Below are 72089 nucleotides of genomic sequence, written 5' to 3' on the forward strand. Positions count from 1 at the left end.
TTAAAGTACTTTTGCTTTTCTTGTTTTTTGGGATGAAAAATTGTATTGGTCAAAATGTTTAGGTGACTTTTCAGTTGTTTGAGTTTTCAGGGTTTTTTTTTCTCCACATAGGCAAATCTCATACTTTAATTAAAAAAAATAGGCAAATCTCATACTTTCATTAAAAAAATAGGCAAATCTCATACTTTCATTAAAAAAATATACAAATTTGAAAAATTAGCGAAATAGACGTGTCTTGTGTAGTCTCCACACGATTTCAAATAAAAATGTCACATGTCCCCGCATGACTTTCGATAACCATCTTTAGAACAACTTTCATATGTGATGTAATCAATTATCATTATCCAATCAATTAAAAAGTGAAAGTCATCAGTCTTAAAAAGTATCATTATCCAATCAATTATCATACGTACTCGATTACATTTATTGTAAAAATTCAAACTCGCGTCACATTTCATATTAACACAGACAACTCGATGAAGGTCTAATACAGCTTGGACAAGATGTGATATGACCACGGTCTGACACAGCTCGACCAAAGTTTGTTACAGCTCGGCCAAGGTCTGATACATCTTGACAAAGGTCTGATACAACTTGGCAGAGCTGTTCATATATTAACCGAGCTTTATCAAACCTTGGTCGAGTTATATCAGATTTTGAATGAACTATATCAAATCATGACTGAACTGTGCCTGACCTTAGCAGTACTGTATGAGACATAGACTGAACTGTATTAAACTTTGGTTGAACTCTCTCAAACCTTGGTGAGGCTATCTGCATTAATATGAAGTGTGGTGTGAGTTTGAATTTTTATAATGAATATAATGGATTAAGTATGTATTATAATAAATTATATCACATGAAATTCATTCTGAGGACTAATAAGTTTAACTTTTCAATGCTATGTGGAAGTCGTGTGTCTCCCACGACTTCTTTAAATTTGACTATTTTCCTAATTTATGTCCAAAATATGGCTATATCGGTTAAAAAAACAGAGTTTTGAGGATTTATCCGTTGTTGTTTTCTGCCTGTGTATTAGACGTATTTGTAGTAGATTTTTCTAAACTAGTTCCTTACCATCATGAGTAATTTTTAGTTTCAATATATTAATACCATTTAAGGGACTTTTGATTTTAGTGTTTTGAATGAAATCTGTGTTTTAATGCTGTCATTTTCTTCTGTTCTGTACAGCATTGCCACTATCATCCGTCTTTCCATTCGTTTATTTCATGGTGAGTTTAAAGGGTTTACTGTAACATTTTCACTCGATGTAAAGGATGGTTTTGCGACACTGTTGGAAGTTGTCTGAATACATAGTTATCCAGTCATTGTTTCAGCAGTTTTATATATAATATAAATAATTGGTTACATAATTTTTCTTTTAAATCTTTGTCACAATAACTATTCTCTTAGTTGTGTTTGTCGATTGTTGAAAAGGGTGCATTTAAGCTATGTTGAATAGGAGGTTATTAATTTAGACAGAAATAGAATGAGTTTAACTCTCACGAACTACATAATGTTCAATCTACATAATTTAGAAGTAATTCTGACTCCTTAATTAGAACTGTTAAAGACTGATAAATGCAACTGTTAAATACATTTGTTATGAGTTACTCAAGAAATAAAACTGATTAATGATTAACTTTATGTTGGTGCACACGTCCTCAATGATTTAAAATTTATTTTCAGGTAAGGGATTTTAATATTGCAAAAACAGAAGCTGATATTAGTTCTTATGCTGGTTATTTGGGTAAGATTTCTTCTAGTATTTTCATTTTTTGAAGTCTTCAATTCTTGTAAGCGATTTACTTGTGATGTCTGCATGATACAAAATGTTGCAGGTTCTGTATACATGCTTGGCAGATGTTTGACAGCTTTATTTTGGGGTACTATAACTGATCGCATTGGACGAAAACCTGTTATAATTATATCAATTATTTCAGTGTAAGTATATAAGTCAATGAATTGGATGCTTTCTTTATGTTTTGCTTTGAAGCTTCCAATAATCATCTATGATTACTTGATTTCAGCGTCATTTTCAACACACTATTTGCCCTTAGCACAAGTTTTTGGATGGCTCTTATCGTGAGGTTTCTTCTGGGAAGTTTAAATTGTTTGATTGGACCAGTGAAGGTATCATATTTTCCACTCCAAACAGTTACCAATTTCATGTTTCATCCACAAGTACTTGGATACCAATTTTGAATTTGTGCACATTTAGCTTGTTCAATCTCATTCAAATTTCCATTAGTACATCTATTTTCCTAACTTATTTATTCAACAGGCCTATACTACTGAACTTCTTCGAGAAGAACACCAAGCTTTTGGACTCTCAACAGTAAGCTTCACCAGCTATTCTACCCAGTTCTTAGAACTGATTTTCCACATTAGTAATTGAATTTGTGATTTGGGTTTAGGTAAGTTCTGCTTGGGGCGTAGGTTTAATTATTGGTCCAGCACTGGGAGGCTATTTGTCTCAGGTACTATTTATATTCTTACATTTGTTTTGACACCTCAAATTCTGTATTTAGTTGAGGAATAGAGACCCTTGAAATAATTCATCTCATTTTCTAATACTTTGGAAAAACTTAATTGTAGCCAGCAGAAAAGTACCCTCAAATATTTCCAAAGGATTCCTTTTGGGATAAGTAAGTAGTATTTTGGATTCAATTTTCATCTCTCCTTTTTCTTTCTACCTTTTTATCATTTAATGATGTGCTGATTTTCATTTTCCCAAACATGAATCATTTTTCAGGTTCCCATACTTCCTACCCTGCATTGTAATATCAGCATTTGCATTTGTAGTAGCTATTGGCTGCATCTGGATTCCAGTATGTATCTTACAATCCCTCATATGTTTTCATTGACTAAACATTTTGATATCCTCTTTATTATGTATGGTGCATGTTATTTCAACATTTTAAGGATGACATTTTATCATGAAAAATCCTTCTAGTGTATGCCTTTCTCAGCTTATCTGCGCTTTTTCTTTGCTTCTTATACCCTGTTATACCTGCAGGAAACACTCCACAAGCACAATTGTAGTGATGAATCCATAGATGATGCAAAAGCTTTGGAAAATGGAAGCAGTGGTGGTGGCATTGAAAAGATCCAAAAGAACGAAAACCTCTTCCTTAATTGGCCATTAATGTCATCTATCATTCCATATTGCATTTTCTCACTTGTTGAAGTTGCTTATCTAGAGGTATGATACTCAATGAGGTTAAAAAATTTCTATGCATGTCCTTATATATCTTGTTTGGATATTTCCTGCTTTATTCCATGTGTTTCTAAGTGAACAACATTCATCCTTCCTGCTTTCTTTAGGTTTTCTCGTTATGGGCTGTTAGTCCTCAAAGGCTTGGGGGTTTAAATTTTACTACTGATGATGTCGGTAATGTTCTTTCAATATCAGGTGCATCTCTGGAAAAAAACAATAGATTCTAATTACTGTTGGACTCAAATTTTATAAGTATACATTAGGCCAGATGATAGATGCTTGCAACTATTTTTCTAACTGGTCTTGCTGAATTTTACTGACTTGGGTTCACAAACTTCACATAAGTATAAAATGTTATAGCCATCTCAGGTATCATATATTTTTTGTGCATACATGGTAAAAATTATTTTGATATGAAGAAGTTACTATAATTTAGTTGTACATTGGTTGGTCAAACTGGATTTAATACGAGAGCACATCTTTTCAGGCAGGCAGGCATACATACATACATATATATATATATATATATATATATATATATATATATATATATATATATATATATTGTTTGTAGTTTTACATCAACTAGGATAAGATCAATCTACAATCTAATATAATTAAATGATTGTAAACTTCACTTTATAAACCGATTTTATAAGATTGAATTTAATTTAAAATTCATTTTTTAACATGGTATCAAAGTCATAAATACAAACTATTATAGGAAAATGTTTAATGGATTTATTGTTCCGCTCCTGATACGTGATTATAAGACCATTGATTAATATCTATTCATACACACAAGATATCTATGTTTCACCCTTTTATAAGATTGAGTTGAGGTTAAAATCTAATCCTTAACACTTGCCATTCTATATTTCATATAAAAGATGTACTTTGGGTTTGACAGCCACAGAAATGTGAAATTTTTTACATAGTGTTGATCTGTATATTCGTATTGCACAACAGATGTTATTCACTGACTTCTAAAATGTTCAGGTCTTTCACTTATCATTTACCAAATTGGCATATATCCATTGGTGGAAAAAGCTGCTGGACCTATTTCTGTTGCCCGCGTCTCATCTGTGAGTTTTCATCTGATTCTGGCAGTTATTTCATTTCACCTTTGGTTATTTGAAATATGTCCTATCACTTTGCGTCCATATGCAGATATTAACCATCCCTCTTTTGCAAAGTTACCCCTTCATAGCACTGTTGTCAGGCTTAGCACTATACGTAGTGCTGAGTATTTTTTCAATCCTAAGGAGTATTCTATCTGTAAGTGCAACTCTGTAATAATTTATTAGCGAGTTTGAGAACTGGAACATAGCAGATCCAGTAGATCAGTTTACTTGATTCGGAATTGTTTCTGTATGCTACAAATTTGACTGATTGCGCTTATTTTTATCTAGGTCACCATTACCACCGGTTTGATGCTTCTACAAAACCGAGCAGTGGTAAATTTTTGGATAATTATTTGTCCTCTGATTCTATAAAATTGTGGAGAGCATATATCTAACATGTTGATTTGAAAAAAAGGAACAACACCAAAGAGGTGCAGCTAATGGAATGGTTATGACAGGCATGTCTCTATTCAATGCTATTGGCCCTGCTGCAGGTGGTACAATGTAAGATTTCCTATGATTGAAAGAACCATACCAAAATAGCTAGTCTGTGTGGGTTGGCTGTGCACTACCAGTTTAACTAGTTCTGAACAAACACTTCAACAGTTGAATATTATTTCATTAGCAGAGTTTTGTTTTTATCCATATAGTTTCAATCTCTAATTTTCTGATATGATGATGGTGAATGCAGATTAACTTGGTCACAGAAGCGGATGAATGCTTCATTCCTCCCAGGTGTGATGATCAGCTAATTTATTTGTTCTGGTTTTTCCTTCATATATAACATGGGAACACTCTTTTTGTAACTTTATAAGTCAAAAGTTTTTCTTTTCACATTCAGAAAGCATAAAATATGTTGTTACTTTTAATCTGAGTGCTAACAAGGTCAGATATAACATTTCGATTATTTTAATGGTTTTGGATCAAATCAAATGTGAATTCTTTGTCTAAACTTTTGCTCTGTTTGAGTAGAAACTATTTTATAGCTACACTAAATATAATGTAAAAGTAGTTATCAAGAGTATTGGTTCTTTTACCAGTTGCATTATATTACTATGAGCTTAGTGTTATACATTTATTTGCAGGGACACACATGATGTTCTTTGTCCTGAACTTGGTTGAAGCACTTGGATTACTAATGATGTTCAAACCATTCCTTGTTGAAAAAAAGAAAACAGACACAGATCAGTTACACTGATACCAATCAAATTTGCCGAAGAACTTTCTCTTAGCTTTTGTTCTCTCTTGAGGGCAGTGATGGTAAGTAGGTTCATCAAGTTTGTCATAAATGGGACTAATGATCATGAATCTGATTTTATGGCACCTATTCAATGGAAAAAGGCATACAGAAAAACAAAATCAGACAGAAAAATGATGAATAATCTTTAGGATGAGCCTGATCAAACTTGTGAGTGTATATTATATTCTCTTAGGTAATGGTTTGTTATGTTGTTAAACATTTTGCTTTTCTTTTATCGCTGTGTGCAATAAACGTTAGTGCATCAATAGACCATTTTTTATATAAAATAAATTCATTTATGTATATATAATATTTAAATTTTGAAAAATAAATCATATTATTATTTCAAAAGCATACTTATTATTTTTTGTACCTGGGGAATAAATTAATTATTTTTTCATTGAAATATATGTTTTCTTCTCTTTTGAAGTTTCATTTAATTAAACAAAGTCTGAAGACTAAAAAAAACATAACTATAACGTGTCACGTTGCTAATATACGATTATTCATGAAGAAAATAAAGTATTCGTGTTTTAACTTACATGGAAATTTTCTTACGCTCATAGGCCCTGGGTTGTGTTCTTGAGATCCACCTTACTAAAGAAAAAAATATAATAAACTTGTCCTTTTATAAATCTTTGTTGGTTTGGTTTAACATTATTGAATGCGATGATTGTGTCTTCGTTATACTGTTTGAAATTATGAACAAATTAATTTTTGAAACAATAGACGGTGTTGCAATTTGTATGGATGGAGCTTTATATACACAAAATCACCAATATCATAGGATCGGTCACTCCTCTTCTTATCAACCATTTGTTTCATTTTATCTTAGAGCTCTTTTTATGTGGAATTGGATTAGCTTTAAGGCCTCCTCTCTGTGAATGATTTCCACCTTTGATTTCCCTGGTAAATAAGGAAGGTAAATTGGAGGAGGTTGTCCAAACATCACCTCATAAGGACTGTACTTTATGGCAGTATGATGGTTGGTATTGTACCACCATTCGGCTAGAGGAAGCCATTTAGACCACTCATGGGGAGTATCACAACACATACAGCGCAAGAACGTCTCCAAACATCTATTCACGACTTCAGATTGACCATCAGTTTGGGAGTGATAAGCTGATGAAAGTTGCAAGTGAACTCCCTGAAGGGACATCAAATCCTTCCAGAATCGACTAACAAAGATGGGGTCTCGGTCATTGGTTATAGAATCTGGAAAACCATGCAATTTGAACACGTTGTCCAAGTAGGATTGAGCAACTTCAGTAGCACTATATGAATGTTTTAAGGATATGAAGTGAGCAGCCTTGCTTAATCTATCCACCACCACATATATAACTTGCTTACCCTTGGGATCTGGTAAACCTTCAATAAAATCCATGGTGATATGTTGCCATATCTTCTCTGGAATTAGCAAGGGTTGCAGCAAACCTGGAGAAGCAGATGTGTCATATTTGCATTTTTGACAAATCTCACATGTTAGTACAAATCGACGAACATCTTTGATCATACCCCGCCAATATACTATGGATTTCAACCTTTTTAATGTAGCATCCCTACCAGAATGGCCACTAGTAGAACCTGCATGTACCCGATGTAATAACTCATTCCTCAAAGCACCATCTTTCCCCACAACCAATCTGCCCTTACTTCTAAGTTTATTCTAATTCCAAGTATAATGTTTATGTGAGGAAGTATCTGTTTGTAATTCCTGGAGCAATTTTTGAATGCTCACATCATTCTGCCAAGAATTTATGATTCTAGTCAACATGTTGCTTTCAGGGATGATAGTTGTGATAGCTTGGTAGTCCACAGATTCTTGTCTAGATAAAGCATCGACTGCTAAATTTTCCCTGTCTTGTTTGAACTCAATTGTAAAATCAAATTCCATCAATTTCACCAACCATTTCTGTTGGAAGGCTGTAGTAGTCTTTGTATACTACAAGCTTCTATGGTTTGTGCGGATAACAAAGTGTGTATTCAACAAATAATGCCTCCATTTTTGGACTGCGAAAACCATTGCTAGCAGATCTTTTTCATAGGTGGAAAGTGATTGTTGCTGCATATTGAGAACCCGACTAATAAAAGCAATTGGGTGATGATCCTACACCAATTCTAGAACCTGAAGCATCCACCTCAACCACAAACACCTTAGAAAAATTAGGTAAGGCTAACACTGGAGATTGGGTCAAACAATCCTTGAGGGACTGAAATGCAGCCTTTGCCTCCTCAAACCAATAGAAATTATGTTTCTTCAACATATTAGTCAAAGGTCGTGCAATACCACCATACCCCTAAACAAAGCGGCGATAGTACCCTGCAAGTCCCAAAAATCCCCTCAACTGCTTCAAGGACGTTGGGATGGGCCAGTTCTTGACAGCCAAGATTTTTGCAGGGTCAGTGGATACACCCTCCTTTGTGATAAAATGGCCTAAATACTCAACTCGTTCTACACCAAAGTAGCATTTGGATTTCTTTGCATACAAAGAATTTTGGCGCATAGTCAATAGTACCTTATGCAAATGCGAAAGATGATGTGGAAGATCCTTGTTGTATATTAAGATATCATCAAAAAATACCAAAAGAAAGTGTCGCAGATAATCCTTGAAAACATCATTCATGAGACCTTGGAAGGTGGCCGGGGCATTAGTTAAGCCAAATGGCATAACTAAATACTCAAAGTGACCTCCGTGTGTCTTAAATGCAGTCTTATGGATATCACATTCCTCCATTCGTACTTGATTATATCCGGACCATAAATCAATTTTAGAAAACACCATAGAACCATGTAACTCGTCTAACAGATCATCCACTAAAGGAATAGGAAATTTGTCCTTAATAGTCTGTTTATTTAGGTCTCGGTAATCTACACAGAGTCTCTAAGAGTTATCTTTTTTTCCAACCAAAACAACAGGACTAGCAAAAGGACTGTTACTTTGCTGTATGATACCAGATTTAAGAGAATATTGCACCAATTTGTCAATAATGTCCTTCTACTGTTTAGCATACCTATAGGGCCTCTTGTTGATAGGATTGGCATTGATAACCAAGGGAATTTTGTGATCATGACCAGGCCGAGTAGGAGGGCAGAGTGGTAGATTCTTGAAAATATCATCAAACTACGACAACAATGCCTCCATAGATTGAGGAATGGGCTGGTAGTCCGCATGTGTAGTCAAGGAATGCAATAGGAAATTATTATCCTGGTCACACAGTTGCAATAGAGACAAATGAACACCAACAATAATGGTTTTTTGCAATTGTCTTTTCCTAGCAGTTTTCAGCCCAACGTTTGTAGTTCCTCTCAAAACCATCCTCTTGCCTTGGAAAGAAAATTGCATAGTCAACTTATCAAAGTTCTAGGTAATGCCTCCGAGGGTAACCAACCACTCAATTCCTAGCACCACATCACAACATCCTAATGGAATTAGAAGCATATCTAAGGTAAATCCCATGTTGTGCATTGTCCAAGGAAACTGCTTAGCAGTGGCAATGATATTTACCCGGGTCCCATCAACCATCGCTACACTTAAAGGAGGAATAACAGTTAGTGGATAACCCCAGTTTTTAGCTACTAACTCATCTAAGAAATTATGGGTATTGTCACTGTCAATGAGTATATGTAGGGGCTTTTTCTTAAAGTAACCAGTCACCCTCATAGTTTTGAAGGTTGCTATACTAGTAAAGGCATTAACTAATATGTGAGGGTCCAAAGAAGGATTATCATCTTCCTGTGTGTCATCAACCTGATCTACAATTTCCTCCTCATTGTCACTCACCTCTAGAACATGAATCTCCAATTTCTTATGTGTCACAACATGTGCAAGGCTGTATGGTTCATCACAGAAATAACAAAGGCCCTTTAATCGCCTCTCAGTCATAAAAGCAGGAGTGAGTTTCTTATTAGAGTGCCACTAGTTTGTGTGTAGGGTAAGTTGTGAGTCAGTTGTCTTGTTCAGAGGTTTAGGTGTAGGAAAAATGGCCTTTGTATTCGTATATGTACTCGGGGATTTAAGAGAAAATTTGGTAGGAATATTTGAAGCAGAGGCGGACTCATACAATTTAGCCAATTGGAATGCCTTCCTTAAATCCTGGGGCTGAAACATTTTGGCTGTCATTTGAGTATCCTTTTTTAAACCCCCTAAGAAACAGCTTAACAAATAGGGGTCATTGAGATCCAACCGAGAAGTTATATCATCAAATTGATCATGATATTCCACCATAGAACCGGTTTGTAGCAATTTCATAAGGTCCGACATCGGATCATCATTTATTTCACCAAAACGATCGATCAATATACTTGTAAATTCAGTCAAATTTGGAAGGTTACCTCTTGGAAGAGTCTTAACAAAAGAGGTATGCCACTGCAGTACCTTTCCTTCAAAATGGATTACCGCTAATTTCACACGAAAATCTTCCAGAGTGCCATCAATCGCAAAGTACGTTTCACGCTGATAAATCCATTGTTGGATTGCATCACCGCCAAAGCGTAGGAAATCGATTCTAGCCAAACGAGTGCCACAACAATAAGTGGAGTTCGAGTTGCGTGTACCTCTAGAATTAGGATTGCACCCAGAAGCGTCATTTGCGGATTTGGAGGTTCGGTGTAAGGTCTCCAAGATGCGCCGATCAACCGATGATTCGATTGCTTGCCTAATTGAAGTTGTAATCTCCATTAAACGTTCGTAAAGTTTCGAAATAATTTTGTTCTCTAAACGCTCCTCTTGTTCGCGCATTGTTGCTTGAAGACGAGTTGCCTCTGCCATAATTGCCGATGGAAGGTCCAAGCTGATACCACTGATAAAGGAAGTCTAGGAATATAGAATATTCAAAGAACTTCAAGAATTAAGGATTCAAACCTGAATCCGAAATAATGCCAGAGAAGTTTGAGAAGAAGAAGATTGTTTTGATGTGGTAAGAATCGATGATTCCCCCTCCCTCTGAGAGGAGTATTTATTATTTGAAAACCCAAAAAAGCATAACAATTGCTACAAGCTTCTAACAGAATCATAACAGAACGTAATTAGCTATTGGCTGCCACGTGGAGCCACGTGTCTTCTTATTAAATTCCTATATCAGGTTCCTAATCTTGATCAAGGAAAACTTGCTTTAAAGTTATTCGTACTTAGGAGGTAATTCTTGAAAAATGATTTTCTCTTTACAAAACTTTCGAGTTTTAGACATGGCAAAAAAATTCTCATCGAAGAAACCAAGCGACCAAAATGTTCATAAAAACTTTATAAGTCAAGGCCAAACTCATGGTTTTTTTTAAACATGAAAAATATTAAATAAATATATTATTGGACATATAAGTAATAATAAGAAACTTTAGCGCAAACAATTTGGCTTGAAATTCAACATGTGCTTACTTTGCTCAAACCTCAGTCTTAAGACAAAAATCATCTAGAGAAAACACTATCTACACAACCTAAGTTTTGAAGTTTAACAAATAAGATTTTCACGAAATATTATTATATAGAAAAAGTTGTTTGAAACAAGTAGCGTCTAGTAAAGAAGCATCTTATAACATTTGAAACAAGAGTTGAAGCAAGAGTTGAAGCAATGCTTTCTAGACCAAATTATTTAAGTGAATTAGAAAATCACAAACAATGTCAAGAATAAGTATCTCTCATTGAAACTCTCATGAAAATGAAAGTCCAATTCTTATATAACACTAAAAATTAAGGAGATAATTCAATCCAAACAGTTTATATCAAGGACAGTCTTCTATAGTGAATATCGTCTGATAAATGACCACTAAACACTTTAATGTTGAAGAAAAACATCGTATGATCATCCTGATAAATATACATAAATGATGCATTTATTAGTGAAATGATAAGAGACAAAGTATCTTGAACACACTACACTGCTTAAGGTTTATTAACGTTTAAAATATTTAATGCATGTACAAAAAACTATTTCAATACTTGTATACTATGTTTCCTGATATTCATGCAGATAAATAAAGCATAAAGATATGATCATAATCATGACATGCAAGAAAAAGACGTTATGAGAGAAGAAGAACATTCTGGGAATTGTCCTTGAAGCCATTTTTCTCTATCACATCATACAAGTTCAAATTTTGCTGAAGGCTATGAGAAAAAGCTTTAGACCCTACAAAGTAGACTAAAGTCAGACTATCCAAAGGCTACTAACTCTTCAAAAGTCAACTTCTTGGTCCAACGATCATCTTACAAGAGAAATTATATATAGAAGAAAGCTTGAAGAGAAGATGTTGCTGAAAAATTATTGATAAGAAAATGCATAATCACATAAGAAGAAAAGGAACTAGAAAAGACAGAAAAGCTCAAAGTGATCATACATTGTCTAACATTCAATATCTTTTTAGAGAGAAATCTTTGTAAAGAGAGAAACACTTTCAAGTGTTATAGATTGTATTGTATTTGTACACATATCCTCTCGTTGAGAGTCATTCACCTGTATCTTGTGAAAAATCCATTTGTGGATTTTTTGTAAGTTGTGGAGAGAACTCAAATACTTTATTGTTCAGCTCAGGTTGAGTTGAATGTCTACACAGTTGTCTAGCGCTACATCCTAGAGAGGCTAAACTCGATCTAGTCAGGTTGACTAGGAAACCAAGAGTGTTGTTAATACTCATTGTAATCAGGAGTGGTGAGAATACTCGGGGATATCCTGGAGAGGCAAAATTCATGTAATATTGAAAAAGATTAGTGGAACCGCTTAAAAGTTCTAAGGGAGAATTGGACGTAGCTCTAGTTGAGTGAACCAGTATAAAAATTTGTTATATATTATTTCTCTATTCAAACATTTTCCATTTACCTATATCATTACAACCTAGTGTTTAATAATCTTAAAACTCTTCCACTCCCTCTTTATAAACTATTTGACACTAATTTGTGAAAAGAATTTTTAAAAACACTTTTCATCCCCCTCCCCCTTTATCGTTCCCCTTGAAACTTCAATGGGCATTAGAGCTTACATCGGACCTGAGTTCCTAACAAAACTTGAGGAAACGGTCCTTAGGAGTAATGGAAAATGAAGGATATGCCGTCAACAAGCCTCCTTTATTAAAGGGAGAAAGTTTTGATTACTAGAAATAGGGGATCATTGCATTATTTGAATCTTGTCACATCGACATGTAGGATATGGTAGAAAATGGTAACTAGATACTTATTGATAAAGAAGGAGAACTAGTGTAGAAAAGCTCGTGAACTGATGAGCAAAAACATAGGTATCTTCTCAACTTAAAAGCTAGTAATTCACTAATGTGTGTTTTGTCTAAAGAAGAATACAAGAAAGTACTTGCATTTAAAGGAGCAAAGGAAATGTGAGATACTCTGGTTATCACATACAAAGGATCAAATAAAAATAAAAGAAACAACTTGAGCTTGCTAATGAGTGAATATGAGCTATTCACCATGCTAGAAAATGAGGAAGGCATTGATGAACACCTAAGATGATTCAGACTTCTTCGAATTTGATGAAGAAGAAGAGGAAGACAACCTATGTCTTATGGCGAATAATAACCATTGTTCATCATACGACTATGATGATGATGAGGTAGACTTTAATGATTTACATTGTGACATTGAAGCTTATCATGTATTATTATCAAACTCCTCCAAATTGTCAAACACTTTTCAACTTACGACAAAACAAAATAGAAAAATGTCAAAAGAAAATGAAGAATTGAAAAGTAAACGAACATCGTCTAATGATGATGTTAAGATTTTGCGAAAAGAAATTAGCAACCTGTAACAACAACTAAATATTTTGAAAAGAGAATATGAGAAACCCAAAGTACGAGCTTCTACCCCAAATCGAAATATAATAATTTCAATTCAGACAACCGAAACAAATATTATGGTTGTTTAATGATCTATCGCGACTAACTTACCAATAATTTTTTTAGTTCACAAAGACCAAAAGTAAGGACTTCTACCCCAAATCGATATATAATAAGGCCAAATAGGCCAAATGAAGCAAGTGTTATAATCGTTTAAAGATGTTTCGAAATTGACTTTCCAGATAATTTTTATCTTTGCAAAGACCCAATGTAAGGGCTTCTACCTCAAATCGATATACAATAATGCGAAATCGGTCAACCAGAGCAAACTCTATGGTCATTTAAAGATCTATCGCAATTGCCTTTCCAAACCACTTTTATACTTCACAAAGTTCCAAAGTAAGGGCTTCTATCCCAAATCGATATATACTAATACTAAATCGGCCAACTAGAGCAAATGTCATGGTCATTAAAAGATCTATCGCAATTAACTTTCCAAATAATTTTCATACCTCATCGAGATCCAAAGTAAGGGCTTCTACCGAAAATCGATATATAATATTACCAAATCGGCCAACCAGAGCCATAGTTAAAGTTGTTTAATATTTTATCGCAATTGACTTTCTATATATTTTTATAGTTCATAGAGACCAAAATTAAAGCCCTCTACCCCAAATAGATATATAATAATGACAAATCCGTCAATCGAAGCAAATGCTTGGTTGTTTAAAGATCTATCAGAAACGACTTTCCAAATAATTATAGTACTTCATAAAGACCCAAAGTAAGTGCTTCGACCCCAAATTGATATATAATAATGTTAAATCGACCAACCGGATCGAACATTATAGTCATTTAAAGATCTTTCACAATCGACTTTCCAATTAATTTTTATACTTCATAAAGACCCAAAGTAAGGGCTTTTAACCCAAATCGATATATAATATTTCCAAATAGGCCAAACAGAGGAAATGATATGGTCATTTAAAGTTCTATGTCAATTGACTTTCCAAATAATTTTTATACTTCATAAAGACCAAAAGTAAAAGCTTTAGTCCCAAAATCAATATACAATAATAATAAATTGGGCAACCGGAGTAAATGTTACTATCGTTTAAAGATCTATCGCAATTGACTTTCCAAATAATTTTCATACTTCACATAGACCCAAAGTAAGGGATTCTACACAAAATCGATATATAATGATGTAAAATCGGCCAATCGGAGGAAATGTTGTGGTTGTTTAAATATTTATCACAATTGACTTTCCAAAATAATTTTATACTTCACAAAGACCCAAAGTAAGGGCTTATACACCAAATCGATATTTAATATTGCCAAATCAGCCAACCAGAGCAAGTGTTATGGTCATTTTAGGATCTATCGCAATTGACTTTCCAAATAACTTTTATACTTTATAGAAACTCAAAGTAAGGGCTTCTACCCCAAATCGATATATAATAATGTCAAATCGGCCAACCAGAGGAAATGTTTTGGTCGTTTAAATATTCATCACAATTGACTTTCCAAATAATTTTTATACTTCATAAAGACCCAAAGTAAGGGTTTCTACACCAAATAGATATTTAATGTTGCCAAATCGACCAACCAGAGCAAGTATTATGCTCGCTTAAGGATCTATCGCAATTGATTTTCCAAATAATTTTTATACTTCACAAAGACCCGAAATAAGGGCTTCTACCCCAAATCAAGATATAATAATGCCAAATAGGTCAAGCAGAGGAAATGATATGGTCATTTAAAGATCTATTGCAATTGACTTTATAAATAATTTTTATACTGCACAAAGACGCAAAGTAAGGGCTTCTACACCAAATCGATATATAATAATTCTAAATCGGCCGACCGAAGCAAATATTTTGGTCGCTTAAAGATTTATTTTTATAGACTTTCCAAATAACTTTTGTACTTCCAAGAAACTGAAAGTAAGGGCTTGTACCCCAAATTGATATATAATAATACCAAAAATGCCAACTTGACAAATTTTATGGTCATTTAAAGAACTCTCACAATTGACTTTCCAAATAATTTATACTTCATAAAGACCCGATGTAAACAGTTCTATGACGAATTGATATATAATAACGCCAAATCGGCCAACCGAAGAAAATTTTATCATTGTTTCAAGATCTATAACAATTGACTTTCCAAATAATTTTTATAGTTCATAGAGACCTAAAGTAAGGGCATATACCTGAAATCGATAAATAACATTACCAAATCGGCCAACTAGAACAAGTGTTATGGTTGTTTAAAGATCTATCGCAATTGACTTTATCAATAATTATTATACTTTATGAAGACTTAAAGTAAGGGCTTCTACCCAAAATCGAAATATAATATTAATAAATCAGACAACTAGAGGAAATATAACTGTCGTTTAAAGATCTATCACAATTGACTTTCCAAATAAGTTTTATACTTCACACATACCCAAAGTAAGGGCTTCTGCACAAAAATCGATATGTAATAATGTCAAATCGGCCAATCGAAACAAATTTTATGGCCGTTTAAAGGTTTATCGCAGTTGATTTTCAAATAATTTTTATACCTCATAGAGACCCAAAGTAATGGCTTCTACCCCCAATTGATATATAATAATGTCAAATCGGCCAAGTAGAACAAATATTACGGTCGTTTTGCTTACTAATTGTAAGAAAGAGAGAAATACTACGAGTGTTTAGACTGCATTGTATTGTGATTACATCCTCTCTACGAGAGTAATAGTCTGAACGACTTGTAAGCAATTGTTGATTGCAATTTTGAAGAGAACTAAAGCACTTGTTGAACTCAGTTGACTTAAGAAAATTTAGGCAAGGTTGCTTAGTACCACGAGTGATGCGAATACTTATCTAGTCTAGGGTAACAAAAGGTTATTTGCTAATTGAGGAGTCCATGAGTGGTGAGAATACTCATCCAGTCTAGGGTAACATAAGGTTATTCGCTGACTAAGAAGACCAGGAATGGTACAAATACTCAATTGTAATCTTGTTGAAGATTATAATGGAACCCTCTGCAGAGGAGACGAGACGTAGCTCAGTTCAAGTGAACCAGTATAAAAATATTTGTACATTTATCTTTTCTCTTTTCTAAATGCTTATCCTTTAGAACATGTAGTAGTAATTTTATTTCTAAATACAATAACCTTCTACACTAAACGATTATTCTTCAACAAAGGAAGTTCTTACAAATTCTAGAGTTTACGTTCTGAATAACACGTCAAAAGCAACTATCATTTATAATCATTTATTAGGTCAAGCAAATAAGCGTTTATTAGAAAAGCTTAAAACTCAACAATGTTATATCAAAAGGGTTGTAAAAAGAATTTTTCCATTAACATTATTCAACCCTCCTTCTAGTGTTTTTCAGGGACTTCACCCTTGCCTTTGAATTTCGTGAACTTTGTGAGCCTTTTGATTACGAGACTTAAATTTTCTTCTTCTTCCGAGTCTTCATTTTCTACTCTGCTTTTTCTCTTTTCTACCTCATATTTGAAGGCTAAGTTCTTTCTCCTACCTTTTTCTTCTTCTTCGTTTAGTCTTCAAAGGTCAAGTTCATGCTTTCTCAAATTTCCAAATAATGCGCCATGGTCATTGGTTGAGATTTTTTGACTCAATTATCGCAGTCACTTTGGGTAACCAAGTCATGTCTAAAGATTTCAAAATTTTTATGTTAATCTCATGAATTTCAAAAGATTTACCTAGTCCAATGAAATTGTTGACGATGTTGGAGAAGCGTTTTTGAACATCTAAGATTCTCTCTCCTTTATTCATTCTAAACATCTCATATTCCTGGATTAAAGTATTCTTTCTAGCTCCTTTAACTTCATTTGTCCCTTTGTGTGTTACTTTCAGCATTTCCCACATTTCTTGAGCACTTTTATAGACAAAAATCATGTAAAACCCATTAATAATGGATGTTTGTTAATAGAAACACCCTCAACAAAGGTTTGATATTGTCACGCCATTTGAATAACTATAAAAAAAAACTCTAATAACAATTGTTAGAGCGGCGACCGCGACATGTTTGCGTGTTGCCAAAAACCAACAGGGGGTGAATTGGTTTCTTTCGAAAATTTGTGCCTTTTAAAATTTTCTCTCTAATTAAACGTACTTAGCAGCTAATAAGAAAAAAGTAAATAGAATAAGGAAGAGAGAAATTTGCACATATGATGTTATACTGGTTTAGATCTTACCAATCCTATGTCCAGTTGTGAATCTCAAACCAAGAGATCAACTATTCACTATCACAAAACCAAATAAACTTACAATCACACAAATACAAGTTTAAAGGTTTAGAAAACACCTCTCTTGACACACAAGAGATAAGACTCACTTCCCCTGACACCACAAGGGATGAAAGCTTCCTCTAACACACAAAGGATGATTGATACTTCAGAACATTTCCTCTAACATACAAAGGATGATCGCTTCTTCAAAACACTTCCTCTAACACACAAAGGATGACTGACTTTTCCTCAGCAACAACAACAATACTTAATCACTCTGTCAACACGAAGTTTCTCAAGCCTCTAGAGAGTTTCACAAGATCTCTAGCTTTCTAAGGTGATTCAAAGAATTCAGAATAAGTTGTGTTTTGTGTGTCCAAGAATGACAGAATGAGAGTCTATTATAGACTCAACCAATGGACACCTCCAAAATTCGTTTTCAGCCATTTCTCTCTGGAATAATCGGTTATCACACTTGGTAATTGATTATCCAATAGACGACAAGTTTAACGGATAATCCAATGGCTAAAAAAGGCTACAAACTCTAACAGCTCGAAGTGTTAATCGATTACGGTATGTGTTAATCAATTAACAGTGATCAATTAAAGTCTGTGTTAATCGTTTATTCCAGAGACCATTTTTGTGTTTCTAAAACTCTTTGTGGTAATCGATTACAACTTGTGTTAATCGATTATTACAAAATGTTTTTTACTCTTCTTTGATTTTTTTACATGAATGATACATAGAATAAAAAACTACTTAAAACCTAAGTCCTATACATGATTTTAGACTTATTACAAAAGCTTTTCAATACAAAACAAGTCTTGATATGATCTTCTTGCATGTGAATACTTGCGACTTGATTTGGGCATTGATTTGAGCCTGATCAAAACATCTTTGATTCATCATTTTGCTAACATAAATCAAATAAATGTTGATTAACCATAATCTATCATATACGTACTGGTTCAATATACTCAAGCAATAAAATCATGCATCTGATAATTCAACACAACATATTTAACAACCAATAGTATTGAGAAAGCAAACCTTGTATTAGAACACACAACCACAACACTAATCATTCAAACATTTACATTTAAATAAAATACTAAACATTTACATTTACAGTTTTAGTATCTATATAGCTCTATCTCTATATATACATCTTGATAGATGGAATGAGAAAATAGAAGCAACTTGTAATGTTATCATTACACTAAAGAATATGATTCCAAGTAAGTGAGTTATTTTTTCTGCTGCAAAGTGTTATTTATAAATACACTTAGTATAAAATCATCTCCCTAAAATATGAATCATAGAAAGTAGAAGTCTTTACACAGTATATGTTAGGTTCATAACAATAATAACAAAAAAACATACGAGAAAGGTAGCACTAGTGCAAAATAGACTTTTTATAGTGATTGTTTATACCTGTTCAAATTTCTCAGGTATAGAAAATGAAGAGGTCGTAGTATGGTAAATAAGGGAAACTTTTTTACACGGATTACACTAAAAAAAATAGCATAGTGGCAAAATCGTAATAAATGATAAATAATTCTACACCGGAAACACTCAAGACCAGGTATAAAAAATAATTTTTATACCTATTATACTTAGAACTGGTATGGAATATTAAATATTCTGCCTAAATCTTCGATTCACGCTTCACTTTCTTTGCGTGCATCTTCTCTTTTCTCTTAGTTCTCTCTGGTACTTCTTCTCCTTTGCTTCACATCTTCTCTTAGTTCTCTCTGGCGCGTCTTCTTCTCCTCGACAAGCTCCTTTTGCAAAGTTCAAAACTGCCAATGTCTTGACCCTTTCCAGATCGCCTACTTGCCAAAACCCTCGTGCTCTTGGATTGCAACTCCTCTAGAAGGTTAGATCCTCTCTTTTGCTATGTTTAAGCGATTAGGGTTCCGCGAAAACACAATAATGAAATTTAATGTGTGAATATGCTATGTTTTGTTACATCTAGCAATATAACCTACATGTTGTGATGTTGCTCCTTTTTCCTCTAATATTGATGAGAAACTGAAACCTGTATCTGTTGTTTCTCTTTGCAAATATTATTTTCAGTTTCCCATACATTATCCCGTACAAGAAAGATTTTCATTGGAAAAGGAAATTTAGAATTCATAATACTACTACTTAGGTCAACTACTGCTTGAACAACTTTAAATAATACAAAAATACTCATGTAATAGGTTACGCAGCCTCAAATAGATCAATCTCCTAAGATGTGTCATGAATCATCCATGTTTGACACTTCCTCACACATGGCTAAATTTCACAACTACGCAATTCCTTTAAAGAAAAGGCATCATGTTTAGCAGCAGGTCAATTAGTCCTAGTTCACTGCATAAGTTTTCACAAGTTTGTTTTCAAGGGTTAGGAAGTAAAATCTTGTGGCAATGTGTCATATGAGAGATTTTATGTCTTTTCTGTTCGAAAGCAATGCCTCAATTGTCAAAAGTAATTCTTACCTCTGAATTAGAATGCTTTGGTATTCACTGTTCATCACACGGTTTGTGTTAAACATACTTCACTGGCTTTTTTTACTTTTGTGTTACCCTTGTGATGATCATGAGTGCATATTTATACCCACATTTATGCTTTAAAATTCAAATTTTTGAAGAGATAATTGTGCTTAAATGGTTGATTTTAAGTGAATTTGTGATGATTGAACTTGTTGGGTTTGGGAATAAAAAGGGACATAAAAAGTGAATTTTAGTTGCATAAATTATTCTTGGAAATTCTTACGTTTATTTGTGCATCTGGGAATATAAGTTTTACTGGTCCAAATGGCAATTCAAGGCCCAAAATCAGATTTTGTTTGGAAAATAATATACAAATGGGCCAAAACAAACAGACTTTACCCTTACACCTCCTAAAATCCCTACATACACTTCTATTTCTGAAATAGGCCAACAACCAAGCCCAAACACTAAGTCGTTTCTCCTACACCTCCCTAAGTTCCGTACTCCTACCCCTCCTAAACTAGACTTCACCAGATCATGCCACGTGGCAATCTTAAACCTACACATCTGACCATTGAGATGCTGCCACGTCACCACCCTTGACACATCATCATCTTCATCAGAAACCCTAGTCTCCTTACCATCAACCCTAGCCGCCGCTACCTTCTCCATGACAGCCACCAGAGAGCCGTCACAAGCCCCTCCATTACTACTCTCATCATCATCGCGCCACCCATTGACGCAACCATGCTCACCTCCGCCGCGTCGCGAGAATCGCGCCTCGCCGTCCCCACCATGTGTTGCCGCTACCGTTCCGGCAACACCCAACACCAGCGTCGCCGCCACAGGACCACCACCATCATCCTCGTCGGAGCGCAAGCCGCCACCATCACGAGACCTGATGCGAGTTCTTAACGGTGTCGCGCCGCCAGCTTCTTCCACGCGCAACCATCACCATCTAGAGCCGCCGTTAGATTTGCGAGTTCCTCCTCCATTCGCGACACCTTTCGCATCTTCGTCTCCACAGAAATCACAGCAAAGTTTCACCACCAAAGCCCGTCAAACAAACCTGCAGCCACACCGTCAACCACCAAGTCGCCGCTGCAGAGCCACCATTCATCTTCCCAACCATCATCTCAGACCTGCAAATCATAAAAATCCAGAAACCCAATCGCGATTTTCATCGCGCCTCTCCATCATCGCATCATAACTTGCAAAGAAACACAGATCCAGAATCGCGACGCACCCCATCCTCGTTAGTTCTTCTTCATCACCATCTCGCACCTCCATCAAAACCACGAGCTCCGCTACCACCTACAACCAAATCCAGAACACCACCGCAAGCAACCATCAACACGCACCTGCATTCAGAAAACCAGATATCTAGACATCGCATCAGCCACCATTTTCCCTTTCGTGGCGCAAGGGCAGGGGGCAAGCTCTTTCTCCAATCTGAAACCTAATTTAGGAGAAAGGGGGAATTCCACGTGGCAAGCTCTCATTGGCCACGCCCTCTCTAGTCAAAACTGTTCAACAGATTTGCATCTGGTCAAGGTTGGTCAAACAGGGGTTCAGTTGCAATTTTGGGAAATTCAATTGGGGCTAAAGCACAGATAGAGAAAATTTCAAGCATTTGTGAAATTTTGGAAAGTCGGAAAAGCTAAAAGATAAAATTCAGTTGTTGAATTAATTTAATTTGGGAATATCAATAGAAAATATCTTCCAAATAATGTTATAATTATCTAAATCTTTTAGTTATTTGGAAGATATAAGATAAAAAATTCTGTCAACTGAATATTCAGAGTCCAAGCCCAATCAAGCCCTATATAAAGAGACCCAGGGGAGGCAGAAAGGGGACTTCACTTCACCTCATTCATTCATTCACCACTTTTCTCTCTCTTATTTCATCATGTATTCAACTCCATTCATGGAGAGCTAAGCATCCAGGGCTATTCTGCTGTAATTTCATTATGGATTCTGAGGATAAATTGAGTTAATACAATTGTTTATTTTGATTATTGATTTAAGTTGTTCTCTCTCTATGTCTTTCATCTCTCTATCAAATTAAAAGCAAAGATTTTTGCATCATAATGTGTTTGAATCTACATGCATATTGATTATATGAGTTCTAGGGTTTCTAGGTTTAATTGAGAATCTACTTTGATTTAATTTAGGAACTTTCATATGATTAAATGGTTTTTACTATCAATTGAAAATGTACTTTGATTGATAGTAATAATTTCAACTATAATCAATTGAGAATTTAGTTTGATTGATTAGTTTTTAATTTGGTTAGGCGATTTAAGAATAGACATGATTAAACACAATAGAATATGATTGAGAATGTACTTTGGTTGAATTTATTGTGAATAATCTAGAAAGGTCTTGCATTTGATTGAGAATGTACTTTGATTAAATGCATGATCGCCCTCAAATTAATTAAGAATGTACTTTAATTAATTTGAAACTTAAACATTAATCAATTGAACAATTATCTGTGAATAACCGATGATTAACCTATCTTAGAAAAGCAGTGGAATTAGCCTATTTAATCATAACTGTTTTTAAATTTCTGATTTGTTCTTTAAACATTCTCCAAACATTACTTTTATTCTTGCATTGCATTGCATTCATAAGATTGAAATATTAAAAGGCATTGCATTGGGAGACGACTTAAGGTTACTTTAGCCTATTTACTTTCTTAGATACTACTTGGCAATACTGAAGTTGCCTTGAAAAGTAGTATTAATTTGATAGCTTCAACGACAACCTATGACCTTGTTGAGGATTTTTTATCCTCCAACCTTTTGTACTTCTTTTCTTTCCCCAATAAAATTTATTCTCACATCAAAAGAATCATTAATTCTTTAAATTGAAGTCATTATTACAATGAAATCTTTGATATTAGGGAGGTTTGTGGAGAAATGCCATAGATAAGATTGCAATTGTTGTCACACTGTGGTCATGAAATCTTCAAAACCTTGACGTTATAGCCACCACTGCAATTGTGGACTATTTTTAAAACCTTGATAAATTAGAAAGAAACTCACAACACAAAGGAGAAAAGTAAAATACAATTGTAAGTGTAATTCCCAAGGTACAGTTGCACAACACATACAGCAGCTGAAGAAGGAAGATCGAGGCTTTCGCTTATCTTTTTTTAGGTTAAGTCGATGACATTGTATTCTTTGTGCCAGCATGATTGTCATGTGTCTGTGCCATGCTTAGAAGATGAGTTTTTCCTCTTCTTTTAAGAGGCCTATGAATGGTGCTTTAGATTTCAAGGAGTAACTATTTTCTCTTCCATTATTGGAGATGGTGACGGCTCTCCTCTTCTCTTTCTAGGGTTTTTCTATCTCTTCCATTCTTCCATTATTGTTCATCTAGTTTCACCATGAATATGGTGAACTAAACTTTGTATTGTTGTTGGGGAATCAATGAAATCTTTTGAAGTTCTCATATATGGAATTTTGTGTTTAAACATCATATTTATGATACATGCTTTCTTTCATCATTAGTTAGGGTTTTTCCTCTTTACTCAAAGCATGCATTGTTTATCTCATTCGATGTCATGATTATTGGTTTTATTGATATGGACACATACGGTAAAATCTAGATCCGGGGAAACTCTCCCAACAGTAGTATAAACCTAGACATAGGAATATGATAGTTGGTTGTCGTTAAGCTTCTGTTCACTATAATGCATGATTAATTGCTAGGGAGACAAGGCATTGTAAACTAGTGATTATGATTAGGCTTTCTTCGTCGAGACATCGAGTTTAAGGTAATTTAGAGAGTGGCATTAACATTGATGAAAAGAATGATGAATTCCTAGAATATGAGAGTGGATAAGATGAAATTGATTGCCCCAACAACATACTCATCCACATATTTCAATTCACGTTTTTTGTTTCTTCTTTCCCATTAATCATCACATGCATACATATTTACTTTTTGTCTTTTGCATTTGAAACTTATAACAATTTGTTCTCAAGTCTTAAATAATCAAGAAATCATATAACTAACTAGGCCCTGAGTCCTTTGGGAGAACGATACTTGGTCTTACCGAGTTTATTACTTGATATGATTCGGTCACACTTGCCGAGGGTTAAACAAGTTTTTGGCGCCATTTTTCGGTGTTCATAAATTTGTCATCACCAGGCGCCCTGCAACACAAAAACTAGCGCCCAACGCCCAAAATGGGGCACCCTGCGTGACCTCCTATGCTCTTTTTGTGATGCTTTTACTGTCGCTCTTGAATTCCAACTTCTTGGTACTTTTTCTCTTCTTTTAAATCATTCCAATACCTACAAAATCAAGGGAATTTAGTGATAAAATCATCAAGTATACCCTCTACTCACTTATTCACAAAACTATACTAAAAACATGAGTTCAAGCAAGCTTCTAAGTAACAAAGGGTTGATTTAATATCAAAATTGAATCACAGATAACGGTATTTTCAACTATACTTGCTTAACGGTATTTGGAATTAAGAATCTTAACAAGTTTTTAGCGCCTTTGCCGGAGACTCGTGGTTTAAACTATACTTTAAGCTCAATGAAAGGAAAGTTGGGAATGAATTGAAGATTGATTACTCACATAAAAGAAGAAAGAGAGATTATTGTTAATGTGAAGAAATGAATTGTCCACTCTCTTAACTCAAGCATTTTGTTGTCTTGAAAAACCAATTTTCTTCTTAGCCCGGTGATAACGGTTGAAAATATCGTTATTTGTGATTTAATTTTGATACTAAATGCACCCTTTTCTGCTTAGAAACTTGTTTAGAATCATGTTTTTCTGTTAAGTTGTGTGAATAAGAGAGTTGAGGTTGGATTTGATGGTTTTATGACTAATTCTCCTTGTTTTGGTTGAAAATAAGATAATATGGAAAGCAGGGATGAAGTGCTAAGGAGATGGAGCTTAGAAAGGCTTGGAAAAGCACCAGAAGGGAGGGATGCTCGAAGCTTGGACACCCTTTTTGGAGGCTTGAGCGCAGAAGAGTGACGGTCACCGCCCGGGCACCCTTTTTGGGGCGCGTGAGCGCCGAAGGCACGAAGCTTGGGCGTCATCTGGAAGGCTTAAGCGTTGAAGACCACCACTCACCGCCCTGGTGCCTTTTTGGGGCGCTTGAGCGCCGAATGCATGAAGCTTGGGCGTCCTCACTGAGGCTTGAGCGTGGAAGACCACCGCTCATCACTCGGGCGCCCTAAATGGGGCGCTTGAGCGCCAGCGACACGGGCTTGGGCTTGTTTCTGTTCTGTCTTCGCTCTATTTAAAGGACCCAGGCGTCCTATGTTTTGTATCTCTGGTTGGAGCAGCACAACACCACACTCTTCCACTCTCTCTGAAGGCGGATTTGGATGCGGGAGCTTCAATCCTCTACTTTTAGGGTTTTGCTATATCATGCTTTTCCATTATTCATCTAGTTTCATCATGTCTATGGTGAACTAAACTCTATTTGTTGTTGGGGATGATGTAACCTTGTGAACTCTCATGTATTTGAATTGATTCTTAATACCATATGCTTTTTCATTAATTGTTAGAGTAATTCATCTATGCTTATTACATGCTTTGTTTAACTCATTCATAGCATGATGTATGAATTGCATGAGTGCCGGGAGGTTCCTTACAATTCAGGTTCTTGTTGAATTCTCCCGAGAATAATATTGCTCAAGGATGAGGGTATGAGTCTTGGTCATCTTAAAGCTCTTGATCTTCACATTTAATTACTAGGAATGCTAGGAATTACATGAACTGGTGATTAAGGACAGGCTTCTTCGCCGAGGGATCGGGTTTCAGTGATTTAGTGAGTGACGTTGATATTAATGCATAAAGAAGAATTCTTACATACATGAGAGGGAACTTGGTGAAATCTAACCCCAGCAACATATTCATCTCATATTAAACAACATCCGTTCACTGTGCTATTTTGCTATTGATCAAACTGCATTCATATTTAATTTTCTATCTTTGAATTTGAAACCAATGATCTCATTTTCTTTAAGTCTTAATTAATCGAGTTATCTCACGACTATCTAGTGCCGAGATTCCTCTGGGATACAATACTTGGTCTTACCATTTTATATTACTTGTGCGATTCGGTACACTTGCCAATCATCCAACAAGTTTTTGGCGTCGTTGCCGGGGACTCACAATTTAAACTATTCTATTTGTGTGATTCTTGATTAACTTTGACTTTATTTTTTTTATTTTTTATTTTTTGTCGTATATTAATTGTGTTTGGTTTCGTTTATTTTTTTGTGTGCTAAATAGTGTTTTCTAGGGTCTTGTGTCTAGTTTATGTAGGATATAGTTAATACTAGGAGCAACAAAAGTTCTGAACCTCTACAGAACTTCAAAATAATAGAAGGCCGAGAAGACAGAGATTATCTAGAGAACCTTCTCTAGAGAGAATTTCACAAGCCTTACAATCTAATCAAGAAAGCATGGACAACAATGAAGGTAGGCGTACTTTGGCATATTATGCAACAGTTGTTGGCCCTCACCACTTTAACAGCATTGCAAGGCCGAGGGTCAATGCCGCAAGTATGGAGATGAAGCCTGCGTTGATCCATCTAGTGAAGAGCAACCAATTCAATGGACTGTCAAATGAAAGTCCATATGAGCATCTGACAACCTTTAATGAGATTTGTAATATTGTGAAGTTGAATGGAGTCCTAGATGATGCTATTAAATTAAGCTTGTTTCCTTTTTCACTGGGAGGCAATGCTAAATTGTGGTTGAACTGTTTTCCTGAATATAGCTTGACTGAGTGGGAAGATGTGGTTGCAAAGTTCCTAAACAAATACTTCCCACAGTCAAAGATGAACAAAGTGAAGCAGGAAATCTCTTCTTTCAGGCAAGGCATGGAGGAAACCTTTTGGCAAGCATGGGATAGATACAAGAGCTTGCTGAGAAACACCCCTACTCATGCTTTTGATGAAGCAACGGTAGTTATTCTTTTCCTTGGAGGTCTTGGTTCACAAACCAAATTGATGTTGGATGCCTCAACTGGAGGCAATATTAAATGCAAGACTCCAGAGGAAGCCTTTGAATTGATTGACAACATGGCTACCAATCACAATGAGATTCACACTGAAAGAGGAACTCTGTCACAATCTAAGGGAGTTCTATAGTTACAGTCTTATGATGCCTTGCTTGCTGAAAATAAGATTATAACTCAAAAACTAGAAGTCTTGACAAAGAAGCTTTCTCAGCCACCAAAGGAGTGCTAGAATGTCTTACAAGTTCAACAACAACTTTGTGAACTATGTGGTGGTGATCATATTAATGGTCAATGTGTTGTGCCTGAGAATCTCAATGAAGAAGTTAATTACATGGGCAACCAGTTTCGTTCCAACAATTACAATCAAGGGTGGAAATGTCATCCTAGCATGGGGCAAAGTCAGTTTGTGCAAATTAGTGGACAATTCAATAGACCACCACAACCACAACAACAACAATAGTGACAACAACCCTCTCCAGCTGACAGAACTACAAAGCTTGAGGAGACCCTCCAACAATTCATGCAGGCAACTCTTTCCACCAAGAAAAGCACTGAAGCTGCTATAAGGAATCTAGAGATGTAGGTTGGTCAAATAGCCAAGAGTTGGAAGAGATACCTATCAAAAGTTTTGGGGCTAATACTGAAGTTAACCCCAAAGAAGAATGCAAGGTTATTGTGAGCATAGAAAATGGGAGGGAGAAAGAGAAAGAAAAAGAAAGAAAAGAAAAAGTTGAGTTAAGAGAGAGAGAATAAAAAGAAAAATTTGTAAGAGAAGAAAGAAAAGAAAAAGAAGAAAGTGAGAGAAAAAAAGAAAAAAAATGAGAAAAATCTTCATCACCCTGAAGAGTGTTCTAGAAAAGAAAAAGAGTTGCAATTAGGGTGCTTTGAAGAAAATTTCAGAAAGTTAGGAATAAAAATTCCTGTAACTGAGGCATTGCAACAGATTCTTGAATATGCTAAGTTTTTGAAGAAACTTCTCAAAAGAAAGAAATATTTAGAGGAGGAAACAATTGAGGTACAAGAAGAGTGTAGTATGATCTTGCAGAAGACACCTATTCCTAAAGTTAAAGATCCAGGAAGTTTCACCATTCCTTGCACTGTCAAGGGCCATAAAATAGGGAAAGCCCTAATAGATTTAGGGTCCAATATCAATTTGATGCCCTTATCTGTTCTTAAAAAGATTGGTGGTCTTGAAGTCAAGCCTGCAAGGTTAACTCTGTTTATGACAGATGGATCCACCAAAAAGCCCTATGGTGTGGTGGAAGATGTGATGGTACAAACTGACAATCTCATATTCTTGGTGGACTTTGTAGTGATGGAGATGGAGGAAGACTTGGAGATCCCTATTATTCTTGGAAGGTCATTCATGAAGATGGCCAAGGTGATCATTAATGTTGATGATGGAATTATTGCACTCAAAGACCAAGAGGATGAGGTGATTTTCAATGTCTTCAATGTTGAGCAACAAATCCAAGTGAAGAAGACTAGTCTCAAAGGTGCATGTGGAGATGCACCAGAGATTAGTACTAAAGTTGCCAAGCAAGGTAAGAAAGGTAAAAAGTGTTTTCTGTCACAGGTAAAAGAAGAAGAAAAAGATAGCAAAGGAAAAAGTGTTCATCAAGACTACCTAGAGAAATATGAAGAATTTAGACCAGGCATTCCAGTGAGATTCAACAAAAAGTTGTGGGTTGTTAAAGAACTCAGAATTGATGGACTGATAGAGATTGAATCTCCAATTTCGAGGAGAATCAAAAAGGTGAATAGGATGTTACTGAAGAATTGTTGGTGTAGAGAAAGACAAGATGACACCAAAATAAAAGATGTGACATGAGCTTATTGGGTCAAGCTAGTGACGGTAAAGAAGTGCTTGCTAGGAGGCAACCTAGTGTTTTACAAACTTTTATTTTGTTTAATTGTTTTTATTTTGGATTTTTGTCATTTGAATTTTGTTTCTATTTATGTTGTGTTTTTTTTTTGTGATTCCAATGTGCTAGTCTGCAATAACTGAATGTTTGAGGGGTGGAGAGAGATTAATTGTTGGTTTGAGTGTTGTTTTGTGAGCTAGAGAAAAGAAACTATAAAAAATTCTAAGTGGAATCTGTGAACCCAAGGCTAGGAATGCCCAAAACAAGCCAAAAAGCTAAGGGAAAATAGTGTCGTTCGTCGCTTGAGCGCCCCTTGAGGGGTGCCTGGGCGGCGCGAGTGCAGAGTTGGATTTAAGTTTGGGGCTTAAGCGGGATTTCAGCCCACTTCCTTCTTTTTACACCCTAGGGTTCGCCCAAGCCTCATCTCTCAGATTTTCTTCACTCTAGCCTCCCTAAACACTCATCCTAAGTTCTCTCCTCACTTTTTCCCTCATTCATCCACCAAAAACCCTCTATCTCACCATTTTTGCACAATCCAATCATTCAAGTTTGGGGTTTTGGTGTGTGTGGTTGTTTGAAGTGCAGATTTCTACCATATGTTTGAGCTTTGACCACAAATTCCTTGTCTCCATTCAAGTAAGTCATGCCATTTAGTGTTCTAAGCTTTTAAAAGTTTGATTCTTGAAGAATGTTATAAAAAAGTTTGATTTTTTGATGATTGGCACTATCTATACATGATTTACTATTGTTTTGACCAATTAAATATTCTAATTGTGGTTTGGATTGAGTTGAAACTGATTTGGGAAGAGAAAAACACAGCAAAGCCATGCTTGGCTGCACCGCGTGCCGCTCAAGCGCCCCTTGCAGGGCGCCTAAGCGGTGAGCAGTAATGGTTATTTAAGTGTTTTTAGTGTTTTCTGGTTCTGTGCAGGTGATGATGAGGGCTCTTTGTTTTGCCCTCTTTCTGAATGAGAAGAATTTATTGATTTTTGGGACTAATGATTGATGATTTATGTGTTTGTTTTGTGAATCTCTATGTGCAGGAATGACTTCATCTTCAAGAAAAAGGATCAAGACCCTTGGTACCAAAGACAAGGGAACAAAAAGGAAGGAGAAGGAGCAGTTCTACTCAAACAAGTTCAGGACTCCTGCTCATGAGAGATACTTCCAAGCTGTGGAAGGAAGGAGATTTCTTATGGAAAGAAAGGTGGCCAACATACCATCCTTGGCTCCTCAATTTGAAAGGGAACTGAATAACAGAGACTAGGGCCACCTGGCAACCTACCCTTCTCCTGCCAATGTTGACATCATCAAAGAGTTTTACACAAATGCAAAAGCATTAGGGGGAGAAGATGAGACATACTTTAGCTACGTAAGGGGTAAGAGGATTCACTACAAAAAAAAAGGTTATTTAGAGGAGGTTATTTAGAGGAGGTCATGAAAAACCCCCTCAAATTAACATATTTTATAATGTTTAATTTAAATTATGAAAGTGTCAATGATAGTGGGAGTTTTAATGGTTTTCAAGGGAGGTTTATAACCCCTTCAAATAAAAAAATTTTATAATCCCTTCAAATAAAACTTTTAAACTAATTATTTTTTAAAATTGTAAAATTTCATTCATCTAAATATCGAAACCCATCTCCCTCTGAAATATTTCGTCTAAAATTCCCGAAACCCATCTCCCTCTAAAAATTTCATTGATCTAAAATCGAAACCCTAAAATCCCTTTCTTCATTTTTGCGTTTTCATTCCTTCGTCTCTTCCTCGCACACTGGTTCGTATCTCCCTCGCACTGATTAGCCTTCAGAATCGTAGTCGCGGAACCGTTGGTAGACGGAGCTGTAGCGGTGGTTGCGTGGACGGGTCGACGGTGAAGCTTCCAGTCGTGCTACAACCTGAGGTAAATCGTTCTAACACCCTTCTTACTTCTCTTTGGTGTATAATTGTTTTTTTACCATACAACAATAGCTATGCCACTGTATCTCGGTCTTGTTCTGTCAGTCTCAGGTGAAAGCCCTTATTCCATGGTCTTCCTCTTGTTATTGTTGGCTTGTTGTAGTGATTGTTTTTTTGTTCTATTGTTGGTTGTGGACGTGACTCTGACTCTGGTTGAGGATCTTGCGGTTTTGGTGTTGTTCTCTTAGTCACATGTTTTTGACTTATTGGTGTTGCTTGAGTGAGTGAGTGTTTGAGTGAGGAGGTTCACATTGTTCTGTTTCTGTGTGAAAGTTAAGAGCTTGTGTTGATTCGTTGAATTTCTCATTGAAATGGGTTTTATTTGGTTTATATGGAAAATGAAGGGTGTACTGCTTATGGTTTCCTCAATTCTGGTTTTGTGAAAAGGTTCTTTTTATACTAATTTTCTCCTGTTCAAAAGTTTTCATTTTTATTCAGTCATCTTTGTAGGGACTACAAGGGATTAAAAAAACAGAAGATATTAAAATGATGTATGCAAAGACTAAAAGGATTACAAATGATATAGTTAAGGCCTGAAAAATGATTATGTTAAATCGAGAGATTAAAAGTGAGAATTTTTATAACTACAAGACCAAAAGAATGATTAAAAATATTTCTTTCTCCGATCTGGTGTTGGAAACTTCAAAATAAGTTGCACTCCTTTATCTTCATTTGATCTGTTTTTTTCTTGTATCTCAACATAACTTGTATCACTTCGTACTTTTGAAGCTGCAGTTTCAGTTTTGATATGTGATTAAACTGTTCAATAGATCATAGTTAGAGTGTAAGGTGTCTTAGTGGTGCCGGATTCAGCTGATTATTATTAGTCTTTTTTCTAAAAATTAGAAAAAAAAATTGTGAAATAACAGTAGTAACTCCTTTGTCTTCTGCTGAAATAAAATAGAAAAAAAAATCCATTTGTAGACCTTAAATACAGTCGTGCAGCTTTTCGCTTCATAGTTATAACTATGACTATATTTTATTTACAATAGCTATATTATGTATATAAAATATCAACGTGAATGGAGTCCCACACCAGAAGCACCTTCCATGAATGGAGTTTTCAAATGGTTGTTACTTGCCACTAGTAGTGGACCCTCTTGTTTTTGAAGTGTTTCTTTTGTTGGATTTTGCTATGTGATATTTGTTAATTAGTAGTACTCTGCAACATCAAAGTTGCTTTGGAAAAAAAATTCAAAATGGAAAATGATGCATTTGACAACTAAGGAATAAAGAGATGTATGATACATGGTGACTCGATGTGACAGGAAAAACAAAACATGCTAGATAAGTATTTGTATATAACAAAAATATTATGTGCCATGCTTTTTTACTATATCTATGTGTATCTATTTTAATATATATATATATATATATATATATATATATATATATATATATATATATATATATCTTTTATTTAATGCGTTTTCATTTTTGCATGTAACATGAGTGTTTGTGAATCATTGTTTCAGTATAAAATTCTTAAGGCGTATAAATAGGGTGACAAGAAAATAATTTTAGTACTGGCTGGTGTTATACCAAGGAAAACAAAACTAAAAGAAAAAAAAAATATTCGTTGGGTGTTATAAGGAGATGATGATTGAACGTGCGGCAATGTTTTGTGTGCAAAAAAGAACAAGACACGTGGTACTATTATATTCTCAAGAAAATGATAGAGTACAGTGATTTAAAATGACCACATTCCTAGCTAGTTTTGGACCACAAATATACAGTGATTAAACTATCTTTTTCTTCCAACTCACATTTTCTTCCTTCTTTCCTCAACGATAATTTTCTTTTTTCATAATTGATGTTGCAGGTTTCTTTTTTAAGTATTGCAATCTCACTGCTTCAAGGTTAGTAGAAACAAGTATTTCAATCCATTTAGAAACAAGTATTTCATTTTTTTCTAATTCATTATTTATTTGTATTTTCCATGAATATTGTATTCTTTTTCATGTGTTAGTGTATTTCATTTTGTTTAGGAATATTTTTGAATGGATAAATCTTGGATAACTAAGCCCCGAAATACAATTGAATACTCAATTGGTTTGCAAAAATTCCTAGATTTTGCTTTTGAGAATGGGGCCTCTGGAGACACAATTCGATGTCCATGCCCCAAATGTGGGTTTGTGAAATGGAAAGCTAGAGGCATAGTTGAGGAGCACTTGATTTTAAAACAATTTCCCATAAATTATGTTATTTGGAATCTTCATGGTGAGAGGCAAAGACAAGATATTTCTAGAAATGAAGATGAGTCACAAGAGACATTTCATTTTGAAAATCCAATGGAAACAATGATGAATGAAGCATTTGGACATTATAGGCAAGAAGGCACTAATATAGGCCGATCACAACCATTGGGTGAAGATGATGTTATTAATGAAAGGCCAAGGGAGAATCATAATGAATTTAATGAGTTTCTCAATGACGGAAATCAAATATTGATTGTTGCAGTAAGATTTTTATGCAGTATATGTGTTGTAATTAGCTTTATTCATTGTTGTAGTAAGATTTATTATCTGTGTTGCAGTAAGATTTATATGCATAGTTAACTTTATGTATTATAGGGTACTATAATATATATATATGTATTATAGGGTACTATAACACAAGTTTTTAAATTTTTCTTCCCACTATGATTATTGTTGTAGAGTTGTTGTTTCCGCTGTAGGAGTGTTGAGGTTCATTTCAGGTGGAAGTTTCTTTTTTGAGTGGTGGTCAGAGGCACGCATTAATTTATTTACCCTTTGATAGAAGATGTTTATTCTATTTGATTGATTTTTTATATATTATTTTCAAAATGTGAGCACATGTAATTGAGTTTATTTTATTAATATTTTTTATATTATTTCAGCAAGCTCGTGATGATACAAATGAGCGAGAGTCTCCTTTGGGAACAAGACAATCATCTGATGAAAGTAACATTTAGGAAATTTATGATATTGTTTTAGGATAAAACTATATTTAGTTTATTATGAATTGGATAACATTTCTTTCTTTGTAACTATTTCTACAATAGGATTACATTGACTTCTAGTCTATCCTGCTGTAACATACAATTGTTTATCAATTTATTTTTCTAAATTCCTTCTTACACAAGGGTTTTTGTTCTATGGTATCAATTTTTTATTCAGAGGAATTATATTTGTTTGGTATTTAATAATTTTAAAAAGAAATTAAATTTACTTAATTTTGAAATTAAAAAAAAAGAAAAGAAAGAAATTGGTGAAAATAGTTAGTTATTATATATTTTAATAATCATTAAAAAAAACAATATTATATATTTTAATAATCATCAAACGAAAAAACTGACAAAAATATAGGAAACTTTTGTGATCAAATAGTTGAAAATAAAGGAGGTTAAAAACCCCCACAAAATAACTGTCAGTAATAGAGGAGGTTTTTACCCTCCGCAGAAAAACCTCCGCAAATTGAACGTGATACCGGGGGTCGTAAAAAACCCCCGCAGATAGTTTGTGGCGACTCAAACTGCGGCGGTTTGAAAAACCCCCGGAATTTATTTTGCGGAGGGCGAAAACCCCTGCAAATCGAAAAAAAAAAACCCCTCTAAATAACCTTTTTTTTGTAGTGATTGCCTTTGATGCTGACACTATTAACTGCTTTCTTGGTATAGATTGGGAGGGGAGCAGTGTCAGTTTGCCACATCCATGCTAGAAGGAGTGGATTATGAGGATGTGGAGCGGACCTTATGTGTGCTAGGAGGGCACTTTCAGAGGAACAGGTCTAAGGCACCCATTCACATCACTAGACCCCATCTAACGCCTCTGGCAAAGTATTGGATGACATTCTCTCATGTCAATATTCAGCCATGCTCACATGTTTCGGACATCACTGCCCAAAGGTCCATCTTCCTCTACTATGTTCTCAGGGGCCTCAATATTAATGTTGGGCAGGTTATAGCTGATGAGATCCAAAGTTGTGCCCGTGGTGCAGCCAACAAGGCACCCCTAGGACATCCCTCCTTAATCACTCATCTTTGCGAGGCTGCAGGTATTGATGTTTCTAGGCCACGACTGGAGCGTCCAAGAAAGGAGCTGGACAGAGCTTACTTTACTCACTATTGTGCGGTGGATGAGCCAGGCCAGCCAGCACCACCACCACAACAACCCAGGACACACAGGACAGCACCACCACCTGCCTAGGAGCCAGTTCATAATGTCGCTCCTTTTCATATGCATGACATGTATTATTCTTTACTTGATTCTAGACTAGCTGACGTATACAGGGGCGAGCAGGCATTGTTGAGGACACTGATGTTCACATTCCCTAACAGACAGTTCATGTCTCAAGATGACTTTGCAACCTATGTGGCATGGCCCGCTGACCCAGCATAGGAAGGTGGTAGAGTTGAAGCAACTGAAGCTTCATCCATGAATAAGGATGCTGAAGATGAGGATGATGATGTTGAGGAGGATGAGGACTCTGATGATGAGCGATTAGTTGTACTGGGCATCTACTAATGAATGCCACCTCTGTTATAGACCAGGATTTCTTTTATTTTTCTGTTTTTATTTCTTTAATTGTTAGACTTTATTTTGTTTATGTTTTTTTTTCCTTTTACTTATTTGTTTTTTTATTGTACTCTGCTTGGATAAATTACACTGCTTTGGTTCAACTTTTGTGTTTTGTGATAAGTACTGCTTTGTGATGCTCTGGTGTGTTGATTGATATTGAGATGATGCATGATTTGCTAATATACAGGTGATGGCTCACAGTGTATGAAACAGGTTCTTGAGGTAAAATGTGATTGAGATACTAAGAAGGGTGTTTTTCTGAATTTTGGGACTTGAGAGTTTACCTGTGTGAGTTTTGGGCTTTAGAGTTTTTGTGAATAATTGTTATTGTTATGGAAGCATGAATGCTTTTGCCTAAATTTTCTGTGATTGAAATACTTGCTTGCAGGTTTCATATGATCAAGGTCATCTTTTGTTATCCCTTATTTTTCTTAGCATCCACATGATTTATGTACACTAAAAGAAAACAATTTTTTTTAACCTTTGAACCTTGAGCCTTTTGCATGTTTTGAAAACCCTTTGTGAAAATCTCTACCTTGAGTTAAGTTGAGAACATTTGTGAGGTATTGATAAAGGTTCAAGTTTGGTGTTGTTGGAAAGATTGAAAAAAAAGGAAAAGAAAAAGCATTGAGCTAAGCAGTGAATACATGAAAAGAAAAGAAAAGAAAAGCTCAATGCAAGGGAAAGCTGGGAAAAAGAAAGAGAGTTTGTGCTTGAATGATGATATCATAAATGTCTCTCTTAACTCAAGTATTTTGCTGACCAGAAACCAATTTCCTTCTTAGCCTAGCCAAGTTACAAGCCATGAAAAGCCCTTGTGATGACAACTTGCTTGTGAGTATGTTTGATTGTGGTTAAATGAAAGGCAAAGTTAATTTGTGTAACATTGTGATAGTAGAGTGAAAAGAACACCAACACCTCACTATACACTTGTAAGTTGAGTGAAACACTTTTGAGTGCTTGAGTGAAACACTGTATTTGGTGACAAATTGTTCCATGCACTGTATGATAACATTCTTGCTTGGTTGTTGATTACTCATAAGGTTGTTGCTTCTGTTGTGTATGTCTATATTATGTGAGCACCACAGTTGAAGCTTGATTGGCTAAAGCATCATTATATCTTGACTAATCTTTCTATGATGAGCAGACATGAGTAATTTACTTGTCCTAAAAGAAAGTGTCTTTTGGTGTTCTAGATCACTATAGTATGATTATTTTGTTTAAACCAAGTTACATTTTTCTTGAGGACAAGCAAAGTTTCAAGTTTGGGGTTGTGATAACGGTTGAAAATAACGTTATCTGTGATTCAATTTTGATATTAAATCAACCATTTGTTACTTAGAAGCTTGCTTGAACTCCTGTTTTTAGTATAGTTTTGTGAATAAGTGAGTAGAGGATATACTTAATGATTTTATCACTAAATTCCCTTGATTTTGTAGGTTATTGGAATGATTTAAAAGAAGAGCAAACGTATCAAGAAGTTGGAATTCAAGAGGGACAGTAAAAACATAAGAAAAGGAAAACTTAAGTTATATCATCAATCATATTATCGAAAGACTATATCCGTCGGTAAAATAAATTATATACCCTTTACTAATGGATTCGTCGATAAGTAAAACATACAATTTTGTTAGTAAATCTGTCAAAAATTACGATTTATCGATAAATTTGATTGTACAAGTAAAAATCTGTCAAAAATATGCATTTTTACTATATTCCAATTTTGATTAACTGGGAGTCGTTCAAATGTAAAATAGAAAATTGCTAGTTGAGTAAAAGTTGATTAAAAAAAGAACTTTGAGTAGTAATCCTTACTCAGTAATAACATTGAGTTGGTTTTTCATTTGTATGTGTTATCGGTACTTCATTTGGATGTGTTATTGTTTCTTCATTCGTAAGTTAGACAATTTGTGTTATTAATTCTTTATTCGTATATTAGACAGACTCGACAAGTTTGTAGGCTTTTTTCCAATTTTGATGTTTTATTTTTTCATTATAATTCTAATATTCCTCATAGTTTCTAAAATTAAAAATATAAGTATATGAGAAAAATCCTAATACAAATTTTAAAAATAAAACGAATGATATATTTTATTTTAACATTTTAAAATTTATTTTTTGGCAACAATAGAAAAAAAAAATTAACGATAATAAATTATCATTCAATATATTAGAAGTAGAAGTATTAATTAATAAGCTTAATTAAGTCCACAATACTTGTGGAACTGTTTGTCTCTATCTTTCTCTGTATATATAGTTAAGTGTTTTCTAATTGTGTTAAGTTAAATAGAATAAATTATATACATCAACGTTAAAGGTGATCATGTTTTAATTTACGCTTAAGGAATTCACAAAAAAATCTTGAAAAATGTTATTTAAAATTAAAAGAAAAAAAAATCCCAAACCGTCATCTGTTTAATGCTAATGACCATCATATTGATCTTATTATACCTAACGCCAAACCCATCCTCATCCCAAGTTCCCAATTTCCTGGAGCTCTTTGTTTTTGTCGGGTTATCGTTTCTTTCACATTTATGTTTTGACCACAAAGCAGACATGCATCTCATAATGCGTGTGTCCTTCTTTCTTCCTATCTAAACCTTAAAGTGTCCACGTTCACTATACTCTCAAACACTCCCATCCAGAGAGAACAGTTCACTGAATCAGACCACTCCACAACGTTGACCATGACCAGCCACGTCACTACATAATATACCTTCCCTTTCTATGAACACCACTCAAAACAACAAAGCCCCACCACAATTAATACCTGTAAGCTCGCCCTTAGAGGTTGATGAGTGAAAGAAACACCTTATTGCCAAAGGGCAAAACAAAAAAAAGTAGATAAGAATGCAATGTGATAGAATTTCATTTCATGCGACACGCGTCAAGTGGAACTTGCCATCCAACCACATTACACAATTTTGTTCTTTTGCTTTTACATTTCGTCATTGATGATGTGATAGAATTTTAAGGTTAAATTATATTGTCTTATTTTTTCTTTTTTAACTTGTTTTAAATTAAATATCTTTTTGTTACGTAAAAGCACACACTGTTTTACCAGGGATGGAAATATTTTGTATTCCATTTACATGTGTATTCTTTAATTATAAAAGATCCATATATGGGTGTGATATTTATTTGTTGGCTTAACTATATTTTAATTTTACTGTAAAAAAGATTTTCTCAATTTCAAATATACTTATCTAAAATATATTTTTCAATTTAAAAGACAAAATTAAAAAATTTCATGAACTAAAAAAGTTTAAGCCTTATTTATTTATATGATTGCAAAATTATTAGTTAAATGATTTGAATACTACTGAATTTTTTTCTTTCTGAATAATGCCTTTTGTTTTTGAAATTTTCATATAAAAAACAAATAATTAAAAGTGAAAAATTTTAAATTATTCGTCAATTTTGTATCGAATATATGTTATAAACTAGAACGATTTAATTAATTTTCTTTACTCATTTACTTTGTCACGTGGCCACCGACCCTTGAAAAACGTCACGTGAAAAATTATCACTACCTTTTCTAAATGTCTGTAAGAAGAAACAAATAGAGACTGTTCTCTACACATTTACTGACGCGTGTTCGTCTTATCTTTGCACATTTAGCATGATTAGGAAAATAAATAAATTTCAATATCAACTACACACCCATAAAAAAATAATCTATAATAAGAAGATTTCAATTAAATTAATAATAAATATCCATACAAAACAAATCTCACATTAAAAAGGAGAAATTTTAACTTACTTTTCAAAGAATCACAAATACTGGTTATACCAGTGTTTACGCGTTTAATAATAATTTGGCAAAACCATTACTTATAATTAAAGTCTAAAAACTTTATTGATGTTGTGATTATTTTGAGTTCATCATGGTACGAATATTCCAAGGTTTCTTTTGTGAACAGTAGTATACAATGAACCGAATCACCCACATAGCCGCGACCGTACGAGAAGTAGATAAGGTCGTCCGCATAATGATCTTTGAAAGTGCGACGTGGCGTCATCCGGGAGGGCGACGTGGCGCAGTCCCAGAGGCCCAAACCGAACTCGACAAAGATTCCGTGCATGTGTCGCGACCTCAATGTCCCTGTATAAATAACAGCCACCTATTCCTTGAAAAGAATGAAAGAAAAAACACAGCTTGAAAAAAAAGTAAGAACTCTGTTTTGTCTAATATTGTCATTCACTTCACCATTGGATCTTGAAATTGAGCAAAATGGGAGTTCAAGAGAGAGACCCTCTGACACAGTTGAGTTTGCCTCCTGGGTTTAGGTTTTACCCCACTGATGAAGAGCTTCTGGTTCAATACCTTTGTCGAAAGGTTGCTGGGCATCATTTTTCTCTTCCAATCATTGCTGAAGTTGATTTGTACAAGTTTGATCCATGGGTTCTTCCAGGTAATAATGATCTTCTCTAATACGTATTTGGGTTGAGGTTTGAATTATCATGTGGAATGAAAATTGAATAATTCTAAAAGTAGTTTAGTTTGAAGTCTCTGGTCATGTTTTTGAAGTAAAATTGAAAGGTAATAAAATTAGTTTCAATTTGGATATGAATTATATATAAATTGAATATGTATGGTCAATAACTATTTGTTGCATAAAAATGAGGTTTGTTAATTGTTTTCTAATTGAATATGGTTTCCGGCGTGTAGCTAAGGCTGTGTTTGGAGAAAAAGAATGGTATTTCTTTAGTCCGAGGGATAGGAAGTATCCGAATGGTTCACGGCCAAACAGAGTTGCGGGTTCTGGATATTGGAAAGCCACGGGAACTGATAAGATTATCACCACCGAAGGGAGAAAAGTTGGCATAAAAAAAGCACTTGTTTTCTACGTTGGAAAAGCTCCCAAAGGCTCCAAAACCAATTGGATCATGCACGAGTATCGTGTTCTTGACTCTTCGCGCAAAAACAACCTCGGAACCACCAAGGTACTAACACAATCGCATTCCTTTCTCCTATGTTCCAGCGCACACCAAAATCTTAAATCGTGATCATTGTTTTATTTCGAAAGATTTTTGGGTGGTTTGAAACTTGTATTCATGAGTCCTAACCAGAAGTATCGTTTTTCTCAAATTACATAAAGAGTAATTCGTTGGGTATCTTATAGATGATGTAAAAAACCTCACGACACTTTGTTTTCTGATCGGATTTTAGTAATCTAAAACTTTTGTCTATTAGTTGTGGTATGGTTTGTTTCATAATTAATTCAAATTTGTATGTTGCTAATGTGGTGCAGCTTGATGATTGGGTTTTGTGTCGTATATACAAGAAGAACTCGAGTTCGCAAAAGGTTGAGACCAACCTTTGGGGCAAAGAATGCAGCAATGGGTCATCACCTTCTTCATCTTCCCACGTGGAAGACATGGTCGAATCGTTTCTGGAGATCGATGATAAGTGCTTCAATTTTCCGGGTGTGAACTCGCTCAAAACAATGCAACAACAGGACGAGAAATTCGGGTTTCAAAACATGAGATCCGGATTTTTTTCTGATTGGGTCACCCCACCGGATCTTGATTCGATTTCCGAATTCGGGTCAGGTTGCCTAACCCAAGAGATGGTGAATTATGAGTTCAATGACTTATTTGTCCCTTCTGTGCCGCCATTCGGCCACGTGGAGTTCATGTCAGGGGCACCCACGGAGGAGGAAGTTCAAAGCTGTGTGAGAACCCAACGGGCTGACGGAGCGGGATATTTTCAGCAGAACCCGAATGCCCGAAATTTGTCCGGTTCCAACGAAACGTTTGGGTTGGGGTTCACGGATCAGCAAATCAGGTTCGGGTTACGGAACTAGAGGATCCTAATGGGTAACAGTGTAAATAATGTGGTAGGGGATAATTTATTTTTAAATGGTTATGGTTTGTGATATTGATTCCCAAAAGTAGAAAGGGAAACCAGCAGTTTTGGTCATGCTTTTCTGCTAGACAAATGGAGGTTGGTTGATACATTCATTGAATGAAAGTGATAAAGTACGCAACGGTGTTTGAACCAAAACCACATGGACGAAACATGAATCACATTGTACTTCAAAGCTTTAGGTAGCAACTGATTTACAAAGTTTGGTTTAGAACTACAGAAGATTTCGGCTGCCATTTGTTAAAAACCTTTTTTAACAAGTAACGAAGAGAGTGATAATATTTTCACCTCTCAAATTTTATATAGAGCTAGTTAATAATTAATTCTAATAATACAATATTTAAAATATGATTTTTTCACTTTAGATATTTATATTGTTATAATTAATTATTGTATAGAAAATAAGGTTCTTAAAATATCTTTATTGTGCATACCATTTGCCACAGTTTGTCTTGACTCGATGATTGTTAAAAGTGAGATCCACGTGGACATGAAAACGAATGGAATACATGAAAGAAGTTCATAGTTCTACAAAGAATCAAGTCTCAAACGCTAAAATATCTCGATAGTATATTTTAAGTATTAGAGTTCTTAAATGGGTAACTCAATACTCATTACAACTTTGCTTATGGTTTCTCTTCACAAAATATGCATTCAATTTTGATGGGAATTTTTTATTTCATAGCCTACTATATGACCAACGGTCAACTATCCAACAACAAAATCGTTTGGTCAAAACTGAACGGTCGACTATCCAACAACAAAACGAAAAATAAGCTATTAAAAGTAATTAGGTTAAACTAGATTACTAGTGTATGAAGTGTAATTGAGTTAATCCTAATTAGAAGCTCATCACAAAAATCTACAAATATATATTAAGGTAGTTGGTTACTTTTACTACGTATTTATTGTTAAACTATTCAGACAAACTCTGATTTGAGCGTCAGAGTGCTTTTTATAGGTGACTCCCGAGTAGACCGAATGATACAAGGAGATTTAAGGATCATATTGTGACCTAAGCTTGGAGTTAGTAGATAATTTGTCTAGGCAGACTTAACCTCGACTGAATGGTGACCACAAAAAACATGGGAGAACAACAAGACCCTATGGAACCGATTAGGGAGATGCAGACACAAATGTTGGAGATGCAATGAAGACATGATGCCGAGATAGCCGCACTAAAGGTGGAGCATGCCGCTAGTCGACAAGAGCAGTCGACCCAGCATTTGGTGTCCCTCATCCCTACCACGTCGAAGGAGAACAATCAAAGGGACAGACCGAGTAGGACCAACCAAGAGATGAGTAAGGTCGGTCAGGACATTAGTAAGACCGGTCAAAAAGTGAATAATGCAGCGACTAAGGCAACCCTCTCAGTCCAAATGGTATAGGATGAAGGCCTGATATCCTTCACCGTGGTGGTTATGGAACCAATGTCGGAGAAGTCAACGCCCCCGACGTTAAAACAGTACGAAGGATCAACACATTCACTCTTTCGTAAATACCATGGCGTTCTACTCATCAAGTGACCTTGTATAGTGTCAAGCGTTCCCTCTGTCACTAAAGGGATAAGTGCTAGCATGGTTTAATACCCTACCCCTTAACACAGTGGACTGCTTCGCTATCGTTCGTTCTTTGTTTGGTAGGCAATATGCTTCTAACCGAGTGCAAAGTCTAACACACCTTGCGTTAATTAGCACCAAACAAGGGAAGGAAGAGTCACTAAAAGACTTCATGGACCGGTTCAAAAAGACCGCTTGATAGCTAAGGGATGTTAATTAGGAGTTCATCTTGAACAACTTGTCAACGACATTGAAGGTTGGACCGTTTGCGGATAGCCTGTCTACTAGGCCATCAAAGAGCATGGATGAGGTGTAGGAGAGAGCAGTTGAGTTCATGCGTATAAAAGAGAAGCGCGCCTTTTGGAAAAGGCAGCATGAGGACGTTGCAGCATCATCTTCTAGATAGAGCGGAAGGATGGCAAAAAATCACTCTTTGGTGGTGACAAAGGGTAGGGATCGAAACTGAGGGGTCTCCCCCGGGTGCCCAAATTCAACCAATACACACCTTTAAACGCTCCAAGGGCTAGAATTTTAGAATAAGCGTTGAGTCCCGACATCCTGCCCCCTTTCATAAAGAAGCCAACCCCAAGAAATGTTGATGGTAAGAAACACAATCGGTATCATTAAAACCTCAGGCACACAAATAAGGAAAGCTCTACGCTCCGAGACAAGATAGAAGAGCCTATCCGACCTGGGAACCTACAGAAGTATGTCAAGTTCGAGTGAATGGAAGAAGCCTCTACATTGAAGAATCCCTTATCGTTTGTCGAGGCAAGACGAGCGTCGATATGGTAATCGATGTTGAAGTTGGAGCTAAAGCCAAAGTCGTAAGCGCCCGTTCCGCGGCCATATAAACACAATATTTAGGGGGATTTGTAGGTCGAGGGTCATCTTCGTCTTTGTTAGCATAAAGCTAAAGAGAAGAAGTTTTGATTATGTCTCAAAGTCAAGTCTCAAGTGCTATTGTTACAAGAAGATCTTCATGAAGACTTGTCTTGTATTAAAGTTTTTGTAGTTTAGTAGATTTATGTATAGGGTCTGGTTTATCACTAATTCTTTGTATTGTTTCCCTTAGGTTGTGTTAAAATGCATTTTGAATCATAAAACCTCATTTTACACGTAGGACAATCGATTACCAACTAATGATAATCGATTATGACTTGCCATAATCGATTATCACGAGCAATTATGAGATTTTTAAGCAAGTTTTTGACTATTGTGCATTCATTAAATGCATAATCAATTACCATAAGTTCATAATTGGTTATCACACATTAATTAGCCGATAATGACTTTTTGGAGGTATCCTTGAGCGAGATCTCTATAAATTGGATTGGGACTCTCATTCTAAAATACGAAATACATTTATTTCAAAATTCTTATCTGTTGTGTGGTGTGATAAGTGTTCTAGGTTTTGTGTAAACCTTATGCGTTGGCTTTGAGAACTTGTTGTTGGCATAAAGCGAGAACTTTTACTAGAGTTGTGAATGAGTGTTGTTGTTGTTGTTGAGTTGAAAGCTTGTCATCCTTAGTGAAGATTCAAAGGAGTTGTTCATCCTTTGTGAAGATTCAAAGGAGATGCTCATCCTTTGTGAAGTCTTTGAAGGAGATGTTCATCCCTTGTGGATTTTAGGGGAAGTAAGTTTCATCTTTTGGGGTAACAAGAGAGGTGTTCTAACCCTAACTTGTTTATTTTCTTTGTGATTGTAAAAATTTGCTGGTTTGTGATAGTGAAGTGTTAATTCTCGATTGAGATTAACAACTAGATGTAGGATCTGTGTGATCGGATCTAGTATAAAAATCACTTGTTCTATTTTCTCTATTCCTTACTTTTTAGTTTGTTTAATTCGGTATTAAGAATTGAATTTCTACGAGAAAATTATTAAAGGTATAGTATTTGCGATAAGAAACCAATTCACCCCCTCTTGGTTTGTTGTACACATTAGCCATTCTGTTGTACCGCCCTGACAGTCTGCCTACAAAAGACACCTTAGAGGCCTGAAGACCATCCACCTTGTGGACAAGAAACAAAGATTAATGCCTTCGATTACCTTCACGGAAGAGAATTTCCATGCCTTGGATCCCGATCAAGACGACCTGATGGTTATAACTACCGAAATAACTCGTTACAGTGTTAGCAAGGTGCCTATTGATGAAGGGAGCTCCATTAACATCCTCTATTGGAAAACTTTTGAGAAAATGGATTTTTTAAAAGATCCAATTGTCTCGTATAACGAGAAGATTATCAAATTTGCGGGCGAGTGGGTAGACACTCGAGGATACGTGGATTTGAGGACACACTTGGGGATAGGCCGAGACACGAAAGAATTGAGGGTGAGATACTTCATAGTGGAAGCAAACACTTCTTACAACATTTTGATTGGTCGACCGTGCTTCAATGCTTTTGGGACAATCGTCTCCACTCCTCATCTAGCCATATAGTTCCCATCCGAGAGGGGAACAGTGCAGGCCAAAACCCTAAAAACAAGTTGTGACCGAGATATATATTGAAGGTTCTCTAGGGTGGAGATAAGTGTCCAAATCCTCTCCAATGGAACTAAAAACATATTTAAATTTCATAAACATTATTTATCGCTATGGTTGATTTTTTTGCAATCTTTTTATTAATATATTTTCATTTGAAATTTAATTATTTGACTAATAATAAAAAATATGGTTTGTAACAAACATAATTAATTTTTACTTCAAAAATAAAAATTAATATTTAATTAGATTAATTTAAATAGATAATAAATTTTAGATTAATATTTAATATAAATTATAATTAACTAAATTATTTACTTTTACAATTTGTTAATACTTATTTTTTTTAAAAATAAAATTAAAAATAATAATTTATTCTACTAAATTAACCGAAGATAATTTGTAAATTAATATTTAATAGAAATTATAATTATTTAAATTATTTATTTTGCAAGTTGTTGCTGTTTAAAGAAAAAAAAAGTTCCTGCTTAAAAGAACAAAAAAAAAACTGAATATTCAGCGTCTACTTATTTTTCATTTCCTAAATTTGATCAAAAGATTTACAAGCCTCCAAATTTGAAAACCACCATATAGGTTCGTTTTCCCTTAATTTGAAAACCACCATATAAAATTCCTTTAAACTCTCTCTCTCTCTCTCTCTCTCTCTCTCTCTCTCTCTCTCTCTCTATATATATATATATATATATATATATATATATATATATATATATATATATATATATATATTTATTTATTTATTTATTTATTATTATTATTGAAAATAACGAAATTGTAATATGTTACAAATGTTGAGAAATAATTATATTATTATTTTATGTTTTAAAATAAAGATAGTTTTTATATGCTAAAATTCGTTTTAATTTTTTTAAAATAAACTTCTTGAATATACACATAAAAATATAAAGATGACATTTTAATATAGATATATTTTATAACTATAATTACATAAAATCAACTTAATAAAATAAAATAATATTAATAATAATATATTTAACTATATAAAATATTTTTGCATGATCCAATATATCTTAGCACTCATAGTTTAACACGTTTTCTTCAAAGGCTATTTGTCCGCTCTAGTTCACAAAGGGTTGTGTATGTATAAAACACATGATGCAATAATTAATGAACGTAATTAATGTATCTTGTGTTATTCATATTATTATTTATGGACCTTTATCTAGATAGCCACGTGGCTTAATCACCTCTTAATATTTTTGTAGTAGTCCTTTTATTCTTATCTTAATTTCGAATTATCATAGTTATAAATCGACCTTGTTGATATAAATACATTTGAGTCTGAGTATGTGTTTTCCAAACACATGTCGACTAAGCAAATCGATATGTACTCAATCATAAGTAAACAATGTTGTCATGGTCGAGATATATTTAGATGTGTACAATACATAAAATAAATGTTTAAAAATATTAGTAATTATAAAATTATTAATAATTTTAATATTTTAATAGTTTACTAACACATAATTAATATTAAATCTAAATAAAATATGTTTTAGAGAAAAAATCATTAACAATGGTAGTATTTGATTAAAAAAATGACTAATTTTAAAAGAGAAATTCCATCTCTCTTCGAAATTTTACTTTCCCTATATCTTGCGGGCTATATATTTCATTTTCCACCACTGTATTCAAGTTTTCTCATAAGAGTAATGATATTTTTACCTTTGATTTTCTCAGTGTTTTTCGAATCACCAAATGAAGCGTCTTAAACCAAACCCTTTCACTTGTGCATCAACAAAGAAAATAAAAACACAAAAACAAAAAGCCACGTCGACGACATAAAAAAAAATAAAAAAATAAAAACCACGTCTGCTGCCACATAGGTGAGTTAAAATGGAGAAAAAGAAAAGAGAAGTTAAAACATCGTTAAGGAATATGCCAACTCTAAAAAGGAGAACGCGCAAGTGACAAGTGTGTCCTAGGTTTCAGCTTCTGTAGACGTGAGTTTGAGTTATACAATCTTGACCACTAGTGATGAGTATTGGTTCGTTTCTTGCACGAGTTTTCAATGTGACATTTTATTTATCTCTATTACTATGTTTTTGGTGGTATTTGCTTTGACCAACGACTGTTGTTTCATGGCCTCCAATTGTCCTTTTCATTTTATTATCGAAGGCATATTCATTACTATGATATTTCTTTATCCCTTTTGCGTTTTCGTACGTTGTCCTTTTCTTTCTCCCATTATAACAAGTTTCAAACGTGCAAACTAAAGAGATTTGATGGCATATCCTTACCATGTCCAAGTACTTTTTCAAAGAGTTGAAGTTATCTATAAAAGATGGGCCTAAACTCTCTCTCTTGGGTCATTATGGAGCTTTTAGAGTAGAAATAATTTTCGATATTGTATTTTCGAGCAAGTAGTTTAAGATTTATTTGGGCTTTGTATTATAGGTCAAGTAGTGTAAGATTTAATTTAGGCCTTATATTTTGGACCAAGTAGTGTAGGGTTTTTAGACTACTTGAGTTAACAAAGGTCAAGTCATGATACGCTTTTCTTGATGTTATCAAATTAATACTACATTACAAAGCAACTTCAGTATTTTCAATTAGTAACAAACTAGGTAGGGTTAAAGTAACCCTGAGTCGTTTCCCATCGAGTACAAAATTGATTTTTAAATACTTAACTCTTATGAAGATTTTGAAAGGTTACTAAAATGCAATGAAAAGTGAAAATCTATCCTAATGAAAATAATATTGAAGAATGTTGAGTTTAATTGAAGAACAAATAAGAGACCTTAAAAATAATTATAATAAAATATGCTAATTCCACTACTTTTTCAACATAAATTCATCATCAGTTATGCACAAATTATTGTTTAATTGATTATTGCTCGAGTTTCAGAATAATTAATTAAATTCTTAATTAATTTGAGGGCGATCTAACAATTAATTAAAGTAGATTCTCAATCAAAAGCAAGATCCTAATAGATTATTCCCAATAAATTCAACCAAAGTACATTTTCACTTAAATCCCATTTTGTTTAGTCATGTTTTATCGCTTTGGTGAGGCGAATCTAGTTCTTCGCCACGGTGGGTCGTGAAGGTGTGGTGGAAATGGGCTTGTGGTTCTGGTGATTGCCAGATTTTAATTCTCAGAATGGAGGTCTATGTGTTGTGGAGATTTGATTGGGTTTTCGAGATTAGGGTTCGCATTCTATGTTGGTAATGGGGTTCTGAAGATGCTGCGAACATGGTGGAGTCGCGAAATAGGGTTGATGTTCAAATAATTGTTGCGATTTGTGTATTGGGTTTTTTGGTTTCAATTTGCAGGTGGCTTTCCATGGTGGCCCATAGGTGGAGGAAGACACGATTAGGGTGGCGCGATATTGAGTCTCACGATTTGGATTTTTGTAGGTTAATGGAGGTGCGGTGAGAATGAACGCTGGGTGTCGCGGTGGTGCTCGCGCTCTTGTAGTTGTTGAACAGTGACGAGGTAGGATACCATTGTGGATTTCAGTCACGGTGGGTTTTGGTTTCCTTGTAGGAGGTTATATGAGGCCACGACTAGGTTTCATGGCAGTGCGATCTGGTTTCGCAAATCAGTGTGATCGCTTTCGCGACTTGGGAGTCTGGATTGTGATTTGGGTGGCTTGTGGTAGTGTGATTCATGGCTATCTCGCGGTGGTCGGTGACGTGATGGTGCTAAGGTTTCAATGGGAGAAAGGTTGAAGATGATGATGTGGCTGCTTCCTATTGGTTAATTTTGTGTGTAGAGGATCATGCATATGTGGCAGCACCTAGGCTTGATCCATAAGTGGAAGATTGCCATGTGGCAACATGTTAGCAGATCTAACTTGTTAGTGGTAGGATGAATGTGTATACATAAATTAGGGGTATAAAATAAAAACAATTATAAATTAATTTTTGTTAACACTTTTATTACCCAATAACATACTAAAAATAAATATTTAATATTATGAAGCACAACAATAAATAAAAAAAAATATTCTAATTAATAGATGTCTTATTGTGTGTAATTATTGAGATAATAAATTATCTTAAGTAATAATCGATTATCACAAGGTAATTTGTGTACATGTGTATGTTTTGAGAATAATTGATTATTACTTATGATAATATGTTATCCTAGAGTATTTTTATTGGAAACAATTCATTTTTGATGAAGAATGAACGTGGACTAAGCTTGAGGAATTGTGGAATGTGATGATAAGTAGTGTCGTCAAAATGGGTTGAAACCCGTGACCCAACCCGGCTCACCATGGGTTTGAGTCGGGTTGGGTTGGAAGAAAATGCAAAAATTTTTATGCGAGCCAATTTTGACCCGGCTCACTAAGAACCCGGCTCACATGGGTTGAACCCGTGGTGGGTCGGGTTGGCTCACCAATCCACCTATTTTTTTAATTAAATTAAATTAATTATTTAAATCCTATTTTTTTTTATTAAAATCAAATTAATTATTCAAAATGCACAACCTTTACTTAGAAATATAGCCTTTGACACTGCTGTCTTTCCAAAAGTTTCCCTTTGAAAATAAAACCCTAAGATTATAGATTGGATAATATTACAGATGAACATAAAGAAGAAGGTGCTTCAAGAGAGCATAATACTATGGATTTATCCATTCAGGACTCCAATTTAATGGATGGATAATATTATTGATTGGATAATTCGGGAATATATCATTTGTTTTATCTTGTTTTTAGACCTATCATGATAGTTTTATCTTGTGCTATATATTTTTGTTAACGGCTATATGTAGTTTCTTGGTCAAACAGTTGTGTATGTCTCATTAAACTAAATTGGCAAAATTTTGTGCTTGATAGCTTAGAATATATATAAGAATTTGATCGATCAAAGTAACATGTTATAAGAATTTGAAAAGAAGAGGGTGAAAAAAAAGTTAATTAAGTGAGCCAATGAGCCAACCCGTTTAACCCACCAACCCGTGGTGGGTCGGGTCGGGTTCAAATTTTTTCGGCTTGCTAATAAATGAGCCGGGTTGGGTTGGCTCACTAAGTGGCCAACCCGTGGTGGGTCGGGCCGGGTTACCCGTTTTGACAGCTCTAGTGATAAGTAGAGAATGAGATTAGCAGTTGTGTTTAAGGTCAGTTTTTACTTGTGGTTGATATAGGAGCATGAGTGGAAGATTGAATGCACAAGAGTTTATTTGGTTAATGAGCATGAGGCATCGAAGATTAGTCTACTTGTTGTACCTAATAAATATTGGTTCTATCTACGAATAGGTACTCTCTTTAGCATTGGTTGTTGAAAAGGAGGGATACTCTCTTTGACATTGGTTGTTGAAAAGAGTGATGTTCTCTTTGGCAAATAGTTGTTGAAAAAAAAAAGGTACTCGAGTCCTGAATCTTTTTTGTTGAGGGAGATATATGTTCTACCTTGTGTGATAGGGGAATAAGTCTGAAGTCGGAAGAAGGATGACTCTAGTGTATCTATATGGGGAAGCTACAAATTAGGTTTTATGGTTTGGTGATGCTCATGGTGTTATTCATGATGGTCGTGTATCTATGATGATGATCATGGTATTGAAGATGCTCTAGATTGTACTATGTTAATAGTGGTGTTACTATAGTTGTTATAGTAAGTAGTTAGTGTAGGGAGGGACAACACACACATTTACACATAGATCTCCACACTGGTAAGATATTTTCCGCTTTAGGCCAAACCCACATGGATTTGCTTTTGGTACCACTCCAAAAGGCCTCTTACCAATGGAGGTATCTTATGTGTATATAAACTCATGTCCATCTCTTATTTTATGGATGTGGTACTTTGTTTGTACCCAACTCAAACAAAGGACTATGGTACAGCGAAATCTGAGCCTGGTCACCAGACCTGAACCATGGGCTCCGATACCATTTGTATGGAGGGACAACACACACATTTACACATAGATCTCAACACTGGTAAGATATTGTCCGCTTTGGGCCAAACCCTCACGGATTTGCTTTTGGTACCACTCCAAAAGGCGTCTTACCAATGAAGGTATCTTATGTGTATATAAACTCATGTTCATCTCTTATTTTATTCGATGTGGGACTTTGCTTGTACCTAACAGTTAGCATATGTGTTAATGACTGGATAGACCCAAGGTCTATGTGTAAGATGTTAGCGATGACATCAAGAGTTAGTGATCAAGGATCGAGGATCGAGGATTTAGTAATTAATTATGATTTAATTGTTTAGAATCATATTGTTATTACTACTATGTATGAGATGATTGATTATGGTTGATATAATTAATATGTTTATATCTTGTTATTATGATTGTTTTATCGGTAGCTTACCTCATACATGTTTTTATTTGTGTGTTGTGAATAATTTTATCGACGATGATCATACAATGTGTTATACGTGAGCAGATGATATTGCAGATGTTCCAGAGGCATGTTAGGTTCATGAGATGACAGAGAAAAGATTTGAGTTTCTTTAAAAAGTTATTTTGGTATAGACCTTTGAAACAATGTAATTGTAGTTGGTTTCTTTCCTTAGTCATCTTAATTACTTTTGGAATAATATAATCGTACAAGGCTTTTGGAACTATAATGTTTTAAATAAGTTATGCATGTTTAAAGGTTGAGGTTTTTGAAGAATATGTTTTCGCGCTATAAGGAAGTTTGAAATTTACCAATTTTTGAACAACATGTGACACCTTGGAAATTGGGGTGTTACAAGTTTGAATAGAGTTTGAAAAACTTTTCGCAATTAGTATTAGACATTGTTTGTAGGGGTTAGACGTTCTGTAGAAAATGTTGAACACTTAAGGATTTTCAAAAGCATTTAGAAACACAAGAAAATATTACAAAGAAGAGAACTTAATTTATATTGGTTGACTCAAATTGAGCAACGTCCAATTCTCTTTTAAGAACTCTTAAAGGGTTCCACTAACTTTAAAATGTTACAAGTTTTATCACTTCTACTTTACAATGATGTTAACCACTCTTGGTATACAATAGTCCAATTGAATAAAACGTTTAACTCCCCTGAATTAAACAACCAAGTGTTTAATATTATACAAAGACAACAAAGTATTTTTAAAACAAGTGTAGATAAAGTATTGATCAGTACAAAGTATATTTGAAAAAACTTGTTGTAAAGATTTTCTAAAACGTTAGATGATGCAAAAATAAGAGAATTTTGACAGCATAAGAATATGTGCATTTAAGATTGTGGTTCTCTTTTGCATATGGACTTCTTTATATAGATAACTTCAAGAAAGATCTGTTATTCAGAAACATTGACTTTGATAAAGGTGTTGTAGGCTTTGTAGAAGGTCAGATGCTACTTTGCTTTTGTAGAGGCAACTGTGTTGCTTGTACGGATTGGGTAGACAAAAAGCATTGAAGAAATGGTCTTAGAATATCTTTATATCTCTTAATGTTCTTCTGAATTAACACAGAAATTTTGAATAAAACATTTGTCCTTTATGGATTTGTACAGATGAAAAGAAACAACACAACAGAAAAAAATATTATTCGTACGTTTTGATTTAAAATGTTAGACGTTTATTATATCATTTAGCGTAGTTCTTGTACTATAGCATTCAGCGATGTTTATTTATCATATCACTTAGAGTAGTATGTTAATTTTATTGTTATGATAGTCTATTGCATTTATGATATTATTTAAACATAAGTAACGTTTACCACATTATCCTAGACAATCATTTTCATAAATATTATTTCATTAGAAACTTTTATTTATATTATTTTATCTTATCAATTATCCTAATTTAATTTTTAAATGGGATTTTTTGAAATGAGGCAAAAATCACGATATTTTTCTAGAAATTAAGCAGAAAACATGAATACCGTGAATCGGATACTTGATTCCAAAAGTACAAATATCTCATCGATAGTCATTATCATCTTTCACATTTATACTTACCGTTCTTTTGTGTTTCTTTTCCTCTTTAGTCGGCACTAACGCGAGCACTAATTTATTTTCCACGATCCAACTTATGTGCTAGATCTCAACGGTGTCCTAATTACTAAACACTAATAGTAGCATCGTAGACAATGAACACGCACATGCAATTTTAGAGAAAATGATAGTACTTAAAGAAGTGATAGTTGCAAGCACGATCACATTTAGACGGACAGAGAAGTTATCTCATTGTGGTATTTTATGTAACTTTAGTTAATGCTTAATTCATATATAGAGGGGCACAAATAGATGGCACTATGCAAGTTGCAAGAGAATATAGATGAAGCAGGAGATGGAGAACATAGAGTCTCAAACTTCCTACATAACAACATTACAAGGCCAAGCACCTGACATCTCTTGCAAGGGGAATCCCTCCGTAACTCTAAAGGTTTTGAGATTTGGAAGTAGGATTTATCTTCATGCATTGATTGGAATAAAAAATTTCGTATGTCATTCTAATAATTAAAATCTAGCCACGTGTGTATTGTTTTGGAGTAAACAATTTTTCGAATATTGTTGTTGCTAGTTCATAATCATGTTGTTTCTCGAAAAGTAACCAAAATAATTATACAGAAAATTATGATGCTTTTTTTTCTCTCATTCCTAGGCGCTTTAACCTATCAATATTTTTAGCATGGATGAATGCTGAAATTTGTTATTACTTATTGTATGTAGTTCCGAGATGTTACTTATAAAATTAAGACCAGAAAGGGGGGATTTCTGAAGAGCAAAATGGAAGAGAAAGTAGTTCTGAATGGAGTGGCAGGCATGGTTCAACCTGGTGAAATTCTTGCCATGTTAGGTCCTTCTGGGAGTGGCAAAACTACTTTGCTAGCAGCATTGGGAGGCAAGCTTGGTGGGAAACTCTATGGAAGCATAACATATAATGGCAAAGCGTTCTCAAATGCAATGAAGAGGAAAACAGGTTTTGTGACACAAGATGATGTTCTCTATCCCCACTTGACTGTGACTGAAACTCTGGTGTTCACAGCCTTTCTCAGATTGCCAAGCAGTTTATCCAAAAAGGAGAAAATTGAGCATGCAAAAGCTGTGATGGCTCAACTTGGTTTAACCAAGTGCAAGGACAGCATCATTGGAAGCCCACTTCTTAGAGGTGTTTCTGGTGGGGAGAAAAAAAGGGTTAGTATTGGACAAGAAATGCTCATAAACCCAAGCTTGCTATTTCTGGATGAGCCAACCTCTGGCCTAGACTCAACAACAGCTCAAAGAATTGTCTCAATTTTATGGGAACTAGCAAATGGAGGAAGAACCGTTGTGATGACCATACATCAACCTTCAAGTAGGATTTACTGCATGTTTCACAGGGTGTTACTGCTTTCAGAAGGGAACTTACTATATTATGGAAATGGGTCTGAAGCTATGGAATATTTTACTAATATTGGATTTGCCCCTACCATGCCATTGAACCCCTCAGATTTCCTTTTGGATCTTGCAAATGGTAAGCTTTGTTCTCTGTTTATTTTACGGCTTTTGAGGTTTTGCTGTTTATGAATCTTTATTCTCTGCATATAAAAAAGAAAAACAAAACTCTTTATGCTCATTTTTACTGCATGACAAAATTTCAAAATCTAATTTTTCTTTTTTGACCTACAAATGTTTGGAAAAATTTACTGATTTTAACGTTTAATAATGCCCAAATAAACCATTAGTCACTTCAATACCCGATGTTTTAAAATCCTTAACTAACTTTATAAAATCTCATTTTAAATTTAATAAATTTTTCTTACAGTGAATGCTTTTACATTAAAATTTTATCTGGTTAATTTTTTCTCAGAAGATTAAGAAGAATAAATTAAGAATATAAAATAAGTTGAAATTTTAATTGAGTTTAATAAAAAATTTAATTTACTTTACCTTTTTTGTTTTCTTCTATAACCAATATCTACTATAAATCCATCCAATCGAACTCAAATGGAAATTTTAAAAAGTTATTTAGAGGACAAAACTAGAACTGAGAAATGAACTCTTTATACTTAATGAGTATTTTACATACTGATATGCTGCAAATATGGGAAGAAATAGTGGATTGAAGAAGAGTTATCTAGGTTTATATCCTCTTATTTGTTAACTTAAAATAAAATACATGGTTTTAGTTTCTTATTTTGCCACATGGGAACAAAAATTGCAGGTATCTACACTGGTCAATCGAATGAGGACCATGCCTTAAATAAGACCAAATTGATTTCTGCATATAGGAACTACTTTGATGTCAAATTTAAGCCAGTGATACAAGAAATTCCAGACTACGATAAAACTCAGGGTAGATTTGAAGGCAATAAATTTGGGGAATGGCCTACCAGTTGGTCAAATCAGTTTCTTGTACTGCTAAAAAGAGATGTCAAAGAGAGAAAACATGCATCATTTTCTGGCCTGATGGTTTGTCAGATTCTTGTGGCTGCTCTTATTACAGGGTTACTATGGTATAAATGTGATATTTCACGCTTGCAGGATCAGGTAATAACTGTCTAACATTTGGAATCACCTAAAGTATATATAAATATTACAACACTAAATTATTTTCTGATTTTAACATAAACATGTTTGCACCAAATGCTTGGTAAGACAACTAAGAAAGTCGCCTGAGCAAGCTTATATACACTAATATGTGATATTATGAGAATAATTCAATTGAAAACATGGGTTGATGTAAGTGATCGAGGATATGAACAAATTGTCACCTTCTTATAAATGTGATTTGATTCTACCTATGTCAATATAAATCACATTCAAGGAGCAAACCTCTTTCGAAACTGGTGCACTAGCTGTGGTTACATAAAAAGATTCATGATTAAGGTTTTTTCTTTAAAATGATTGCAGAGAAAAAATTCTTCTCTAATTTAACACTCATCGCTAATACGTCATTAGTGTTCCTCACCCTTTTACTCTTTCTCTCAATAAACATGTAATAATGCAACTACTATGTACTTGCAGATTGGACTTCTATTCTTCCTTACTAGCTTTTGGGGTACCATGCCTCTTTATCAAGCAATATTCACCTTCCCCCAAGAGGTAATGATGCTGGAGAAGGAACGATCCTCTGGAATGTACAAGCTCTCTTCATACTTCATTTCAAGGATGGTTGGTGACCTTCCAATGGAGCTCGTGCTTCCTTCAATATTCATCACCATAATCTATTGGCTGGTAGGGTTGAAAAACAATGTGGTAAATTTCCTATGCACACTTGTCACTATTGTACTCCATGTGTTGGTTTCACAAGGACTAGGCCTTGCCATTGGTGCTGTTGTAATGGACCAGAAATCCGCAACCACACTGGCCTCATTGATTGTGCTAACTTCTGTTTTGGTTAGTGGATACTATATTCAACATGTGCCAAAATTTGTATCATGGCTCAAGTACTTCTCCATTAACTACTACATATACCATCTCCTGATGGGGTCTCAATATGGCTCAAGTGACACATACCCATGTTCTCACGGAAAGTGTTTGGTTGCAGAATATCCTTTGATAGAACAAATGGCGTTACATTTTCAAGGGAAAATCATGGCTGCATCGGCTCTATTCATAATGCTTATAGGATACAGATTAGTGGCTTATTTGGCTCTCATGAAAATTGGGATAACAAAGAAAATGCGATAGGAGTCTTTAGTTCTAATCCAGTAGTACTTAACCCTTTTGCAGTCATTTCATGGTGTACTATCATTCCATCTATAGTCGTATGCACAATACACTAGCTAATGAATATAAACTCTTAGTAGCTCAAGAAAAACTTGAATGCAATCTTCGGTTAGTAATGATAGTGATTGTGAAGAAGAATATGAAAAATATTCATGAATCCATATATTTACGCTCACGTTTATGATTTAAATTCAAAATTTTAATGGAAATTCTTGTACTTAAATAGTTGATTTGAAGAGGATATGGGATAAGGGAATTTATCATATTTGAGAATTAAAAATGTTTTCATAAATTATTTTTGGATATTCTAATGTTTATTTGTACTACTGAAGTAAGTTTTACCCATTTAAAGTGTGAAATTAATTTGGTCAAAGATGGTCAAATATGTTTGAATCTGATCAAACAGTCAAACCCTGGTCAAATCTGGTCAAGTAAGGGGTTAAAGAGCAATTTTGGAAAAAGAATAAAGGACTAAAGTGCAAATATTGAAACTTTCTAGACTTATGTGCAATTTTGAATAAAATAAAAAAGGTTGAAATGTAATTTTGAACAAGATTAAATATGTTAGATATTTTAGAAGAAATTAAATCTAGAAATATCAATAAAAAGATCTTCCAAATATATTTATAATTATCTAAATTTATTAATTATTTGGAAGATATAATATAAAAGATCTTTCAACAGAATATTCAGAGTTCAAGTCCAATCAAGCCCTATATAAAGAGACCTAAGGGAAGCAGAACTTATCATTCATTCATTCTCTCAGACTCCTTGAGGGAAACCTATTTACAGAAATTCATTCAAAGGAGCATCAACTTAAGCTAAAGCTAAGAAAAAGAAGTAGAAGAAGAACTTTTAAAAGCTCTTTCTCATTTTATTGTAAGCCTTAGAAGAATTCTAACCACTAAATACTTGTAATTCTTGTTTTTGGTACGTTCAATAAACCTAAGAGATCATGGACCAACCAGCAAGGAGCCTTGCTAGTAAAAGGAAGCAAAAGAACAAAACAAAGGCATTTTTCTGCCTAACTTCTGGATTGTGCAGCTTACCTTCTAGATATGAAATGTGAAGGAAATTGGCTTCCAGAACAGGATTTCGCCCAGCCAAAACTACTGTGCGCCCAGCCACTACGAGAGGCATTTTTCATGTGATGACTTGGTTGTCCATATGGCAAGTTTGATTCATGTACATCGACAGCTAGCCTCTCCAACTACTTTCATTTGAATTTTAGAGGGAAATTGGTCAGGCATTCACCCTCCCTCCAAGCTGTAAATATGTGTGTTTGGTCATTGTAATTTTCTCACTTTAGAATGTAATGAAATGCTACAGATTTTAATCCATCCTCTTATACTCTTTATTCATTCTCTGAATTTCGAATTTAGTTACTCTCCTCTAGCTTCCTTCCCTAGTAGGAAGACCTTCTGAGCTTAGAGACTCCAAACACCAACCATTGTCTTCATTCATACTTTCATCAAACACCTTCTATGCATCTAGTTTTCACTGTACCATATGTCATTTGCTGCCTTCTCTGATACATGGATGGTCCTTCACGCAAAATTCCTAGAGCTACCTCCATCAAGTGGTAGTCAGAGCTATGGTCGAACATGCTTCGAAAGCAAAGTGCATCTACATCCATTTCCATGTTGTTTTGCTCATTTTAGTGTATTATGTTCTGTTTTCAGCTATTGTGCTCACTGTTTTCATTTTATTTCGAGTTTCCAGTCATTGCTTTAGTGTTTCTAATGTGTGCTCATGTTTGTTTATCATTTTAAACAGTGAAGTCCATGTGTTTGAGTCATTTCCATCCTTAAATCTCAATTTTAGCTTATGAAGTCTTGTGCATTACTAATGTAGTGTTGCTTACTATTTTGATTCAATTCTAATGTGATTCTGCTTTGATTTTCGGTTTGTTTTAGTTCAGAGTGTTGTGAAAGCCATATATCAACCAATTAAGGCAATGATGTAACACCCCGATTTTAGGATGCCACAATTACGATTGAAAATTTAAAATTTTTAAAATCATAATGTCATTGCAAAAATTCAAATTCAATAAGTCTTTACAATTCAAGAAAAATTAACCAAAATTTCAAATTAATTATAAAATAAAACTCCATATAAAATAGTTTATTCAAACAACCATAAATTCCTCAACTCTCTCAATCCACTCATTGCGCTATAAAACATTCAAACTAACTGCATGATCCTCTACTCCTGTATAAAAACGATCATAGTAGGTGGAAACCACAACCACAACATGCAAGGGTGAGCTAACAAAAACAAGTCATATAAACATACATACTAATTATATCAACCACACAACATGATACATACCTACTGATTATATCAACCATAATCAAACACCCAAACCGTAGAAGTAATAACAATCGGATTCCTAATCCTCATAATAAATCAATCATTTTAAATGGCTCGATCCTCGAACATCATGACACACCTAGACCGTAGTCTACTCGTTCATCAACACCTATACTAACTACATCACCTAATACCATAACTATCAACATAGCATTCCCCTAAAGTTTCATCATCACTATAATCATCAACATATACCTCCATCATACTTAACCCTATCATGATCACCACCATGAGCATCCACAATGCCATAACACCATAGTGAAAAGAATCAGTCACACTCTTATACTCTACCTCACTGATTGTAGCTGCTCCTACAACCCAATCTGTAGTCTCTCTTACAGATATGTTCAAGTAGTCCCGCAATCTAACTAAATAACATGTCTTCCTGCCGTCCATGACAAGGAAACCACCAAAGAAAATAAAATAAAAATTGAATAATATTGGCGCAAAAAAAGTAACAATATTGCTGCATGATATATGCAACAAATTGTTTAAAATTATTATACATAGGATATCCTAATGCGTCATAGCAATTTAAAATATATTATTTCACTAATCTTCAATAGCACTCTATTTTTATCTCTATTTGAATCGAGTTAATGAGATCATTCACATAAACATAGTTGTCATAATTTTGTTTATCTTGCGTGTGTCATTTCTTAGACATAATGTTTGAGACACCGTACCTTAAATCTCTCTTAATAAAATTTCGAATCATAGTTCGACACGTTGTAAGAGACTATATATAAACTAACCATCCCTACTATATCTAACTCTTGTTAAGAATTCCTATATATAAAAGTTTCCAATTAACTAAAGCCTAACCAAACGTGAATGCTTTTAAGGGTTGTGGGGTTCTTACTTATTAGCATATGTTAAATCTCTTGGCAGCTTTTGTTTCCCTTGAATGAATGAGGAAAAAATTATAATGCGCTAACAACATATTACATGGGTTCAACTATGTGTGGACTCTTTTCAACCCAACCATAGGTTTCGTGGCCAAAATGTTCAACCAATAAACTTACTTTTGTTCATGCTGTTCTATATTTAACGAACTCACTTTACTTTTAACAAGTAAATTATCACCATTCGTCCACAATTAATGCGATGCAATTCGTCCACAAATTATCGTTGGAACGCACTAAACTCAAAATCTACTTAATTAGATAAATTATTTTGAATCAATATACGCAACTGAAATTTTTTAACCAAATTAATTAAAATAATTTAATATTTAATCTAGTAATGTCAATCAAAATCAGACTTCACGGTGATTACTTTGCAATTTACAAATTTAACGAGAGTAAACGATATGAATTTTTCTATATTAATATTATGCATGAAGTTTTAGTCTACTTTATATTTAGTTTTTTAACTATTTATAACAAAATATGATATTACTCATCGATAAAATTAAGTATGATTTTTTTTTGGATAAAATAACATATCTACATATATATTTACTCCTAAAATACAATTTTAGTGACAAATCTAATCCACTTAAATCAAATAAACTTGATCTTCATTATCTAATTTGGTTTATGTTCTTAAGTTTAACGTTTTTTTTTTGTAAAATCTAAATTTTGTTTGTAAGGTCTTGAGTTTCTTAGTTACATTTTTCAAATAATTTTCAATAGTTATGTAAGTCGACAAAAAAGGTTAGAAGCGTTAATTACAAATAACTTCAAGATATATTTTAAGTAACAAAATGAATATAAAAGGTTTTAGAAAATGGATTAGATTTAAAATGAATATAAAAGTTTTTAGAAAATGGATTAGATGTTGTGTTTGCATAAATTAATTCAACTCAACTTGAGTTTAGGTTGTCTCAATTCGACTTGGGATCAACTCACTTAGGTTGACCAAAATTTAGTCAACTCAATTTGACCTTCACTTGGGCTAAATCAGCTCAAGGTCGACTCACTATAAGAATTTCTTTAATTATCAACAAAATTTTACCAATATATTATAATTTGTCGATAATCACAAATTAATTACCGAGAAAAATACTGATGAATATCTATGTTGAATTTACCAACGAAAATATATGTCAGTAATGTTAGATGTGAGATTATATACAAAATATTCGTTGGTAATATCTATCGGTAAATTATTCAGTGAAATAAACTTAAAATTTAACCCAGGACAACTTTGTCTCCTTCAGTGGTGTGAATTGAAAGGTGTGAAAGGAACACATGAGGCGAAATGCATAAGGCGAACCAAGTTACAAATAACTTCAAGATATATTTAAGCTTCAATTAAAATGAAATTCAACCAGTAAAAATGTATTACAAACATCAAAATGAAGTAACAAGAAGAAAGAAGTGAAAAGAAAAAGGAGCAAGAACAGTAAAAATGAAATTGAAATTGAAACTAGAAAACGAAAATACAAAAACGTAAGACTCCAGCCACTGTTCACGTTAAAAGAGAATAAGATTGTTTCTACGTTTTTCAGAACCCCTATTAATTGTGGCTTCATAGGTATAAAACCCTAGACAAGGCAAGTCTGCCCCACTCTAAAAATGGGCCCAAGTCCAAAAGTCTAGCTCAAAATTACACAAACGAAATAAAAATGAAATTACAAACGAAATAAAAATAAAATGCTGAGGTGGAAAATGGTAGATGACGTGACAACTCATCTTGAAGCCTAGAATAAAATTATAAAACTGTCCTAAAAATAACAATGGGAATAATTAAGCTCAGAACATTCAAATTAATTAAAATATGAATTATTGGTCTAATTAAACCTATATAGAAAAATTGAGAAAATAATAGACAAATAAGCACAATTCAATAATTAAATCCAGTACAAAAAGATAAGTGAATAAGAGAAAATAATGATTCATCAGTAGGAGTAGGAGTCACACAAGAAGGATTTATAAAACTCCAACTCAACCTACACACTATGAGGTAGATAGTAGGTTTCTCCATTCAAAGAGAGTGCTCTCCAAGAGAGGTTAAAGTAGACCTCCCCCATTTCCATGGCAAAGAAGATGTTGAGGAATATCTATATTGGGAGATGAAGGTAGAACAACTTTTTGAATGTCACCAAATTAGTGAAGAAAGAAAAGTCTCCCTAACCATCCTAAGTTTTCAAGGGATTTCCTTAAATTGGTGGGCCTCCCTAGTGAGTGAAATAAGGCTCTCCAACTTCCCACCAATCCAATATTAGAATGAACTCAAGAGTGACATAAGAATGAGACACATACCCTCTTACTATAATAGAGAGCTTATGGAATAACTCCAAAGGCTCCAACAAAGAGAGTTAAGTGTAGAGGAGTATAGGCAAAATATGGAGCTTTATATGATGAGGGCGGGAATTAGAAAGGAGGGTGACATCAGCATCTCTAGGTTCCTTAGTGGTCTTAACCTTGAAATTAGAGATAAAGTAAAGTTGGTACCATATCAAGATTTGAATGATTGGGTACAATTGAGCATCAAAGTGGAACAACTTTTGAGAAGCAAGCTTCACTTTAATTATAATGCTAAGAAAGACTACAATAAGGAGGGTAAGCAAGTGGTAGAAGAAGAACCCTCTAGGAATCTAGAGAAAGAGAAGAAAAAAGAGAAAGAAAGAGAAAGACCAAGGGTACGAACATCATCTCACATTCGGACAAGTGACATTAAATGTTTCAAGTGTCTTGGTAGAGGTAACAATGCTTCACCAAAAGAACCATGATCTTAAGAGGTAATGATGCTTATAGAGTAGCCAAGAGGAGGAGAGTGAGAGTGAAAGTGAAAAGCATAACGCATCCAAGGGAGAAGATGCTTATCCTTGTGAAGGAGAACTTCTTATGATAAGAAGAGCTCTCCATAATCAACCTAGATCCCAAGAACTAACACAAAAGGAGAACATTTTTCACACATAATGTAAAGTTTTTGAAAATATATGTTCTTTTATTGTGGATAGTGGATCATGTTGTAATTTTTGTAGTCCTAGGTTGGTTGAGAAATTAGCACTAACTATCTTGCCACATCCATAACATTATCAACTTCAATGGATCAATGATGATAAAGGCATTGTAGTTAATCAACAAGTGATGGTTATGTTATCCATAGGTAATTATAAAGATAGTGTGTTATGTGACATAGTACCTATGGATGCTTGCCATATTTTGTTGGGAAGAACTTGGTTATTTGACAAAGAATCTTTACATAATGGCCATAATAATGAGATAACCATCATTCATAATGAGATAAAGTTTGCACTTCATTCTCTCACACCTCCATAAGTGGAAGAGGATCAAGAATAAAAAAGATTGAAAAAGAAAAAGATAAAGAGAAAAATAGAGACCCTTCTAACAAGCCATGTTTTAAGTGTGAAGGAAAACACAAGACTAAAGAGTGCCCCAACAAAAGAGTCAATATGTTAAGGGCCAAAGGCTTGTGTACAAAAACAAAAGAGGTCTTCTTACCATCTTCCTCAAGAAGCATGGAAAGACAAGACCAAATAAAACATTGTGTTGAAATAGGAAGTCATTTTAAAAGCAGATGCATTCAACACAAGGCAAACAAGAGCTTAAAAAGAGATGCTCCTAAATTAAAATGCCTTGATCATTCATTTGATCAAAGGAGTATGAACATTGGGAGCTATATGCTTTAGGTGATTATCTTAGTGACACTTACTTTATCTCTTATTTTTCGTAGAAGGGTATTTTACCCTGGGGGAAGAAAGTCAATTATCTCCCAAAAGGATGTTTCCATATCAAACTTGAAGATTTGAGGATAAATCCTTTTGGAGAGGGAGGGGATGATGGAATACCCCTAGCCATGGCCCAAGCACTTTCAAGAAGAAGCTAGAATCATTTATGTAAGGTGAAAAAGGCTCTTTCCATAGGTCATGTAGTGTAGGTTTGATTAAGGCTTGTATTAAGGCCTAAGTAGCATGTGATTTTCCCTAAGTTAGATATCCAAACCAAGTGAAAAGTGTATGCCATGTGTCATGCTTCTATTTGAGAGGATTTGCTTTTAAAAAGGTAGCCACATGACACCTTAGGAGTGAAGAGTTTTTCCTTTTGGAAATGGCCACATGTCCTTCCACCATTGGAGATGATTTTCTTTTAGTAGTAGCCACATGACACTATAATAATATAGAGGATTGTGTTTTGTCAGTGGCCACATGTCCTCCCATCATTGGAGAAGATTTGTTGACACTTGTCCACTCGTTAGAAGGCCTCATTTTTTACCAATGAGAGCAAAGGTAGGAGATCATGCTTTTAGGGTTAGAAGGAGACACCATTTACCTATAAATAGAGGTGTCTCCACCCTTGTTTTTCATCTTGGAATTAAGTAATGTTATGTTGCCAAATTATAGTCATACACTTCCTTGATCAAGATTAGCATAACCCTAGAGGTCCTTCTAGTCACCTACCTCATGGAGTTGGCCTAACCTCTCCTTGAACCATCAAACTACCAAGTGAATCAAGAGAGGAAAGTATCATTGCTTACTCTTATCTTTCAAAGGTATGCCAGGTATTGGTGAACTTCTTTAGTCTAAGAAAGGAGGCGCCACAATGATCCTCCCATTGAGTATTGGAATGATTTGAAATATGCCCTTAGGAGGAGACACATTTTCTCCTACTATAATAGGGAACTTATGAACAAACTCCAAAGACTTTAGTAGAGGTCTATGACTGCGGAAGAGCATAGGCAAAAGATTAAGTTGTACATGATGAGGGCAGAAATTGTGGAGAAAGAGGAAATATCAGAGATAAAATTTTGTAACAAGTAAACCAAAAACAATATTATACTGCCAAAAACATAACTAAAAAACAATATAAACTAGGCCTATGCCAGACAATGTTTAAATAATATATGCACCAATAGTGAAGAAGTTTGTTGCATGATCTTGCGGAAATTTGATGGTTAACAATGCAAAAGCTTTTACAATATTTATGTTAGACTCTAGTTTTAGTTGTCCATAACATTGAAACTATGTTCTCTGTAATTTGGTGTAGTTTTTTATGATTGCAGTGCCAGAAGAGGAAGAGTATATCTGCCACAAGATGAATTGGCAAAAGCTAGGCTTTCAGATGATGACATTTTCTAGGGTAAAGTTACAAATAAATGAAGGAAATTCATGAAGGGACAGATAAATAGGGCAAGGATGTTTTCTGATGAGGTAGAGAAAAGAGTTGCAGAGCTAAACCCTGCTAGTAGGTGGCCAGTGTGGGCATCAAGTAATTCCTAAAGAAAAAAAATGGATAATTTGTCATTTTTGAGTTTAACGGAATATTATCTTTCTAGCTTGTGAATCAAGTAATTCCTTGATAGTACATAATAACAAAGATGAGGAAGAGCTTGAGCTTCCTTTCTTTGATCAAGCTACAATCACCAAAGCAACTTATAACTTCTCAATTAACAGTGTATATGGTAATCATATCAAAACCATTAAACTAAATAGAATAGTTATTTACTCATTAAACAAAACATAATAACTACTTACCCTTTTGTGGTGATTTTCTTTTTGAATCCCAAAAGCTTCCTCCACTTATCTTACCCTTCGAATACTTTGCAGTCCTATATCACACAAATTCAACCAGAGAAAACCATATAAAACATATATATATATATATATATATATAATTAATAATATAAATTATATGTTATAGTCCTTAAAGACTGAGTAAACATACCTTAACACGCCTCTGAATCTTCACTCAATGTCCTAACAATGCACCAAAGTATTCCACAACACACCAACCAAACGACACCCCATTTTGTGCCCAAAATACCAAAGAACAAAAGGGTTTAGGATTTTCTCATTTTACAAATGAAATCACTTAGGAATGAACAAAATTTACTTACCACAACAATCATTAATTTAGCAAATCTACAACATCGAGCACTAAAAGATGCTTAGACATCCGAACTTCTTCTTCTCTGTGAATCACCGCAACATTAAACCACTACACATCGAACAAATAAAGATATATATATATATATATATATATATATATATATATATATATATATTAAAGGAAGAACATTCTGGACTCACCATAGACTCACTGAGACTGAATGACGGCAGCCCAAAATCAGAGTGCGAGAACAGCAGTCCTAGGGTTCCTCTACAACTAGAAGATCACGACAGCGTTGACAGAGAACACGATTACCCCACAACGGCACCACGACCAGAACACCACGATTGGAGGCAAGGACTCCTACGGTTCGAGCGACGAAGATGATGGATCGACGAACGAAGATGATGATTCCAGATTAAGCCTATGATTGATGACAAGAATCGCTTGATGACAAGAATCGCTTGATGACAAGAATGGCCAGAGAAGAACCAAATTTACTAAGCATTAGGGTTTGGTTTAATTACCAAATTATGCTACTCAGCGCCCAACTACGACACCGCACCAAACAATGAGCCCCAACCACAGTGTTTGATGAAGGATTGATGAAGGTCACAATAATAGAGAGAGAGACGACGAAGAACCAAAGCACGATCTACACCCACACCGAAGAGGACTCGAGAGAGCAACACCCACACCAAAGATGGCTCGATAGAAGGACAACGAACTGAGACCGAAGATGGTTCGAAAGAGAAAGGAAAGTGTGATGGTTCGACAGAGAAGAAATCTCGAGGGTTCGAGCAAGAGAGGAAAGCTCGAGGTTGAGAAATGAGACCTAGCTTCCACTTAATCAGAAATATATTTTTTTAAAATAATTATTTCCCAGATCCGTATATAAAACCCGTAGATAAGACTTGGTTCTAACTACATACAAATAATACACGTTATATACGGATGCCATCCTTGAGTAATTTTCCCGCTACCACGTGCCAACCTTATATACAGAATTTATATACGGAACATCCGTATATAAAAAACCGTATATAATATATGTATATAACGTCTTTTTAAAATTTCGTATATAAATTTCGTATATAATATCTGCCTTATATACGGATTTAAATCCATACATAAAGTTCTGTATATAAATCCATTATTTCTTGTAGTGTTTCTAGGTTTCCTCTTTGTTTTTCAAACATTAATTCAATTATCATACTTTCTCACTTTCATTCTTGAGAATTGCATAGCATTCATAAGATTCAAATATTGAAAAATAATTTTGTATTCGTTGGGAGACGACTCAGGGTTACTTTAACTCTATCTACTTTCTTGACTACTGACTTGACAATACTGAAGTTACCTTGAAAAGTAGTATTAATTTGATAGCTTCAACAACAGCGTATGAAAATCCCACCAAGAGAACCATAATCATGAGGGCATTGACATCTATAGCAGAGAAGATGAGTCTTCCACTAGTGAGAGTGAGAATGAGCATGAAAAGTCCAATGGAGAGGAAGTTTATCATTATGATGGTCAACTTCTCATGGTGAGAAGAGTTTTGAAAAACCAAACAAGTGTTAAACACCTATCCCAAACAAACAACATCTTTTATACAAGATGTCAAATTCAAAATAAAACTTGTTCTCTCATTGTTGATAGTGGATCATGTTGCAATTTTTGTAGCACTAAGTTGGTGGAAAAATTAAATCTAACTATAATACCCCATCCCAAACCTTTTACGAACATCCTTGGCTTAACGAAAATGAGGATATCACATTAAAGAATCAAGTAAAGCTAGAAATTTCCATTGGGAACTTCCAAGATGAAGTTTTATGTGATGTAGTTTCCATGGAGGCTTGTCATGTACTGTTAGGAAGACCTTTGCAATTTGATCATAAAACAATTCATAATGGTCTTGCCAATGCCATCACTATGTATCACCATAAAACCAAATTTTTACTTCATCCTCTTTCACCATCTCAAGTGGTTGAGGATCAAACAAAAATGAAAATCAACAAAGAGTGAAGAAAAAGAAAAAAAATCAAAGTCAAAAAGAGAAAACAATAATCCTTAGGGATGAAAGAGAGTTGTGGGAGAGTGGTGTTCCCTACCACAAGGTTATTCAACATGAAGCTCTTTTGAATAAAAAGGCTTTAGAAAACCTTCTTCATGTAGAAAAACCTTCATACCTTCTTATGTGTCAAAGAACAAGCACATGCGCTTCTAGTGAGTCTAAGACTCAAGCTTTGTCTCCTACCATTAAAATTCTTTTGAAAGAATTTGATGATTTTTTTTTCCTAAAGAAGGATCCATTGGGTTTTCTCCTTTTAAAGGGATAGAGCATCAAATTGATTTTATGCTTGTGGCAAGGGTTGAATGAGCCTATAAATTCACCTTCCTCACACCTTTGTATACACTTTGTGCATTTATGGTAAAGGTATTTTGTTGAGATGACTCTAGAAAATTTTTTAAGCAAAGTCACGGCTAGAGAAAGGGCTTGACCTCCTCTAACGACTTTCCTTAGATAGGTTTACCTTCTAATCTTCGTAGCTCATCACAAACACCACCTCACCATTGCACCCATCAAATCTTCCATCAATTGCAACTCTTATTCCTTTGTTTCCGCTATTTCCATCCACTCTCTTCATTGGATCCATAATTTCTTGGAGTTTCCAACTTCAAGAAGTGTATCATCAAGTGGCTAAGGACCAAGCACAAATGACAAAGAGTATGAAGAAAAAGGAAAAAGAAAATCAAAGACAAGAAATAAAGGAGTAGTCCTTATGAAACTGAGGTGTGGGAGAGTGATGTTCCCTACCACAAGGTCATTCAACATGAAGCTCTTTTGAATAAAAATGCTTTAGAAAACCTTCTTGATATTGAACATGCTTCATGCCTCCTTTTATGTCAAGGAACACTCACATGTACTTGTAGTGAGTCCAAAACTCAAGAACTATCTCCTTCCATCAAAGATATATTTATAGAATTTGATGATATTGTTTGTAAACATTGACAAATGCACATTTTGTGTAGATAATATCATTTTTCTTGGTTCTGTGGTCAATAAATAATGGGGTTCATGTGGAACCTGAGAAAATAAAAGTCATCCAAGTGGCCAACCCCAACAAATGTAGGAGAAGTTAGAAGCTTCCATGGATTACAAGCTTTTATAGAAGGGGATTTGAGGATGAAGATGGTTCCTTACATTTGAGGAAAAATCCTTCCCAAGATGGAGGGGATGGTAGCTTGGGCTTAAGCCCATACTCTAATCCAGACCCTATTACTTTAAGCATGGCTAAAAGACTCTAAGAGGACCTTGAAGATACATCAAGCAAGAAAAGGTGAAGAACTTATTCACTTGGATGCAAGGAGAAATGAGCTTTTGAAATAGCCCATCTCCTAGCGTGAATCTTGGACCACCCAACGCGCTTGAATCAGCCAACTCATTTCAGCACGTGTAGCTCATTTTTAACATGTTTGATGCATTGTAAATGCGTAGATATGTGACATTCAATCCACATTAGGTGCCTAATCATCAGGATCTTGATCTAAGCTGTGGGAGGCTTGAATCAGCCTATAAATTCACCTCCTTCATCCTTTTGTACTTACTCTGCGATATATGTAAGAGAACTTTTTTGAGATCACTCTAGAATTTCTTCTTCTACAAAGTCTTGGCTAGAGAGAGAGCTTGACCTCCTCTAGCCACCTTCCCTAGATAAACTTCCTTCTAGACATCATAGCTCATCTTAAACACCATACATACCTTGCACTAAGAGCTAACTACTTCATTTTACTCCATTGCTTCTTTGTTTTTTGTTGTATCATCTTACCTTCTTCATTGATCCAACTCGTGTTCACGCTTTTCAACAACCAATGTCAATAGGAGGAGTGTATCAACCATCATCTAAACAAAGTAGACTTTTTTATACTCTTATCTCAAGTTATTAAACGCTGCTCTGCGAAAATATTTTGATTATTTAGTGGGATTAAACCTTCTAGTAAAAGGGTGACCAACTAAATTCAGTACAGAATCATGGTTATGATATCCATGTATAACCTTTAATCAAATAACATTAAAACGAGATAATAATCAGAAAATAACTTATGGTGAAAACACAAGACTTAGAGTCTAAATCCCAAACACACAAAACCTAGAACTAGAATCCCTAACATAGAAAAGCTTAGGAAAACACTTAGGTTCTTAGGAAATAGAAAATCATCTAGGTTAGACGCATGGCTAAACGATGTTGTGGCTAAAACGTCTAAGAGAATGAAAGTTAAATGCTTGATGTTTGTCATACCTGAAAAAGGTATTCAACATTAGTCTCGAAAAAAAAATAGGTCAAGACAATGTCTCTAACAAAACATATTAAAAGAGAAATATCAAAATATAAAAAGAAAGCTCAAACTAGCTAATTACTATCTATCTAAGAAGAGACATAACCAAAAGAAGTGTTTACTTGACTAAATGATACCATGAGCTTTGTTAAAATAGAATGACTAAATTTCTCACACCAAGAGAGGGGGAGGAGGGAGGGAGGGTGAATTGGTGAAGTGTAAAAACAAAAGCTTTTAAAATCTTTTTCACCAAATGTGATGCCTTTACACTTTTCTTGAATCGCAAGGTAAATGATTTGCAATGCAACAGAAACTTAATCGAATGAATAAAAGAGAGTAGGGAATAGAAAATTCAAACACTGTGTTTTTATACTGGTTCGGCCAAGCCTACATCTAGTCTCCTTCCAACCATAAGAAGCAAATGCCCTATAAAGATCAAGGTTTTTACAACAAGGTTTTAATAGAGACCTCACGTCAAAAATATAAAAAACCTTTATAACCCTCTAATCTAATATAGGCAGTAAACAACAAGACCAGCAGCAAGAACACCCTCTTCTGTTGTCTAGCCCTTTGAGGCACCCTCAAAGTCAAGAACACCACCGTTCTTCTTCCTGTAATCACAACAGGGAAACCAAACCAATCTTCAAAAGATTGTAAGTCTTGATCACACAGTAAACACCCAAATGTACAGATTGATCAGACGTTTGAAACATAGCTAGTCTTGCTCCTCAACAAATCTTAGAATCCTTGATCACCACGGTCAATCTTGATTCTTGGAGCTTTTCCCTTCTCTATAAGATCACACAACTTTCTGTAAATGAATATGAAAGTGTTAGAATCACTAAAGTTCTTACAGAATTCAAAACAGCGTCAATTTATAGTTAGACACATATCAGACGCATTTTAATCAACTTTGCTACTAACTTAATCGAATACACCATTCAGTTATAACAGTTTAGCAGCAATCACAACAATTAATTGAATGTACAATTAATGCAATCGACTATCATTTAATGCTTGGTCAACACAATTAAAATTATGATCGTTATGTTAGTTGTGACAAGCATATAACAGTTTTTCAAAACATCAACGAACTTAGTCGAATACAAATCATATGCAATCGATTAAGCAACAATATTTAACACATTTTTGAAAACTTTTCTTCTTGAAATATCTCACAACACACTTGAAAAGATTCTGTGCAAACACATGAGTTTTAATCGATTCACCCTATAATGTAATCGACTTAAAACTGTTGTTTTGCACATATTTAAAGTTCAACTAAAGTGCATGTGGTTTTCCTTTTCCAAAAACATATGTCATGCGTACACATTTAAAATCACATATTTAACACAATTATATGCAATGAACAACACAATCATGTTCTCATATATGCTTATACAGATTTAACACAGTAAAGAACAACATATAATATGTAAACATAGAACATGTAACACATAATATACATGTGTTATTAATTATGTGTTGTCATCATCAAAAACACAGATATTTTTGAGATTGGGTTAAGCAACACCTGTGCTCCCCCTATCAACAATCTCAACAAGCTTAAACAACACTTCATCCAACGATGAAGT

General features: G+C 34.5%; 3 protein-coding genes and 1 pseudogene across 5 annotated transcripts in view; all 4 read left to right on the forward strand.

Moving 5' to 3' along the window:
- LOC124831229 (protein ZINC INDUCED FACILITATOR-LIKE 1-like) overlaps window positions 1–5852 on the forward strand; it is a 7129-nt gene extending 1277 nt beyond the window's left edge. For both annotated transcript variants that reach the window (XM_047305152.2, XM_047305151.2), the window contains 16 exons: window positions 1192–1232; window positions 1690–1750; window positions 1842–1944; window positions 2031–2133; window positions 2285–2338; window positions 2418–2480; window positions 2599–2648; window positions 2756–2831; window positions 3020–3205; window positions 3328–3415; window positions 4220–4305; window positions 4391–4498; window positions 4633–4677; window positions 4760–4848; window positions 5036–5079; window positions 5430–5852. In XM_047305152.2, coding sequence (XP_047161108.1) covers window positions 1192–1232; window positions 1690–1750; window positions 1842–1944; window positions 2031–2133; window positions 2285–2338; window positions 2418–2480; window positions 2599–2648; window positions 2756–2831; window positions 3020–3205; window positions 3328–3415; window positions 4220–4305; window positions 4391–4498; window positions 4633–4677; window positions 4760–4848; window positions 5036–5079; window positions 5430–5542 — 1310 coding nt within the window. In that variant the 3' untranslated portion in view covers window positions 5543–5852. The remainder of the gene's footprint in view (window positions 1–1191; window positions 1233–1689; window positions 1751–1841; window positions 1945–2030; window positions 2134–2284; window positions 2339–2417; window positions 2481–2598; window positions 2649–2755; window positions 2832–3019; window positions 3206–3327; window positions 3416–4219; window positions 4306–4390; window positions 4499–4632; window positions 4678–4759; window positions 4849–5035; window positions 5080–5429) is intronic.
- A 24545-nt stretch (window positions 5853–30397) lies between these two features.
- LOC148192443 (uncharacterized) lies at window positions 30398–35564 on the forward strand (annotated as a pseudogene). Its single transcript, XR_015781828.1, has 3 exons — window positions 30398–30864; window positions 32743–32779; window positions 33781–35564. The product of XR_015781828.1 is annotated as an uncharacterized LOC148192443 (transcript).
- Window positions 35565–39591: 4027 nt separating this feature from the next.
- On the forward strand, window positions 39592–41454 carry LOC124831228 (NAC domain-containing protein 72-like). Its single transcript, XM_047305150.2, has 3 exons — window positions 39592–39876; window positions 40134–40408; window positions 40717–41454. Exons 1-3 carry the CDS (start codon window positions 39696–39698, stop codon window positions 41269–41271), a joined length of 1011 nt encoding a protein of 336 aa, XP_047161106.1. The 5' UTR covers window positions 39592–39695; the 3' UTR covers window positions 41272–41454.
- Window positions 41455–53576: 12122 nt separating this feature from the next.
- LOC124831232 (ABC transporter G family member 9-like) lies at window positions 53577–57185 on the forward strand. The gene is made up of 4 exons (XM_088098897.1): window positions 53577–53714; window positions 54002–54785; window positions 55476–55801; window positions 56279–57185. Exons 1-4 carry the CDS (start codon window positions 53607–53609, stop codon window positions 56942–56944), a joined length of 1884 nt encoding a protein of 627 aa, XP_087955023.1. The 5' UTR covers window positions 53577–53606; the 3' UTR covers window positions 56945–57185.
- Window positions 57186–72089: the final 14904 nt, after the last annotated feature.

This window comes from Vigna umbellata, chromosome 9 (assembly GCF_029865625.1).
Source record: "Vigna umbellata cultivar VRB3 chromosome 9, Vumbellata_1.0, whole genome shotgun sequence".
Taxonomy (NCBI): domain Eukaryota; kingdom Viridiplantae; phylum Streptophyta; class Magnoliopsida; order Fabales; family Fabaceae; genus Vigna; species Vigna umbellata.

What these genes read in the sequence shown, in the direction of transcription:
- LOC124831228 (XM_047305150.2), top strand. Translation starts at nt 39,696, where the DNA reads ATGGGAGTTCAAGAGAGAGACCCTCTGACACAGTTGAGTTTGCCTCCT. An exon ending in TGATCCATGGGTTCTTCCAG is followed by an intron (nt 39,877 to 40,133) that starts GTAATAATGATC and finishes TCCGGCGTGTAG; the next exon opens with CTAAGGCTGTGTTTGGAGAA. An exon ending in ACAACCTCGGAACCACCAAG is followed by an intron (nt 40,409 to 40,716) that starts GTACTAACACAA and finishes AATGTGGTGCAG; the next exon opens with CTTGATGATTGGGTTTTGTG.
- LOC124831232 (XM_088098897.1), top strand. Translation starts at nt 53,607, where the DNA reads ATGAAGCAGGAGATGGAGAACATAGAGTCTCAAACTTCCTACATAACA. An exon ending in ATCCCTCCGTAACTCTAAAG is followed by an intron (nt 53,715 to 54,001) that starts GTTTTGAGATTT and finishes TATTGTATGTAG; the next exon opens with TTCCGAGATGTTACTTATAA. An exon ending in CCTTTTGGATCTTGCAAATG is followed by an intron (nt 54,786 to 55,475) that starts GTAAGCTTTGTT and finishes CAAAAATTGCAG; the next exon opens with GTATCTACACTGGTCAATCG.